The sequence below is a fragment of the Pan troglodytes genome, chromosome 1, assembly GCF_028858775.2.
Source record: "Pan troglodytes isolate AG18354 chromosome 1, NHGRI_mPanTro3-v2.0_pri, whole genome shotgun sequence".
NCBI classification, from domain to species: domain Eukaryota; kingdom Metazoa; phylum Chordata; class Mammalia; order Primates; family Hominidae; genus Pan; species Pan troglodytes.
Window position 1 is genome coordinate 18,123,161 of NC_072398.2, and position 60,948 is coordinate 18,184,108.

At 44.4% G+C, this 60,948-nt stretch overlaps 2 protein-coding genes and 1 non-coding gene across 3 annotated transcripts; 2 read left to right on the forward strand and 1 right to left on the reverse strand.

Moving 5' to 3' along the window:
* The first annotated feature begins 23,255 nt into the window (after positions 1 to 23,255).
* FAM89A (family with sequence similarity 89 member A) lies at positions 23,256 to 44,218 on the forward strand. The gene is made up of 2 exons (NM_001244663.4): positions 23,256 to 23,584; positions 43,358 to 44,218. The coding sequence occupies exons 1-2, from the start codon at positions 23,294 to 23,296 to the stop codon at positions 43,619 to 43,621; spliced, it is 555 nt and encodes a 184-aa protein (NP_001231592.1). The 5' UTR covers positions 23,256 to 23,293; the 3' UTR covers positions 43,622 to 44,218.
* On the reverse strand, positions 41,271 to 41,951 carry LOC129136167 (E3 ubiquitin-protein ligase RNF4-like). Its single transcript, XM_063790677.1, has one exon. The coding sequence runs from the start codon at positions 41,871 to 41,873 to the stop codon at positions 41,301 to 41,303; it is 573 nt and encodes a 190-aa protein (XP_063646747.1). The 5' UTR covers positions 41,874 to 41,951; the 3' UTR covers positions 41,271 to 41,300.
* On the forward strand, positions 43,560 to 43,655 carry MIR1182 (microRNA mir-1182). The gene has a single exon (NR_035566.1). It is a non-coding gene; the product is annotated as a microRNA mir-1182 (primary transcript).
* Positions 44,219 to 60,948: the final 16,730 nt, after the last annotated feature.

Genomic DNA, 60,948 nt, shown 5'->3' on the forward strand with positions numbered 1-60,948 from the left:
CAGCAATTACTTATAAATGGCTGCTAATACTGAGGTGCCAAGTTACCCAGTTTTAACCAAAGAAAATTTGGGCAGAAGGCAAGGCCTACTGCAAACACATTTGCTTTTATTTTTGGTCATTGTACAGATGGAGTTTCAGATTACTGTTTCCTGCCTTCCCTTGAAAGCAGCTTTGTCTTTTTCCTGGACTGAAGAATTGCACTGATTGTAATCACCAAGGATTTAAGGCAACCATTTGCAAGGCGGCATCCACTTTTATGGCCCACATCATGAAAACATTGCAGGCTAGAATTCTCTACCCATATCCAGCCATTTGTTGCTTTATAGTCATATAGAGACATGAAATATTGCTTATTTGATGTGTTGGTTTGCTCGGGCTGCCATAACAAAGTAGCACTGACGGGGTAGCTTTAACAACAGAAATTTATTGTCTCACCGTTCTGGAGGCTGGCAAGTCCCAGATCAATGTGTCGGCAGACATGATTCCTTTTGAGGGTTCTCTCTTTGACTTGCTGATGGCTGTCTTCTCCCTGCATCCGTCATTTCTCTGTAACTGTCCAAATTTCCTTTTTTTTTTTTTTTTTTTTTGAGATGGAGTCTCACTCTATCACCCAGGCTGGAGTGCAGTGGCACGATCTCGGCTCACTGCAACCTCCTGCCTCAACCTGCCGAGTAGCAGGGATTATAGTTGCCTGCCACCACACCAGGCTAATTTTTGTATTTTTAGTAGAGACGGTGTTTCACAATGTTGGTCAGGCTGGTCTCAAACTCCTGACCTTGTGATTCACCCGCCTCGGCCTCCTGGAGTGCTGGGATTATAGGCGTGAGCCACCGTGCCCGGCCAGGTTCAAATTTCCTCCTCTTAAAGGACATCAGTCATATTGGATTAGACCCCACCCTAGTGATCTCATTTTATCTTAATTACCTCTTTAAAGACCCTAACTCCAAATAAGGTCACATGCTAAAGCACAAGGGATTAGAATTTTAACATATGAGGTTTTGGGGGATATTGCTCAGTCTATAACATTTGGGAAAAATTTTTACTATTCTTTTGACTTTAGCCCTTTCAAAGAACATCCAGGAGTGCTGGGAAAAACCCTTGTTTGACCGCTTCTGCATATGCCTGTTGAGGATTCTTTGGTCTGTTCAGTGGGAAAATGCTATCTTAAGTATTATATATGGAATATTCTGCCTGTGGTAAACCATGGGATGCATTTTCTCATCTGATGCTTATCTAATGATGTCATAGGGCTTCAGAAATGAATGCATGGAAGTGAGGAGTAAAAAATAAAAGATCCCCTAAGCACTTAAGACTTCTGTGAATAGGAATGCATGAAGAAGACCATTTAATGGGTTTCTTAGGCTCAGAAGTTGCCACTTGTGCGTCTCAATCAAGTGTTTGTCTTTGAGCAGCACATTCTTCCATGTCAGGGATGTTTATTTTTTTGCTTTGTCCTTAATGAGACTGTTCTATTTAGGTTTAGAAGACCTTAGACACAAAGGCTGTGAGTTAGAGTCATATAAGGTAGCATTATGATTATTCATTATGGTGTATGAATTTCATGTTTTACCTATTTTATGAAGTAAGAAATTCCTAACCTTATTGAAGAAGAGACATCTGATTCAGCCTTGCACATGCTAATAGAGGATCAATTCCTTAGTCCATGGTCTAGGAAATCAGTAACCCAAAATAGTTCTGCCTCCACGGCTGAGCCAGTGTCCCCTGGCATATCATTATTAGCCTTCTCTTCTCACTCCACCTGGTTTCACCTCCCCCAGCCAAGCTCATGTCTCCCACATGTAATTCTCTAGCTGCTATCTCTCTTCTGAGCTTAGACCCTAGAGATTCCAGAATATAATACTTTTCTGCTTAATTTTCTCACAGGTAACTTGAACTCAACATGACCCAAATGGAAACCATTGTCTCACTCCAAAATTTCCTCCTTCTCTGCCTATGTAGTCCCTATTTGATCACATCACCCCACCATGCATCTAGCTGCCCAGTCCAGAAATCTTGCAGTTATTTATTCTCCCTTTCCTCTCCTCCCTCCCATTCAATTTTCCAGTTCTTGTGATTCTACTTCCCTAGGACCTCTTGAATACATGCCAGCCTCTCTTTCCTCATTGTGGCTCTCCTAGACTCTGGCCTCAGCAGTTCTGCACTGGGGTACTGAAAAACTTAACGAGTGCAGGGCAGTATCAGAGTTAGTAGTCCATTTTCTGTTGCCTATAACAGAATTCCTGAAACTGGGTAATTTATAAAGAAAAGAAATGTATTTCTTACAGTTTTGGAGGCTGAGCAGTCCCAGGTCAAAGGGTTGCATCTGAGGAGGGTCTTTTTGCTGGTGGGGACTCTCTGCATTGTCTGGAGGTGGTGCAGGGCATCCCATGGTGAGTGGGCGAAGCACACTAGCTCAGGTCTTTCTCTCTCTCTCTTTTTTTTTTTTTTTTGAGACAGGGTCTCACCCTGTCACCCAGGCTGGAATGCAGTGGCACAAACACGGCTCACTGCAGCCTCCACCTCCCAGGCTCAAGCAATTCTCCTGCCTTAGCTTCCTGAGTGGCTGGGACTACAGGCATGCGCCACAATGCCCAGCTAACTTTTTGTATTTTTATAGAGATGGGGTTTTGTCATGTTGCCAGGCTGGTCTTGAACTCCTGGGCTCAAGTGATCCACCTGCCTTAGCCTCTATAAATGCTGGAATTACAGGCGTGAGCCACCACACCTAGTCTTATGGGCTACATCTTAAGGCTGAAACAGGAAATATCCTATAACAAATGTACTTTATCTCTAGAAGTTGATCTCTTGGCAGCAGCAAAATCTACCCAGACAGCAGAACTGTGCAGTGCTCCTCAGCGCTTACTGGTTAAATCGCCATAAGAGGGTTAATATATGCAGGAAGAGTAGATACGCAATTGGCGTAGTCCATGATTTTGAGATGCTTTGGAAATGAGAAGGCCTCTTGTCCTCAGCAGAAACCACACTTAGGAATGGTGAGGATGATAGGACAGAATGGAGTGAGGGAAGGGGACCTGGAGCCGGAGCAGAGACCACCCCTGTTGTCCAAGTATCGGGGATCCATCCCACAGCCCTCTTTACACGTAAATCTCAGGCCCAATGTAAAGCTGCTTGTTACGTGTTTCTTCCCTTGTGTTTGTTTAAGAAGAAAATTTCTTTTAAAACAGGGATGGCAAAGGGGGTGAGTGAGGATGAGACCAAGGCAAACCTTTTCACCTCCTTTATGAATTTGCCTTACACTCACTCACTCATTCTGGCTAAAAGGACAGCTTTGGCTCTAACAACCTAAATGGCAATCCACAGTCTGAGAAGGGGCTAGGCTGTGGCGACTTCCCCAGGCTGCTTTCAAAGGCCAGGAAGACTGAAAGACAACTGAAAGAATGATTTTCAGAGGGTGGACTCAGCTATCTGGGAGGCTGAGGCAGGAGGATCACTTTAGCCCAGGAGTTCGAGGTTGCAGTGAGCTGTGATTACACTACTGCACTCCAGCTTAGGCAACAGAGTAAGACCCTGTCTTAAAAAAAAAAAAAAAAAAAAAAAAAGGTGGACTCACTGATGAATCTCCTTTTTTAAAAAATAGCAGATTTAGGAAATGGAAAAATTCTCTATTCTGAGATTTCTAAAATGATAATTTAAATTTCAGGACCCCTCCCCTGTCATTTACTTAGTTTCATCCTCAAATTATCCCAGTGTAATTATTATTATTATTTTTCTGGCATCTCTAGTTGCACAAGTGTGATTCTCGATGTGGGCTGTCTGCACTCTCATAGGTTAGAAAGCAACTTTATTAATGTGTGGGATATAAACTAGGGTGTCCTTCTTTCCCTCTTAAAATCTGTTACCCAAAAGTGAAATGAAACCCAGTCTTTTTCTTTGATCCAAGGAAATATGACTCATTCTGAATGCATTTCTATTTACTTTCCTGGAAGGTTTTCCTTAACTCTTTCAGTCTAAAAATTTCTTTGCTAGTTATAGTTGAGATGTTTCCTTGGCCTCTTTTATACCTTGCTGGAAAAGGTCAGCGAAGCCTGTGTGAGGGCATATGCTCCTTGGGAACTGCAGCTCCCAGGGCCTAGAAGCATCTGCAATCAGAGTATCTGATTCCACATCTGGCTTCCTGGCCATTAAGCCATGTGTCCTTAGGCAAGCCATTTAATTTCATCTGTAAAATGTGCATAATCATATACACTCTGTGTGCTTAATCAGTTGCCATGATGACCAAATGAGATATGTATGAGAAAGTGCTCTTTTAAAATGACACACTGCATGGAATGGTTGTCTGTGTGAGTGATGGGATTATACACCATCTTTCTTTTCATCTTTATGTTATCCACAATTGACACAAAAAAATTTTAATTTTTATTAAAATATATATTTTAAAAAGAAATCATGCAGTGCTGAACAAATAGAAGTTACTAAAACCCTTCTTTTGGTATTAAGCTCTAATTTTATAAATTTTCCTTTGTTAACTTTATGTCTCAAACTGATGATGTCAGAGTGTTTTTGAGGGATCTGAGTGTGTAGAAGATAGTTAAGCTGTATATTTATACATTAAGAAATAGGCCAGGCACGGTGGCTCACACTTGTAATCCCAGCACTTTGGGAGGCTGAAGTGGGCAGATCACTTGAGGTCAGGAGTTTGAGACCAGCCTGGCCAACATAGTGAAACCCCATCTCTACTAAAAATACAAAAAAATTAGCTGGGCGTGGTGGCGCACGCCTGTAATCCCAGCTACTTGGGAGGCTGAGGCAGGACAATCACTTGAACCTGGGAGACAGAGGTTGCAGTGAGCCAAGATGGTGCCATTAGACTCCAGCCTGGGTGACAAAGCGAGACACTGTCTCTCACACACACACAGAGAAATATAGAAATAGGACTTTTCATGAGTTGGTCAATTTAAATACAACAAATGCCTTTGCCCAGGGCTAGTAGAGTCCTACTACTAGGAAACTTCCGGTTTCTCTACTGAATGCACTGAGCGTGCTGCTTCATCTCTCCCCTCTGCCCTGTCAGAATTCAGCTTCCCCGAGCGCTGGGCCAGCTCTGGCAATCATTAAGCTGACAGCTCAACAGTAGAAGCTGTAGGTGTTCAGCAAAGACTCAAGGGTATCCCGAGGCAGATTTCCCTCTGCACAGCTTTCTCCTCTCTGATGCCCTGCCCCACACGCTCTCCAAATTTCAATCTTAATCTCTTCAGAAGTGAGCCCCCCAGTGCTCTGCCTGGGTTCCAGAAAGTGTCTCCAGGTGGAAGCCAGGGCAAGTGTAGGACTCACCTTACTTGTTAAGGTTCCCTCAGGGACCACAGTCCCTTGTTGCCTGCTACCAGTGTCTGAAGACAGCTGTTTCCTAGGTTTTGTCTGGTTTTCTAGTTGTTAGCAGCAGGAGAGCAACTCTGGTACCAGTGACTCTATTATGATCAGAGGCAGAAGACCCCAAACGAATTTTTTTTGAAGTATTTGGCAAAAATTTATCTCTTTTTTCCGTTTCCAATCTTTTAAAGTAGACACAGATTTGCTTAATATTAAAGCTGATTTTAAGAGCACACAAAAGTTGTGCACAGAGGGTAGGATTAAATTCACTAATGCAGAGTGATGAAGAGTAAAAGACACTAAGCAGGTGCCTTCAGCAGATAACTGGTCATCCATGGCAATTACCTAATAATCGGAGGCTGAAGTCCTTATGCTGCAAAAGCAAGAATACTTTAGTGCATGAAGTGTAAAGCTGAGTTTGTAGCTCTATATCTTGGTTTCTGCCAAATAAAATTTTAAGGTCAGAGGCTTCATCTCCTAAATGGGGCCATTCACATTCTGGATCAGGAGTTTGGTGAGTGTGAGACTAACCTTTAATGCTCTTTGTATCTCTTATCACACCTGAGAGAGTTGCAGAGCAAAATAGAGGGATAATTGACTCAACAAGGAATTGGTGTGTGCCTACTATGGCTAGATTTTCATCTGGGCCTGGGGATGCAGCAGAGAACAAGACATCAAGGGTCCTGCTTCGTGGAACTTAATCCAGAACTGCCACATAGATGGCAAAAAGGGTAGCAGCCTGGAGGAGACAGTTTAAAGGATATAAAAAGCCCTGCTTGTCATCAAAGCATCCTCTTACCACTCCACTGCCAAAAGATCACCTTCTGCCTTAAAATCCCCACCTTTGGGCTTGACTTTACAGATTTTTTTCCAATACCTGCTATGTGCTGTTTACTGTGCTGGAGGCTGAGGATGATTCGATGATGAGTAAAGCATGCCCCCTGCCACCAAGCAGCTGAAAACTGGTGGGGGAAATGAGGCATGTATACAAACAATGATTCAACTCCCCATAACCACCTATGTCCCCAAGAGCCCTGGTTTGAAAGACTGACTGACACTAGAAGCAGAGTCTCTGCAATCCTCCTCTGGCAGGCTTAGACACTGACCTGGCCGTTGGGTTCCACAGGCCAGATATTGAGCAGGGAGCTTCTTCCCCGAGGCATGGAGGCCCTTCAAAAGTGGGGACATGAGTGGGGTGCTGATATAGTTTGGCTCTGTGTCCCCACCCAAATCTCATGTCAAATTATAGTCCCCATCCCCACGTGTCAGGGGAGGGACCTGGTAGGAGGTGATTGGATCATGGGGGGTGGATTTCCACCATGCTGTTCTCATGATAGTGAGTTCTCACAAGATCTGATGGTTTAAAAGTGTGGCACTTCCCCCCTCACTGTGTCTCTCTCCTGCCTCCATGAAAGACATGCCTTGTTTCCCCTTTGATTGTAAGTTTCCTGAGGCCTCCCCAATCATGTGGTACTGTGAGTCAGTTAAACCTCTTTTCTTGATAAATTCCCGTCTCATGTAGTTCTTCATAGCAATGTGAAAACGGACTAATACAGGTGCAAATTAAGGACAGCCAAGGAAGCCAGAAATGGTGTGGAAGCTGGTGTATTAGCCAGCTAGAGAGATCGGCGTATGGGATGCACAGAACAAGAGTAAATTCACTGGGGACTCAGGCAATTGTCTAGAACTTCTGCTCCTCTTCAGGCCTGTTTTTATAACGTGGTTGGCTACCTGGTGGGTGAATGGCTGCACCGTGGGAACCAAAACCTGCCTAGATACTGAAGGGATAAAGGAAGTTGGCTGAGGTTGTGGAAGATGAGGAAGGAGCTGGCATCCAAAGGAGCTGGAAATGAGGCCTCTTGCAAGAAGGGTGGGCATATGATAGAGGCAAATGGCCTGAGGACCATGATGAATGACAGGGGACTTTACCCAAAGGGCAGGCTCCAAGATTGAGGGAACTGCTGAGAGGTGGTCCTCGATGTCACAATCTTGCCTGGAGCTCATCTTGGGAAGGGTGAGGAGTAGAGGGGTAGTGACTACTTTCTTGAATCCTCGGTTTACCTGGTTTTCTTGGTTTCATAGGTTTACCTGCTACTGGACTTCTGATTGGCAATTCCTCCATGGCCTCCAAATTAACATGTATCACACTGACTTCTTCACTGTCTTTGAAGACTATTTCTCCTGTTATGTTCCTTCTCTTTGGGAGAATTAGCACATTCACCTTGCTGCCTGACACAGAATCTGGGCTTACCTTTGACTTCTTCTCTCTCTTCCACTGTAATCAGTCACTGTTGGTTCCCCATCCATAATATCTGTCCATCTGACCTCTCCTCTTCATCCCACTCAATAAAAAACTCCACGATAAAGGGATTTTATCTGCCTTGTGCTCTGAAATACCTCCCATATCTAGCATAGTGCCCTGCCATGTCATAGGTGTTCAAGCAATAGTTGCTGCATGAATGAATGAATGAATGAATGAATTAATCCTCACTGCTACTACTTTGGCGTAGGCCCTCATCTTTTCAGATGAACTGCTAGGATAGTCTTACTGAATTCAATGACAGCAAGTCACAAACCCTTCAACCCATTGACCACAACTCCACCAAAAGGACCTGCTGTGGCCTAAATCTTTGTCTTCCCAAAATTCAGGTTGAAATTTAATCCCCAGTGTGACAGTATTAAGACTAGGGACCTTAGGATGTGATTAGGTCATGAGGGATTTGCCCTCATGCATGGGATTAGTGTCCCTGTAAAAGAAGCTTGAGGGAGACCTTTTGCCCTTCTACCATGTGAGGACAGTGAGAAGACACATCTGTGACGAACAGGCCTTCATCAGACACCAGATCTTCTGGTATCTTGATGTTAGACTTCCTAGCCCCAGAAATGTGAAAAATACATTCCTGTTGTTTATAAAGTATACAGTCTAAGGCATCTTGCCATTGTAGCCTCAACAGACTAAGACAGAGTGTTTCTAAAGTACACTCGGTTCTCATTATTCACAGTAGTTCTGTTCTATAAAGTTGCTGTGAACACTGAATTAATGAATATTAAGCCATTGCTCCTAAATGAAAATATAGGATAATGTTCCTATGAGCCTCTGTTCCAGCATTTTTGTCAGTCCATCAAGGCACAACCTTGTTTCATGAGTGTTTCTGTTTAAAGATGCCTTATTTAAAGTACACTGCTGATTCATTAACATTGAACTGATGGCTAACAGCACTATAACTCATACCTGAATGAAGCTTCTCTAACACACACATTTTCTCTATGAGGTGCATCCCAGCCTTCTTGCACTTTGGGACATTAGATAGCATTTCAGCACTATGCTTGGGGCCATTTTAAACAGAGAAATCACCTACAAAAAGCACAAGATGGGGAAAACATGGTATTAAGTAGACTGCAAAAAGGACACTTGTTTACAAAACAAGAACTGAAACAAGAGGCAGAGTGTTGGCTTATTACACCTCAGCTGGGAATGTGTGCATCAGGTGACTCAAAATTTTTACCACTCTTATGTCCACAAGCGACCCCAAAACTGTCACAAGTATTGATCTTGAGGTTACAAATAAATATTAGCAAGAAGGTGAATTTGTTGGCCAGGCATGGTAGCTTACACCTGTAATCCCAGCACTTTGGCAGGCTGAGGCAGGCAGATTACCTGAGGTCAAGAGTTCGAGACCAGCCTGGCCAACATGGTAGAACCCTATCTGTACTAAAAATACAAAATTAGCTGGGCGTAGTGGAGCATACCTGTAATCCCAGCTACTTGGAAGGCTGAGGTAGGAGAATCGCTTGAACTTGGAAGGTGGAGGTTGCAGTGAGCCGAGATTGCACCATTGCACCCCAGCCTGAGCAACAGAGCAAGAATCCATCTCAAGAAAAAAAAAAAAAAAAGAAGGTGAATTTACAGTATAGAATCTGCAAATACAGAACCTGTGAATACTGAGGATGGACTGTACAAATCCCCCTGCCTGAGCATTTAGTGCCTTGCCATTGCACCCAGGAAGCTGGGCATCATCTGCCCCACTTCGATCATAGGACCAATTGTGCATATTTAACTTGTGAGGTTACATGCTGGTCTCCTGTGTATCTCAAGGGGAGGAACTGCTGGTTAGTTTGTGTCTCTACCACACAACACGGTGGCTGGCACATAGTAGATGTTTAATAAATAATAAATAAGAATTAATAATAAGTGAATGAACCACTTAAGTGAAAAAAATAAATTAAGAATGGTAGATCTCAAGGTCTCTAGAGTAGAAGGGAGGCCATCACTTTAAAAGTTATTTTCAATTTATGACAGATGCATCTGGAGGGAGTATGTAAAACTATTTCACTAGTTAATTAAACTTTGGTACCAACCTTTCCACTGAAAGAATAAAAATGGTAGGAACCTATTTGCTGGCCTGTGCTGCTGTTTGCTGCATGGGATTTATTGTAGAATTCAGTTGGGCTCATCTGTAGAGTTGAATAAAGCCCAGTTTGCTGTCACGCTGCTGTAGGAAACACTGATGACTTTGTGTAAATTAATTCTGTCTGGTGCTCCTGATTCTATTTACAGTCCAGTTCCCCTTTGCTCTTCGTGCAGTTTCCTGGCCAGCGTGCACTGAGAGCTTTTGGTCTTCTTCCACTTTCTGTTCAGTGAATTTTAACCCCATTATTCAATGTTCATTTAAATAGTGAGCAGTGCCAAGTGTGGAAACTCCCCAAGTTTTAGTTTCAGTTAATCTGTTATCTGAACAGGGTTTGCAAACAGTGTCCTAACCAAAGGATTCTTGGAAATGCTGGCTGCGGTTAAGAAGGAGCTTTTGAATGAATTGTTTCCATTTGAATTTTGTCAACTGAATGACTTTTATTTTGTGTGACAGTCTCAGTGACCACTAGAGTCATTCTCTCAATTCACATTCATTCAGGATAAAAAAGGGAACGTGAATAGATGTTCTCTGAGGATAATTCTCAAATCTCTATACACAACCAGTCATCAAGCACTACACACACCCTCTCTTCTCCATCCTGACAGCCAGGCCCTTGATCTGGGGGGCAGCTTTAACTCAAGCACAGACTAAAACATTAGCTTCCTTCCTTTTTTTCTTTTCTTTTTTTTGAGTCTGGCTTTCACTCTGTTGCCCAGGCTGGAGTGCAGTGGCACAATCATGGCTCACTGCAGCCTCAAACTCCTGGACTTAATAAAACATTAGCTTCTTAATTTTTCTTTCCTTCTTCCAGTGTGTCAGCTCCTTCTCCTCCCCCATTGCATCCCTTCTGTACCTCTGCCGTGTTAACCCTGTAAAACACAGACTGTGGCCGGGCGCGGTGGCTTACGCCTGTAATCCCAGCACTTTGGGAGGCCAAGGTGGGTGGATAGCCTGAGGTCAGGAGTTCCAGACCAGCCTGGCCAACATAGTGAAACCCCGTCTCTACTAAAAATACAAAAAATTAGCTGGGCGTGGTGGCGGGCGCCTGTAATCCCAGCTACTAGAGAGGCTGGGGCGGGAGAATTGCTTGAACCTGGGAGGCAGAAGTTGCAGTGAGCTGAGATCGCACCATTGCATTCCAGCCTGGGACAGAGCGAGACTCTGTCTCAAAAACAAAAACAAAAACAAAAACACAGATTTCATCATTCCTGCACTAAAGGTACCTGTGTTACCTGTGCTTTACGCTTCCTCCTTCTCTAAAAGCTCATCTGGTTTATGCGGAGTTCCTCAGCTCATTAGATTTTCATCATGGGGAGCTCACACGCCCACTCCTCATCTCCATGATGTCACTCATGTTGGCCTCTTTCTTGTCCTGTCTCTAACTCCTTAAAGGCCCAGAGAAGTCTAACACTCTTTCCAAGGCTTTTCTATGTATGGTCCTCATTTATGAACTCCTGGAGTCAATAGCACTCTGTTTTGGTACTTATACTATTCACTAATGCATTGTATTTTTCTTAACCCTTTCATATATATATAAAATATATATTACATATATTATATAAAATATATATTACATATATTATATAAAATATATATTACATATATTATATAAAATATATATTACATATATTATATAAAATATATATTACATATATTATATAATATATATTACATATATTATATAAAATATATATTACATATATTATATAATATATATTACATATATTATATGTGTAATATATATATATTAAACTTTGGTACCAACCTTTCCACTGAAAGAATAAAAAAGGTAGGAACCTATTTGCTGGCCTGTACTGCTGTTTGCTGCATGGGATTTATTGTAGAATTCAGTTGGAATTTATTCCAACTGAATAAATTTATTGTAGAAGCCCAGTTCACTGTCACGCTGCTGTAGGAAACATATAAATATATATGTATATATATATTATATATACATATATATATATACACGTATACATATTTAAATTATAAGCCCCTGAAATCCGGGACTTATTTTAGACTGCCACTGTTCGATAGAGACATAACGTGAGCCAAAAATGCAAGTCTCATATGTAATTATAAATTTTTTAGTAGTCACTTTAAAGTAAACTTAAACAGTAGCTGTTTACGTTTTTAAACAGTAAACAGGAACAGGCCAGGTGCAGTGGCTCATGCCTGTAATCCCAGCACACTGGGAGGCTGAGGTGGGAGGATCACTTGAACTCAGAAGGTCAACGCTGCAGTGAGCTATGATCACACCACTGCACTCCAGCCTGGGGGACGAAGCGAGACCCTGACTCAAAAAGAAAAATAAACATAAAATCCACAGGAATAAACAAGTGAAATTAGAAATATATTTTATTTAATGAAATATATCCAAAATATTAGTTGAACATGCAATCAATACGAACAAATATTAAGGAGAAATCTCACAGTTATTTCATATTCAGCCTTTGGAATCCAGACTGCGTGTTATGCTGACTGCACATCTCCATGCGGACTAGCCACATTTCAAGGCTCAGGAACCCTTTGTGGATAGTGGCTGTCCTGTTGGACAGATCAGTTTTAGGCATTCTTAGCCCCTAGTATCCCATAGTTAAGTGACAGCAAAATGTACACAAAATATGTGAGTCAACAGATTGTCATCAGGCATATGTTTCTGTCTTTGCGTTCATCCTGTTTATTGTTTGATTGTTTTCACTGATGGCTGGGATGGTGTTGCGCTCAAGAACCCCCGCTCAGCTTCCTGAGTACTGGGATTACAGGCGCGCACCACCATGCCTGGCTAATTTTTGGATTTTTAATAGAGACAGGGTTTCATCACGTTGGTCAGGCTGGTCTCAAACTCCTGACCTCATGATCTGCCCACCTCGGCCTCCCCAAGTGCTGGGATTACAGGCATGAGCCACCGCGCCTGGCCAATACCTAATATTTTTAAGGGCCTAGTATGTTCTGTGCACTGGGGTAAGCATTTTATAGGCAGTCTCTAATTTACTGTTCACAACACTCCTTCGAGGTCTGTATAATCAATAACAGACCACATGTACGACAGTGGTCTCATAAGATGATAATGAAGTTGAAAAATTCCTATCACCTAGTGATGTCATAGCCATCCTTATGTTGTAGCGCAGTATACTACTCACATGTTTGTGGTAATTCTGATGTAAACAAACCCGCTGCACCGCCAGTCTTATAAAAGTATAGCACATATAATTATGTACACTGCATAATATTTGATCATGATAATCAACTATATTACTGGTTTATGTATTTACTGTGCTATACTTTTTATCATTGTTTTAGAATACACTCATTCTACTTATAGTTTTAAAAAGTTAACTGTAAACCAGCCTCAGGCAGGTCCTTCAGGAGGTTTCCGGAAGAAGGCATTGTGGTCATAGGAGATGACAGCTCCATGTGTGTTATCGCCCCTGAAGACCTTCCAGTGGGACAATCTGTGGAGGTGGAAGGCAGGGATATTTATGATCCTGACCCTGTATAGGCCTAGGCTAGTGTGTGTGTTCTTGTCTTAGTTTTTAACAAAAAAAATTAAAAAGTAAAAAAAGAAAAAGTAATAGGAAAAAGCTTATAGAATAAGAACGTAAAGAAGGAAAATAGTTTTGCACACGTGTACAATGCGTTTGTGTTTTAAGGTAAGTGCTATGACAAAAGAGTCAAAAAGTCAAAAACAATTTTACAGTTTATAAAGTGAAAAGTTACATTAAGCTAGGGTTAATTCATTATTGAAGAAAAAAGTTTTGGCCAGGTGCGCGGCTCACGCCTGTAATCCCAGCACTTTGGGAGGCCGAGGTGGCCGGATCACTTGAGGTCAAGAGTTTGAGACCAGCTTGGCCAACATGGTGAAATCCCGTCTCTACTAAAAATACAAAAATTAGCCGGGTGGTGGCGGGTACCTGTAATCTTAGCTGGCTGAAACAGGAGAATTGCTTGAACCCAGGAGGCAGAGGTTGCAGTGAACCGAGACAGCGCAACTATACTCCAGCCTGGGTGACGGAGCAAGACTCTGTCTCCAAAAAAAAAAAAAAAAAAAAAAACCAGAAAGAAAGTAGGTTTTTCATAAAGTTAGTGTAGCCTAAGTGTGCAGTGTCTATAAAGTCTCCAGCAGTGTATAGTAATGTCCTCAGCCCTCACATTCACTCATCACTCACCCACTGACTTGCCCAGAGTAACTTCCAGTTCTGCAAGCTCCGTTCATAGTGCTTGGCACGTGAACCATTTTTTATCTTTTACACCATGTTCTTACTCTACCTTTTCCATGGTTAGATACATTTAGATACACAAACACTTGCCATTGTGTTACAACTGCCTACAGTATTCAGTACAGGAACTTGCTGTACAGGTTTGCAGCCTAGGAGCCATAGTCTGTACCATGTAGCCTAGGTGCGTAGTAGGCTACACCACTTAGGATTGTGTAAGTACACTCTATGACATTTGTACAATGATGCAATCACCTGACAATGCATTTCTCAGAACGCATCCCTGTCCTTAAGTGACGCATGACTGTAGTACTAAAGGGTATATGGTAAAGGGTTAGAAACGCCCATCCTCTACACTCTAGAAGTTAACAGCCACTGTCCACATTTTCTGACATGCCCTCTTGGAAATGTCCTATACCTAAACAAGGACATATTTGTTTATCCTTTTTCTATCTTAACACTTATGGGGTTATTCTCTTGTGCATCTTACTTGGAAAGGGGTTAAATAAAACTGAAGTTGGATTTAAGTTCAATAGCATGCAGAAATGTGATGTGTCACTCCAAATGTTCATTCAATTTTGTGCTTCAAAAGTAGGCTGTCAAGTGGAGGAAGCCAGCCACCGCTATTTAGAACGTGTCAACACATCTGGAATTTTTCACTTACATATGGGCACGACCTTTTAAGACAAATATTGACAAATTGTATGTGTGTGGAGGAGGGTGATAAAGGAGGCAAAATATTCAAAACTCTTTCTTGACAGAAGACCAGCTGTTTGAGGACTTAAGGATATTTGAGCTGTAGAAGGGACATCTTGGAGGAATTCTCTAGGAAAAAATAGCCATTGGAATGAGCTCAGGGAGAAATGCTCACCCAGGGTTCCGTCGAGTTATGTGATATATATATATATATATATATATTTTTTTTTTTTTTTTGAGATAGAGTTTTGCGTTGTCGCCCAGGATGGAGTGCAGTGGCACAATCTTGGCTCACTGCAACCTCTGCCTCCTGGGTTCAAGCAATTCTTGTGCCTCAACTTCCTAAATAGCTGAGATTACAGGCACCTGCCACCACAACGGCTGATTTTTTGTATTCTGGTAGAGACGGCGTTTCACCATGTTGCCCAGGCTGGTCTCAAACTCCTGAGCTCTGGCAATCTGCCGTCTCGGCCTCCCAGAGTGCTAGATTACAGGCGTGAGCCACTGCACCTGGCCTATGTGGCATATTTTGACTAAGTAAGGACTTTTGTGGAGATGAAGAGAGGTAACACATGTAAAAGTGCTTTTTTTTTTTTTTTTTTTAGATGGAGTCTCTCTCTGTTGCCCAGGCTGGACTGCAGTGGCACGATCTCGGCTCATTGCAAGCTCCACCTCCTGAGTTCACGCCATTCTCCTGCCTCAGCCTCCTGAGTAGCTGGGACTACAGGCGCCCACACCATGCCTGGCTAATTTTTTGTATTTTTAGTACAGATGGGGTTTCACCGTGTTAGCCAGGATGGTCTCAATCTCCTGACCTCATGATCCACCCGCCTCGGCCTCCCAAAGTGCTGGGATTACAGGTGTGAGCCACTGTGCCCGGGTGTAAAAGTGTTATTAAAATTGGAAGCCACCACAGAGAAAAATGATTCCTAAAAATAAAGAAGGCTTGACATTTTAATGGCAGGCTTCACTGAGTGTGACCCCCCCGCCCCACACAATCATTTCCGATGTTTAGGCAGAGTACCCCATTGACAAAAATAATTACTCTCTTTCTAAAAGGGTTTCATTTATTGTCTCAGAGTCACTTATTTACATCTTTAAGCCTGGGTTATTGCCTGGCACAAAGTAGATTAAAGAGGAAGGAAGGAGGCTGTTGTGATGTCTCATGTCTGTAATCCTAGCACTTTGGGAGGCCAAGGCAGGAGGATCCCTTGAGCCCAGAAGTTCAAAACTATAGTGAGCTATGATTACACTCCTGCACTCCAGCTTGGGTGACAGAGCAAGACTCTGTCTCTAAAAAGTAAAATAAAGAATAAAGTGGAAGGAAGGAAGGAAGGAAAAAGAAAGAAAGGAAAAGAAAAGGAAAGAAAGAAAAGAAAGAAAGGAAGAGAGAGAGAGAAAGAAAGAGGAGAGGGAGAAAGGGAGAAAGAAGGAAAGAGGGCGGAAAGAAAGGAGGGAAGGAAGGGGCTGGAGGTAGGAAAGGAGGGAGAAGAGAAAGGAAAGGAGAGAGGAGGAAGAAAGGAGGGAAGGAGGAGGAAGGGGAAAGAGGAGGGAAAGGAGGAAGGGAAAGGAGAGAGAAAAGAAGGAAGGAGTGGAAGAAAAGGAGGAGGAAATGAAGGGAGGAAGGAGGGAAGGAGCAAGGGAAGGAAGGAAAAACGGAAGTGAGGGAGGAAGGGGATATGGAGGGAAGGAGGGAGAGTGAAATAAATGGGTGCTATTAGTCCAGGTATTTTTTTCCTTCTCATTACACCTTTTTAATCCCACCAGCTTGCCTGTCTATTCCATAGTCTCCTTTTGCCTCGATTTTTCACATATGCTACTTTAATTCTCTACCCCACTTTCCCATCTCCTCATCCACTATATTTGGCTACTGTTGAAAACCCTTAAGTTGCTTGTTCTTATCTCCCAAGGGCAAGCTATTGCCTCTCTAAGCCTCCACAGCTAAGTGCTTCACCTTGCACTTGAGAAAATCAAACTCCTGGGAGATCCTTCCCAAATGTTTTCTAGGTTTCTGCACTTCCTTTGACTGCATTTCTTTTTTTCCTTCCTCCTTTCTTCCTTTCTTTTTTCCTTCCTTCTGTCTTCCTTTTTTTTTTTTTTTTTTGAGACAGAGTCTTGTACTGCCCAGGCTGGAGTGCAGTGGTGTGATCATGGTTCACTGCAGCCTTGACTGCTTGGGCTCAAATGATCCTCCTGCCTCAACATCCCAAGTAGCTGGGACTATAGGTGTGTAGCCCATGTATCCCATGTTCAGCTAATTTTTTATTTTTTTGTAGAGACAGGATCTCACTATGTTGCCCAGGCTGGTCTCCAACTCCTGGGCTTAAGCAATCCTCCCGCCTTGGCCTTTCAGAGTAAGGGAGGAGATCACCCCTCATATTGTCTTATGCCCAATTTCTGCCTCCAAAGAAAGAAGAAATAAAAACTAAAAGGCAGAAATGAAATCCACAGGCAGATAGCCCGGTGTGTGCCCTGGGCCTGGTAGTTAAAAATCAACCCCTGACCTAACTGCTTGTGTTATCTATAGATTCCAGACATTGTATGGAAAAGCATTGTGAAAACCCTGTCCTGTTCTGTTCCGTTCTAATTACCAGTGCGTGCAGCCCCCTGCTTGCTCAATCGATCTCAACCCTCTCACGCAGACCCCCTTAGAGTTGTAAGCCCTTAAAAGGGACAGGAATTGCTCACTCGTGGAGCTTGGCTTTTGAGAAACAAGTCTGCTGAAGCTCCTGGCTGAATAAAGCTCCTTCCTTCTTTAACCCGGTGTCTGATGAGTTTTGTCTGCAGCTTGTCCTGCTGCAAGAGTGGTGGGATTATACGTGTGAACCACCATGTAATATTGCCTGGCTCACTCTTTCTGTCTTTCTTTCTTCCTTCCCTTCCTCCCTCCCTCCCTCTTCTCTCTTTCTTTCTTTCTTTCTCTTTCTTTCTTTCTCTTTCTTTCTTTTTCTTTCTTGTTTTCTTTCTTTCTCTCTCTCCCTCTTTCTTTCTTTTTCCTTCTTTCCTTCCTTCCTTCTTTCCTTCCTTCCTTCCCTCCCTCATTCCTGAATGACAGTGTTTCTACATACTGCTTGAGGAACGGACTCCCCTGTCCTGTCTTCCGTTTCCAGTGTTTTGGCTATCCCCTCTAAGTGCAGACTTTGTTTCAGCCTTTGCACAAACAGTTACATGGATTCTGCCTTTGGTATCTTCCCAGTAAGAAGTCAATGGCCTGTGGCAAGGCTCTATTGTTTATTAGCTGAGCAAACTTGGGCAATACAACTACCTTTTATCAGCCCTTTATTCCTCATTGTCAGGTAGAACTCTGAGTCATACTCATCCCCCAGTGGTTGTTTGGATCAAATGAGAAAGCTCTTTATAAAGTATCAAGAGCTGATGATTTCTATTTCCTGTCTCTGAATTACCACCTAAATCAGGCCATGTTGCCTCTCAATTCAAAGTTGCATTCACCTATTAACTATTCTCCTTCCCTCTAGTGTTCACTCATACGCAGCCTATTAGACATGAAAGTGCCAGAATGATCTTTCTAATGCTCTGATTATTTTAAAATATAACCTCTCATTGCCTGTAAAATAGAGTCCAAACTTCATAGCATGGAATTCAAAACTCTCCCCAATCTGAGGTCAAAGCCACTGTTCCAGCCTAGCTTCCAACCAACCAGGAGTCTACCTACTCTCCCTGGTCTGTCTTCACTTTCTGAAAGTCTGCTTACCCTTCAAGCCTACTTTAAGTGAACAGTTTTCTGTTATACATTTTCCGAACTCCATAATGAATCCTGCCCTGCTGGGACTGCCACAGTGTTTGAACTGTACTTCTATCATGATGCCTCCTACATGATCTCCCCTGATGAAGTGTAAGTCACCTGAAGTTATGGATTGACCCTCATGCATGTTCATCATAGAGCTTTGCAGTGTGGCTTACACACAGTAGTGTTAAAAGACCAACTGAGGCACATTGAAATATTAAAGAGCTTATTTGAGCAAAAAGTGACTCATAAATCAGGCAGCTCCAGACCGCAAGTGGTTCTAGGCTCTGACAAAGGGGCAGGAGGGAAAAAGCTTTTATAGGGTGAATGAGGAAGCAAGGCAAAGAAAATATTTGATCAGTTAAAGTGGAGCAATGGCCTTATTTGGATCATTCCAGTGGAAAGCCCCTAGTTAGAGGTTAGTTGGAGGTTTCTGATTGGTTAAGCTTGTTTTGTTTTACTGTTTACACTGAATTAGGTTTTAACTTGCTTAAGTAGGAACCCAGAGCACTGGAGCTGCCTCAGCCTAATGACCTCCCAATTAATTATTTTAACAGTAATTACTCAACAAATTACATTGAACAGTATGTCCATTTATATATATATTTGCTATCACTAGGTGCCCAGCATTGTGCTATAGCAAAGAAAGTATCATCCTTGTCTCTGGCCAAATAAAAAATATTGTTGAAGTGACAAGGCAACAATTTAAAAACTATATAAAGGACTCTATGATTAAATGCCAAGTTTCCCATTTATATGTACACATAGTTGCATACAAAAATCTTTAAGAGGCATTATATAACCTTTAAAATTTACAATTTGTTTTAGAAATGATTGAAATATAAGAAATTATGTCTTGAAATAAATACATTTGCTAAAATTTAGCCCAAATTCATTGCACAGTTGCTCTCAAAGTAATCTAGTTTTAGGTTCTGCAACAAATGAAAAATGGCAAGATAAACTTCTCTATAGTTAGCGGCATTTAAAGTCATCAGCTTGAAAAGGCAAGCTCAGTTGGACTTCTGGTGTCTTTTTCAGGTTCTTTCTAGTCTATTAACAACCTAAGTTATTAAACTTTTAGAATGATTAAAAAAAAACAAAAATAAATAAAACGCACAAAAAGACTCTGTAGAGTTCCCAAAAGCAAACAACAAGTGGGCAGAGATTAGAGGTGGGGAGGAACCTAGTGGCTGGGTTAATGGAAGGTCAGGATGGAGGCACATGAGAATAATCTCTAAGTAAACGCCTGGATACTGGTGACTCTGAGGCTTGTGCTCCAAGGCCCAGGTCCCTAACCTTGATTGACAAAGTCTAAGAAAAGATGTAGGTTAATGAATAGAGCACTGGATTAGAAGTTTGTGTTTTCTGATTTCCAAGAGCCTGTGAACAACAACAAAACAAAACAGAAAAGACTAATTCAGCTGCATGGGTGATGATGAAGACTCACTCTGATTTGAACTCAGAATACAGATGTTTTGCTATGGTCTGAATGTATGTGCCCCCTGCCAGCCCCAAATTCATATGTTGAAACCTAACCCCCATGTGGTGGTATTGAAGTGAGATCTTTGGGAGGTGTCTAGGTCATGAAGGTGAAGCCCTTGTAAATGGAATCAGTGCCCTTGTAAAAGAGGCTTGAGGGTGCTCCCTGGCCCCTTCTGCAATGTGAGGACACCCAGAAGGTGAAATCTATGAGGAATGAGCTCTCAGCACACACATCAGCTGGTGCCTTGATCTTGGACTTCCAGCCTCCAAAACTGTGAGCAATACATTTCTGTTCTTTATACATTATCCAGTCTCAGGTATTTTGTTATAGCAGCCTAAACGGACTAAGGTAATGTTTCAGTGGCTTAATGCAAAAAAACACACTGTCAGAAGTTATTTACTACTTCTCTCCCATTATAAGCATGAACTTTAAAAGGTACTTTATATTGGCATTTGAATAAACAGACACTAACATTCCCCAAGGATGTCAAAATATTTGTTATATGATAGTTTCAGGCTTGTACAAATAATGTCTTCACCAGCACCACAGAAATTCTGTAGAAACTTCTCCTTACCCTGGGATATTATTTGTTGATGCTGATTTCAATACGCTTACCTCACTGAGTATAGGCCAGAACGCAGAGCCTGCCTTTAAAATGGTAAGGTTGGCCTGGCGTGGTGGCTCATGCCTGTAATCCCAGCACTTTGGGAGGCCGAGGTGGGTAGATCGTGAGGTCAGGAGTTCAAGACCAGCCTGGCCAAGATGGTGATGGGTATGGTGGTGGGTGCCTGTAATCCCAGCTATTTGGGAGGCTGAGGCGGAGAATTGCTTGAACCCGAGAGGTGGAGGTTGCAGTGAGCCAAGATCGCGCCACTGCACTCCAGCTTGGGCAACAGAGTGAGACTCCATCTCAAAAAAGAAAAAAAAAATTGGTAAGGTTGGCATTGTCTAAGTTGTGCCTCTTTTCTCGAGTCCTGACACCACGGACCTCATGCTGCTGTCTAGCTGACCCTAACCTTCTTTTCCTTCTGTAATCCGTAATTCTCTGAAGTATGTGCTTTAAAATGATTTCAGTGCCCCTATACTTCAAAGCGATTTCTTTTCTTATTTCACCATCACATAGCTGAATCTCCTATCACCTACCTTGAGTGATTTCTGCTAGGTACTACAGATGAGACTGCACCGTGACCAGTGAAATTAAAGAAATTCATGCAGGCTGGGCGCGGTGGCTCACACCTGTAATCCCAGCACTTTGGGAGGCCGAGGTGGGTGGATCACCTGAGGTCAGGAGTTCGAGATCAGCCTGGCCAACATAGTGAAACCCCATTTCTACTAAAAATACAAAAATTAGTCGGGCGTCGTGGCACATGCCTGTAATTCCAGCTACTTGGGAGGCAGAGACAGGAGAATTGCTTGACCCAGGAGGCAGAGGTTGCAGTGAGCTGAGATCACGCCACTGCACTCTAGCTTGAGTGATAGAGAGACTGTCTCATTAAAAAAAAAAAAAAATTCATGCTAAGGTGTGAACCGAATGTCAAAATGCTTCCCACCCCTTCCTCCCCCTTACTCCCACACAGGCAGACTGGTCACTCTCCTGAAGACACCCACCGTTTACATAAGTGAATGAATAAATACCTGACATCCAGAAATGTGACTAGGTAATTAGTAGAAGGTGAGGCACAGTGAAGAGGCGGAAAATTCTGGGCAGTGGGTGGGGTGGGAAGCCTGGGTGCTGTCAATCACACTGCCTGCACTAAAGCTTCTTCATATCAGTCTCACCCACTTGCAACCGTCCAGGGAGAATATTGTGCCAATTTCAAAGACACTGCTTCTGGGGTGGGCTCTAGGAGGTGGTAAAGGGTATAAAACAACCCAAAGTGCAGGGCTCTTTTATGTTGGGTGTCTGAAGTGCTCAGAACACTTTATAATTTTGATCCCCTTGAATGTATCTAGAAAATTAAATCCCTTTATAATTAAAGCCAATAATGAATGGGCATTAAAGTTATCCAATCTATACACTGCATTAGTTTTTAATCTGCGGTTGGGCTGTAGCGTTTACTTCTTGATCTTTTCTATCTCTAATCTGGTTATAACTGCCTGTCATTTTTACTTTTCCTGGGAGGGGCAGAGTCTCTCTCTCTTTTCTCTTTTCCTCTGAGGTGTGCGTCGTGTTTATTTTTGCCTGAGCTGATGGATAATTTCCGAGATTTAATCCCTTTCTCTGGTTTCCTGACATTTCCACTTAGAGTTACTCTTGTGTTTATGGCCAGAATGAAAGGCATGTTTACTAGTGTTTTGAAGTTTCGAAAGTGGGTCTGGCGTTCTTGCTGACTGCTGCGGGTACTGCTGGACAAGGCCGTGCTGAGAAGGCCAGCGCGCCCGGCGGCAAGGAGCGATCTGCCCGGGTCTGGGGCCCCCAGCCGCGCCCCGCGGCGAGTGGGAGGCAGCAGGAGGGGGGCTGGATTCCGCCCTCGGGGAGGGCCGGGGGTCCTGGGACCAGAGCCAGGCCTCCTGCCCTCGAGGTCCCGCCGGTTGTGAGCCAGAGCCTCGGTACCCCCACCCCCTGCAACGGCCTGCTTCGTGGGATCTGAAGCTGGGCCGCCCCCTGGGCAGGGCAGGGATCGGTGAGGCAAGGAGCTGAGGAGCGCTGGCAGGTAAGGGGGAAGTCTGGAGCCGGGTTGGAGGTGAGCGGGCGTTGAGGGGTGGGACAGAGGGAGTGGAGACGGGGCTGGGGGCGCGCCAGTGAACTGGGGGTGGCACAGAGGAGGTGGGAGCAGAGATGGGGGTGATCCGGAAGCCTGGGGTGGGGGGTGAGTGGGTTCGGAGCTGAGGGTGAGCCAGTGAGCTGAGGGTGGCACAGAGGGCGTGGGGGCGGAACTGGGGGTGAGCCGGGAAGCTGGGGGTTGGCAAAGAGGAGGTGGGGACAGAGATGAGGGTGAGCCGGGAAGCTGGGGTTCGGGGTGGCGCGGGTGAGAGGGTTCGGAGCTAGGGGTGAGCCGGGAAGCTGGGAGGTGGTTCAGAGGAGGTGGGGACAGAGATGGGGGTGAACCGGGAAGCTGGGGGTCGCGGGGGGCTTAGTGGGTTCGGAGCTAGGGAGTGGCACAGAAGGGTTCGTGACGGGGCTGGAGGTGAGTCGGGGGGTTAGAGGGTAGGCACGCGGAGTTGGAGATGAATTAGGGCGCTGGAGGGGCGCAGAGGGAGGAGGAGACCCGGGTGGAGGCGAGCCCGGCTGCTGGACGCGGACGCCACCCGGACCCGAGGCCCGCGCAGGGGCCTCGAGGAGAGTGGGCGGGGCCCGGGGGGGCGTGGCGCGGGAGGGGAAGTGGGCGGGGCACCGTCGGGAAGGGGGCGGGCCGGGGGAAAGCCTTGGTTCGCTGCAGCGGGGCAGGCGCGTGGCCGGGCCGCGGCGCGATGAGTGGGGCCCGGGCGGCGCCCGGGGCCGCGGGCAACGGCGCGGTCCGGGGGCTGCGGGTGGACGGGCTGCCCCCGCTGCCAAAGAGCTTGAGCGGGCTGCTGCACTCGGCGTCGGGCGGCGGCGCGTCTGGGGGCTGGCGGCACCTGGAGCGGCTGTACGCGCAGAAGTCGCGCATCCAGGACGAGCTGAGCCGCGGGGGCGCGGGCGGCGGCGGGGCCCGGGCGGCAGCGCTGCCCGCCAAGCCTCCCAACCTGGACGCCGCTCTGGCGCTGCTCCGCAAAGAGATGGTGAGTGGGGCTCCGCGAGCTGGGGCTCTTCCCGGCCGGGCTCGCCGTCCCGGGAAAGTTCGCGGGGACCGCGCTCTGTCCGGAAGTCCCCGCGCCCACCCGCCCTTTCGGGCTCCTCGGCCCCAGGCGCCGGCGCCGTCCTCCCAACGACCCCCATTTTTCTCGCGTGCTCCGTGCCCACGATTGGAACCCCCGCGGGAGAGCCCCGCGCGCAGAGGGCGGCTTTCTTATGCCCGGCGCCCTCAGTCCGGCCCCGCTGGCTCGGAAACCTGGGCGCCCGGAAGCGCTGTGCGGGGTTCGTGCCTGGCCTGGGGGCGGGGGCGGCCTTGTCACCTCTCCCCGAGTGAAACAGACCTTCCCGGTGGGGGAAAGGCTTTCACAGAGGCCCAACGGATTAACGCGATTGCGTTTTCCTACCACGAAGAGGACAACTTTTGTCCGCCGCCAGTGTAGACAGCAGATTGGAACAGCCCGGCCCCCTTCCCGGCGCCCCAGGCCGCCCGTCCGTGATCCGATTACCGCGGGATGGCCCCGGCGCACAGATGGCTGCGAAAGCAGACGCGCACCCCGGGCGAGGGAGGCGGCCGGGTCCCTCAGCCCTGCGAAGCTGATTGCCCAAACCCTCTTGAGAAAGGTGGGAGGTGGCTGTCCTCCCGGTCTGGGTGCTGTCCATGTGAGTTCTTCGCCTTGTGTCTAAGCTCCATACCATGGGCTCAGTGTTTCTCTGTGCTTGGGAAGTACATTAGCTGTTTGTGGACCAGAACACACATGATTTAGGGTGACGCTAAAAGTAGGACAAGGGCAGGGATTTAGGCAACAGCGAGTCTTTCCCCAGCTTTCTCGGCCAGGCGTAGGCCAGGCAAGAAGAAATCAAAAACTTTTCCTCTTTTCTACCATCTTACTGGCCCCCATCACCTCCTCCCAATCCCCTCGTTTTAAAAGCCTCCCTTTCCATTCACCTCGTCCAGGTTGTCTCCTTTCCCTATAGGTAAATTATTAAGAAATCTAACATTAGGAAAGCTGCCTTTTCCCAAAACTAAATTTGCCAAAAAATAAATTGTTATAGGAATCTTTTAAATATGTATCTAGTGCATTTAAGATATTGTTTAGAAAAATTCAGGGTATGCATACTTTTTTTTCAGGAGCATTATCTGTTCTGAAAACTAAGACTTAATTGAATTCAGAAAGCAGCCTTAACACTTTTAATCAAAGAGATATTGTCTTCCTACTCTGTAGCTGGCATTGAAGTGATTTCCAATTCTCACTGAAAAGATTTTCTAAGCTTCTTACAGAACCACTTAAATTCCAAGCCAACCGTTTTTAATTTATTAAAAAACATTCATTGACATAAGCATCACACAGCTGGTGAACTGCATTTTAATTAGATAAATCTACACGTAGTGTGTTTACAGTCTGAACTTGGACATAGCAGAACCACGGGGGTGAAGTAGGAAGATCATCTTTGATTATTTAAATTCCATACCTGAGCAAGAGATAGAAAAACCTCGGGGCCGCTCCTGTTGTGAAGCTGTGGTTTATAAACATGCTCTGGAGTCTTGCTATGGTGGCTTGGGAGTCAACGTGCCATTCCCAGAAGTATTTTTCCAGGTCCCTCCTGGTGTGACTGAAGCACAACCACATCCGTATAATTACGCCTTGGACCAGAGCTCTCTGTAAGCCTATCTGAAGCACAAGAAAAATAAACAGCCATCTTTGGTCTGCCTGGTATTTAGCTGAGATAAAGATAAGATATGGCTGCAGGCTTTGACAGGTTCCTTTCAAGAAATGTCACAAGGCCTTTAAAGTTGCCCAGAGAATCTTTCGGCTTTTTAATTGATTTACTGACTTGGGGCCATGGGGTCTGAGTGGACAACTCAAGCTGAGACTCCCTCTGGGGAGGCCTTGCAAAATAAGAACTGGGAGTTCATTCCTGAGATATCTGCAAAATAGTTTGTGTTGATCTGTTTAAATTGAAGGCCTGACGTCAAATCTATGGCAGGGGACATAACTAGGTGTCATGGTAGAATGTGATAAATGCCTTAAAGAATTTTTTTTTTTTTAAAGCAAGCATAGAAAGAGGGACAACTTCTAACAGGGACAGGGAGCAGGGTGGTGTGGAAGACCTCAGAAGGTGACAGAATTTCGAGAAGGGAAAGAGGCACCAGGAAGGTAGCTGCGGAGCTGGAACTGGGAGTGCACCAGTTTGAAATGTGAGCAAGAAGGGGCTGGGCAGGTGGACCGAGTGGACTCTGAGAAGCCTGAGTAGCAAGGATGGGCATTCAGCAGGAGAATGGTACTATCCCAGTTGGACTTTGAAGAAATGAATTCTACAGCAGGGTGCAGAAGGGAGAGCTGGACTTTGGAGGCTCAACAGGAAGATGAGAGGTGTTCATGGGAGAGGTGATGGAGTCCCCAGCAGGGTAGGGGGCTTGCTAATGTGAAACAAGACTCATATGGGCGACACTTTTCTGAAGCCGAAGCTGGAGGAATTACTGAGTCAAGGAAGATGATGAAAAGGGGATCAAAGATAACTTAAGCTTTTTCATGGAAAATATAGCCAAGCAAAAAATTAAAAATTACAGTGCCAGCACCTAGGTGCTGTTAGGTGCAATGTAAGTGCTTTCTATATAGTATCTTATTTAATTGTATAAATTCTCCATGAGATAGATACTCAGAGTCTGTTTTATATTAAAGAATTGGATGCTGAGAGTTGAACTCCCATAAGGTCACAGACCCTACCAGGTCTGTTTGGCTCCAAAGCCCTATTTAACCATTGCAGTCTGCTGTCTGTGCACACGCATGCACTCTCACACACACACACATACATACATACAACACATTGATCATATATATTTTGGTTTGCTTTTTGGGCTGCACATTGCAATTATTTTCCCAGTCAAGATATATTATAATGACTTCAGTGAGTGTGTAGTATACCACTGTATGGCAGTTAGCAAGGTTTTGAAGCTTAATAATCACTGGTAAAGTGGGGTTCATTGTGGCACTTGGGGAGTCAGGAGGAGTAGCTGCTTTAGGGAGGAAGGTAATTTGTCATCGCATCAGCTGAAGAGCATGTTAAACATTTCAGAATGTGGAGCTGGAAGCTGGAAGAGAGGTTTTGGTCTGGAGATAGCCAGTGGAAGAGGTGGTTGGAGCTGAGGGAGTAATACCGTCTCAATGGGAGGAGAGGCCATTCGGATGCCGAGGGTGGAGGCTGGGAGAGCTGGAGCCCAGGGCTGAGAAGGGTCTGTCTCATGACTGCTGATGCCCTCCTCTGCTTGCCTCTGCTTGGAGAGTTGTGGTTTCAGCTCCACGTTTCAACACTTCCTGTTCTAGTAACCTCTGTGAAATTCTGCACTACTCGTAAGTCCTTGTCCCCTCCCCAGAAGGGCCCATTTGGAAAGCTTCAAGGGTCACACAGATAGTTATTGCTCTACAGACCAAAAAAGTCCTTTTGAAAAAGTTGATGATGATGATTTTTACATCAGAGAATATCTTTAGATCACGTTTAAGAGATGATTCCTGGGTGTATGTTAGATAGCAAGTACTGTGGATGGTTTAAGGGTGAATAGGAAATATCTAGATGTTAAGGGGCTTATCACACCTGGTAGATGTGGGCATCTTTACAGAAAAAGAATTGCTTTAGTTTAGACTAGTTTTCATTTTTCATGACCAAAGACTCTATATTAGTAATAGAAACTTAGTCTGAACTAGCTTTTTCAAAAGGACATTCTTATAGACTGGATGTATACAGAGACAGACTAGAACTAGGGCTTATGGGGAATCCAGGAAGTCCACTGAGGTATTCTCTTCCTCTCCTCCTCTGTTTTGTTTTTTTCCTCCATTTTGGAACCTGGCCGCTAACAGTGGCCACCCTCAATTTTGGCCATGCTGCTTAGTTGCAGTTTGCAAATACTGTGGAAGGATGCCAGTTGGCCTAGCTTGGGTGGCCTGGCCAGCCTGGGCCAGCCAACAGTGACAAGGACAAGATTGTATTTTAATAAGATGGTGTGAGCATGTGGATGGAGTTGGACACTGGGGATTCTCTAAAGAAAGGACAGTTTGCAAAAATGGAGCAAGGGGTAAAGTAGTAGACATCTACTGCAGACCCCGTTCTATTTAAAAATACTTTGCCCTCAAGGGTCCCACAATTTTAAAGATTTTTTATCTGCTAAGCTGATGGCTAGCTTGGCTAACTAGATCTTGGTTGGCCTTTAAAATATTTGCATGTGGTTGAAGGATGTCCCTGACTGGGTGTCAGCTGGGACCCCTGGCACACACCAGTCCTTGCATAGATTTTTACATAGACTCCCCGTCCCAGCACCCGTGCGAGGTTAGATCATCAACCTTACAGGTAACCAGAAGTCACACTAGAGTGTAGAGACACAAAGACCGTCAGCCCTGGGGGCAGGAGATCTTTGAGGAGCAGCATCCCTGGGGATTCTTGGGTTCAGCTGCTCCCACAGTCAGCAGCAAGGTCTAGTAGCTTTGATTTGGAATCTCTTTGCCTCATTTTTTTCTTTAAACTATCAGTTATTTTGGTCTCCCACCTGTGCAGAGTGGGAAGTCATCCACACAGAACTTTTGAATTCCCAAATTGCAATGCTGTGTAAAGAATTGAACCTAAGGGAAAAAAAAGTTGAATTTGTGAAACTGGTAACAATTAGCCTTCCTACATTTTAGTTGAAACAACTAAATGCCTAATGAGCTTGTCCAGTGAACTGGATTCCAGCTCATTAGCTGGAATAGCTGACACCCCAGTGGAGTACAGTCCTTATCCTTTATGTGAAACCAGTGTCTTACAGAGGAAGTTTTAGTCTTTAAGAGGCTGTGATTGAGTCAGGCTATGAAGTGCCATTTAGAATAAGAGGATTCGCTCCTAGTGCAGCATTCTTGATTGGCATTGGTCAGAGGAGACTGGGGATGTCTAGCGGCCTTTAATACTGTCTGTTTTCACTAGTCTTTCCACTAGCATAGTCTAGCACAGCGATCCCCAAAGGATGGACTGCCAGCTCCAGAATCTCCTAGGCTGCTTGCCCAAATGCAGATTTCAGGGCCACATTCTATGCTTGTGGAATCAGTAGCTGGGAGAAGGAATCTGCCTTTTTTTTTTTTTTTTGAGACAGAGTTTCTATCTTGTTGCCCAGGCTGGAGTGCAGTGGCGCGATCTCGGCTCACTACAACCTCCACCTCCCGGGTTCAAGTGATTCTCCTGCCTCAGCCTCCTGAGTAGCTGGGATTACAGGCACGCGCCACCACGCCCGGCTCTTTTTGTATTTTTGGTAGAGATGGGGTTTCTCCATCTTGGTCAGGCTGGTCTCGAACTTCCGACCTCAGATGATCCGCCCGCTTCAGCCTCCCAAAGTGCTGGGATTACAGGCATGAGCCACTGTGCTCAGCAGGAATCTGCATTTTTAGCAAGCCGTTTAAGACTAGAGAAGCACATGAATCAAGGATCAAAAGCTCGAATTTGGTGTTAATAAACTATGTGATACAGTTCTGACAAGCCACTTCACTCTTTTGGGCTAAGATCTCTTATTGGGAAAATGAGAATTAAATGCCATAAAGGGTCCTTTTGGCCATGGCAGTATTCTTTACCCCTCATGCCTCTATGGTTCTTTCTGATGCCTACAGAAGAAGTTGGCTCTGTCATAACTTTTGGGCACACGTGCGGGGCCTGTCACCAAGCATATTGCTTGGGGTCCCCAAGGACACTTCACAGCTATACCTAGTTGCTCTGAATTCCTTGAATGCAAAGAATGGGAAGCAGAAAAGGAAGAAAGGTACAAGTTTGCTATTCTTGAGCTCAGTTCATCAAAAATTAGGCTGTCTACACCAGTTATTAAGATTTTCAGGCCACTGCTACCCTGTACTTGTCCCATCCCCATCCCAATGTCCACCCTATAAAAGCAAAAACTAAAAAAAGAATATATATTAGTTTGTGTGTATGAAAGCATGCCCGTGTCTTTGGTGTGGGGTGGGGGACAGTAAGGGCAGTGTGTGGGTCACTGCCTGGCTTCATTCACTTGATGCTATCTCCAAGTGAGGTTAGAGTTCTTCTCCCGAGATTTGAAGATATAAAGGATTAAAAGCAAAAATACCACTTTAAACTTTGCTCTATTACTGTACCTACCTGCAAAGTATATAAATTGATATTTTTCCTAACTCATAAATATCTTACAACACTTCTCATTTTTTTCCCTTTTGTTTAAAGGTAAGCATCTGTTCAATGTAAATGTAAAGGTGCCCCAATAATTGGCAGTGTGGGCACCTCTTCATTTGCAGATAGCCTCAAGTGAGCAATAGCCCTGGCATTTCTGTACCTTGCAGACAGTGGTGCCTCCCCTGCTCTGGGTCCTGTCTCACCGACATGGCTGTGGCCCCCTGAGGCCAGGTGGGCAAGGATGTTTAGGGAGGGTTCAAGAAGGGAACCACGCCCGGCTTGCAGTTCACTCCCACCAAGCTGCAGATGGAAGTTTCGCAGTTTCGCTCTGGGAATGCCTGCAGGAACTCCATGGAGACTTTAGACCCCACTTTGAAAAACCAAGCTTTTCATAATGCTGTGGAGGAAACCAGACAGACCCCAGACTCCATGCTCAGGAAGCGATCCCCGAGGCTGGCTGCTCAGATATTTGCCCCGCTTGCCAGTGTCATTCTCCATATGGAGCCCTGGCCTCCTGGCCGCCTTGGCCTTTGCCCACGCGTTCCTAATGTTTGGAAGTGATGATTAGACAGGAGTCATAAAGGCTGCTCACTACTTCCTGTGGCTCGTTCCCCACAGACACTTAACACAGATGGTCACCCTCTCCCAGGAACTCTGGAGACAGAAAAACCTTTAGCCTACTTTAGAAGTCTACAGAAATTCATTAAGACATGTGGCCTTTCCCGTTTTTGTGGGCACTCTCTGTTCACTTCCTTGATTGGCCCCGACAGCCATGAGCTGGCCTAGTTTTGCAGGTGTGCGCTTTCTGAGTCTCAAGGATTCGGGAGGGAGGCACCATCTTTGACCAGTGGAGGGATCTGGGGAGAAGGGAGGGCCTCTGTCCTCTGCCCAGGGCTCCCTAGTCACACGGTAATTGTTGGGGAATCCCAGGCCTGTCCCAGCCAGGAGAGCCTAGGCTGAGGAAGAAGATGACTGAGATGCACGTGAAAGCGAGTGTATTCTTAGGTGGGTGATTTGGTTAACCTAAATGGATTAATAAAGTTTCTCAGCTTTAATTTCTAATAAGGTAAATATTGACAGGTATAGCTCACATAAACAAAAGCTCTTTGGGACTCTCAATTGCAATTAAAATTGGATATAAAATATCCAAATTAAACGCTGCTAAAAGAGAAGTGGCAAGGTGTTTAACGTTACTTATAACCACGGATGTATACATTAAGACAATAAAGTATCATGTTGTACCTCCAAGACCGACAAAGGTAGAAAAGCATGATCGTGTCACAGTGAGGGTTTGGAGAAGTAAACCTTCTCATGCATTGCTGGGGGTAGGGGGTGGGGGCTGGCGGGGGGGCGGGGCGGGGCGGTGTAAAGTGCTGCAGGGTTTTTTTGAGCGCAGTTTGGTAATACCTCTGAAATTGAATATATGCCTGTCTTTTGACCCTGTGATTGCATTTTTTAAAAACTCTGAAATGGCTTTCTATTAAATAGCAAAGCAGAATTGCAATATAATTTTAAAATATGCGTAAGTTAGGTCACAAAAGGGATGTAAAATGTTTGCAGTATGACTGTTAAATCTTCATACAGCTAAAGCCAATTATTGACTCTTTCTTATACCAATACAGACATAAAATTATTTTGTGATGAAAAGTAGTCCAAATTGAATCACTTTATTGGTAAACGTCTTTCTTCCCATTACATTTTCCCATTGCTTTGGACTTGAGGCCCGGGGTTGGGGAGGATTGGAAAGGCGCCGTGGGCATTCTTCTCTCCTTGTCCTCTTTGTCCCCCACAATTTCATATTCACAAGTGTACCTTACAGAAGCATCCACACAAGTGGATAATGGCACTTATACATGGATGTGTATTGCAGGATTTTTTATAATAGTGATAGAATACTGTACAATTGTTGAAAAGAATATGGTAACTATATATGTATATAGAAAGATGTTCACAGTGTAAAGTTACAAAACAGTACTTACCTAACTTTGTGTATGTGGTAACAGTAGAGAAAAAACAATATGAGTGTGCATAGTGCTTTGAGGAATATATGCTAAACTACTACAAGTGGATATCTGAAGAACCACAGTTTCAAAGTGTGGTCTGGGGACCTCTAGGGGCCCCTGAGATTCTTTCAGAGGGTCCATAATTATATGATGGTGATATTGACAAATGTGACTTTTTGGTTATTATATAAGAAAATGTACCAACATTTGGAAGATCCTGCATAATTTATTGAATCAATTTTCCACTTTTTTCATATGACTGTGCTTGATATTAAAAGATCCATTCAAAGTGCAAGACTGATGGGTTTTAATGTAATAGAGTGTGAACATTTCATTGGTATAGTTCCAAATTCCACACTAAACAGCAGTCAACTAAAGGGTGGTAGCAAAGAGGAATATCCACAATTGTCTGAAAAGGCTACTGAAATACTCCTTCATTTCCCAGTTATACAGTTGTGTGAGGCCAGATTTTCTTCATTTACTTCAACCAAAACAGCATGTCACAAAGGACCAAATGCAGAACCAGATAAGCCAGATAGTTAAAAAGATTTATGAAAATGTTATTTGTGTTAACATGAAATAGGTTTATTATTATTATTATTATTATTATTATTATTGAGACAGAGTCTCACTCTGTTGCCCAGGCTGGAGTGCAATGGCAAGATCTTGGCTCACTGTGGTCTCTGCCTCCCAGGGTCAGGTGATCCTCCCACCTCAGCCTCCTGAGTAGCTGGGGCCACAGGCAAATGCCGCCACACCCAGCTGATTTTTATATTTTTTGTGGAGATAGAGTTTTGCCATGTTGTCCAGGCTGGTCTCGAACTCTCGGGCTCAAGCGCTCCACCTGTCTTGTCCTCCCACAGTGCTGGAATTACAGGTGTAAGTTACCACGCCTGGCTGGTGACTTCTAAATTTTCTCAGTTTTAATTTCTAGTAATGTAAATATTGATAGGTATAACCCACATAAACCAAAGCTCTTTGGGACCTTCAATAATTTTTTAGAGTGTTTGGAGACCAAAACATTTGAAGTCTGCTATTTTATAACAGGGAATTAAGGAGAACTGGTTCGTATGATTAAGAACCATTTGAATTTATAATACAATTAGAGTGTTTATTTTTATAATCAGAAAAAAAATAAAAGAATGTACAAAGACATTTCTTAAAGAAAATGGTCAATTGCTTTTCTTCATCTATATCCAGGACAGAACAAGAGGAAATGGGCTTAGTTTGTATGAATGTTAGTTTAGGTTAGAGATAAACAAGAATGTCCTTCTGAGAATTGTTAAATTGCAGAACAGTCTCTGTGTCAGTGTGGATGCCCTCACTTGTAAGTTAGCAGAAAATCCAATTCAAACAGCTTTACCTGGTAGAGGAGTTTCCTGGAAAGTATAGAGGTGGGATGTGCTTTGGGTTTAATGGGGGTTAATCTGGGGGCACAGTCATGCAACCCGGTTTATCTTCTGTCTCTGAATCCTGATGGCGCTTTAGAGTCTAGTCCTCAGCTTGGCAGGTCTAAAATATTAACAGGAGATGAAGCTGACCAAATGACACGAGTATGTTTCCGCCCATGGGAGGAGAAGGCTACATAGGAGACCACGTCATCAGAAGCCGTTTAGTGAGCACAGAGCTGGAACCCACCAGGGAGCTGAGAGTCCTTCAAGGGTGTTTCTGTCAAGCTTGGGTAGCTGAGCTCATAGCCCGTCTCCAACTGCATCAACACTGATGAAGTCTCTCTTCAGCTTTTTCTAAACACTATGCAGGGCAGCATCCTTCAGTCAACACATCCTTCATCAGAAATCAGGTTATAATCGATTAGATCTCTGCTTTCTTCAATTACAGTCCAGGCCTGTGGATATAAACTAGACACTGTGATTAGATTTGGGGCATTTACCAAGTCTTTAAAATAAATTTGTGAGCCATCTGTATATACTTACTCATTCATTGTGTTTTTTAAAGATAACTGTGAAAGTTTTCTCATTGTTAATACATTTTCACAATAGAAAACTTAGAAAATTCAGAAAAGCCAGGAATAAAAATGGCCTGTGATCCAAGCAGGTTGCTATACCACTGCTGAGACTGGGGTCTCTCTCTTCATCTTCCCTGTACAGGCAGTGCAGGGTGATGGTCAAAGCACCCATTTCAGAGTCCTGCAGACCTGGTCACCTCCCCACTCTGCCACTGACTAGGTGGCCTTAGGCAAGGGCCTTTGTCATTCTCTTTTTTTTTTCTTTTTTTTGAGACAGGGTCTTGCTCTGTTGCCCAGATTGGAGTGCAGTGGTGCGATCACAGCGCACTGCAGCCTCAACCTCCTGGGCTCAAGTGAACCTCCCACCTCAGCCTCCCAAGTAGCTGGGACCACAGGCACGTACCACCACACCCAGCCAATTTTAAAAATATTTTTGTAGAAATGAGGGTCTCGTCATCTTGCCCAGGCTGGCCTGGAACTCCTGGGCTCAAGCAGATCCTCCTGCCTCAGCCTCCCAAAGTGCTGGGATTACAGGCGTGAGCCTGTAATCTGCAAATGGCAGTTTTTTAATTTCTAAAAAAATCTTAACATTTTTCATGATGTTTTGGTTTAAATCAACACAAATTTCCTTTTAAAGGTTCCTCTCGTCTTTTAAGCCTTGTTTCCTAGTGGTCATGTTTCTATTGTCCTTGCTTTAAGTTAGGAAGAACTCTCTCCCCCATGCAGCCTCCAGAGATACTCAGAGACTTTCAGTGACTTAACACCCAGCTGGGAGCCACCGCCCTGTCTGGAGTGTATTTGTATGTGGAGCCTACTGTTTTGAAAATCCCAAGTGAAAGGAAGCAGTTTCAAGGGTGGTTTGGGCTTGTTTGGCCCCATTGTTGGGAATGCTGTGGCTCTCGGGGCCACCTGTGTGTGTTGCGGGAGGGGTGGAGGGGAGCTCTGGGCATGGGAGAAGAGGAGTGAATGATCAGGAAGGAAGCAGGAAGCCTGCGCAGAGAGCGGAAGGACCTGTGCTTGCAGTTTACAGCCATGGAAGCTGCTGATTGTTCTTGAATTTAAAGTGGAGAATAAGGGACCACAAATTGCAGGGTTTGAGCATTCCATGCTTTTCTTAAATGAGCCTGTCTGCATTTTCAAAACGTGTGCTTTCAAAAGAGAGCTGTATTTTCTGAATCCAGCTGTGAATGTGGAGACCAGCCGTCCTCCAAGGGCATGCGAGAACACACCGTTGAGATCCAGGCTGCTTCTGCTCGGAGAGTGGCTTGCTCGGCGGCTCCCCAACCACTCTTTTTTCTGGAAGGGTGAGAAGTTCTTGTTCATGGTGACTTAACCATGTCTTGGAATCAAGTCCTTTTGGATGGTTGCTCTCTCCCCTTCCTGCATCCAAGACCCACATACCTTCAGTGTAGAGAGACTGACCACCAGATCTGCCCTCTAAAGAGCGCTCCTGGAGGAAACTTGGTTGGGTGTCTTTGGCCCTCGATGTGATGGGAGGCACGCGGGGACTCAGTGGTCTGATGCTTCCCACAGGGACACCTTGTGTACAGGGCACTCGGCGGCTGCCCGTTCAGTCTGCACCTCTGTGACTGCCCGAGGGATGCAGCCGGAGGGTCTGTGGGTGCCAGCACCACCCCACTGCCAGGCCACTTCTGCGGCTACGTGTTCTCTGGGAGGGTGAGATCTCTGCAGCCAGGCGTTTTCACTGATTCACCAAATATCTGCCTGTCTGCTCTGTGAGTTTCTGGGCTGGGTGCTGAGAGATCCAAAAGGGAAATGGTGTTTGCCTTCATGGAGCTTGTCCTGTGTCAGGAGAGAGAAGACCTGTATGCACACCGATAATATAGAGAGTAGTAAATGTCCTAAGACAGGTGGAGACAGCGAGGGCAAAGGATGAACACTGGCTGAACCAATCACAGTCTGAAGAGTGGAGGGAATCAGGTACAGGGCGGGTGGTCGAGGAGCATTCACAGATGCAGTGGGGATGAGGGTGTCATGGGGGACAGTCGGGGCTGTGCAGGTTGGGAGTCAAGGGCGTAAGCCTGAAGAACAGTCAGACCAGATGGTGGAGTGCTGCCTACGGATCTTCCACCTCCCTCTAGAAAATGTAAGTGTTGCTGTTTAAACAGTCACAGCTGAGGAAGAGGGGCCCGGGCTAGGAAGTCTGGTTTACTGTGCAGTGACTTACCTCATGTCCTCCGAGCTGATTTAGAGGATTTCTGGTAAATCAGGAAGTTTAGTCTGGTGCCTGAAGACAGTGGCATTGAGAGGCTGGGAGGTGTGTAGGCGTGTGTGTGCGTGTGCATATGTATGTGTGTTCGTCTAATCCTTGTTAAATCCGTCTGAACTTTTGCCATGTGTCGGGTTGTGTAATAGGTGTGTGCGGGGCTGCGCTGTATTCCTAGGCGGGTCAGGATTCCTTTCTAGGCCAGTGTTCCACCTGATGACAAGGCAGCTTTGTGAGTCATCTGGGTGCTACAGTGCAGAAGTGTTCAGGGAGAGATCCTCTTTGCTTCCGACTCCCTGCCGGGTGCATCCCCTCGGTGGGCCTGGGAATACCTTGGAAATGGCACTGTCGGGAGAAAAGCATGGAGCCACGTGTCTGGCTGGAATGGGGTCATGGGGAGTCAGAGCCTTTGAAACCTAGAAGCGTTCAGGCTCCTGTGTTTACCTGGGCCGACCTCAAACCATCCCAGGAAGGAGAAAAGCAGACCTGCTCAGATACCAGGGTGCCCACTGCTACTTAGGTGTTTTTCCATTATTCATTCCTGGGGTAAGAAATCAAGTCTTGGGTTTACCCACCCTACTGGTGTCAGAGGGACTCAGCAGGAGAGTAGATCTAGGATTCCAGATGAACTTCTTCCATGATTTTTGAGCACATACTATGTGACCCTGAGAGGGCGTGGCTTTCTCGATTAAAGTTAATATTTCTTTTATGAAATCCTAGCAAAGATAGGGACGTCAGAGCTGGCCGAGTCAGACTCCTGGGGGCATGTTGATGGCATCCAGATGCAATTCTGCAGAGGAATCCTGGAAAACAGGAGTAAGTCTAGAGGAAAGGCCACGGGTGTTAGTGGACGAGAGGTCATAATGAAAATAGGGGAAGGGCCTGAGATATTTAGCTTGGAGAGAAGAACACAGGTTTGGTTTTTGTTTTAGGGCATGGGGTGGTGGAAAGTAAATGACCTTCAGATTAAAGGGTAGTAGTTAGGAGAGAGTTAAATTAGATCTGTTTGGATGCCCAGCTGTCACACCCAGCATCAAGGGCTCTGTGGGGCCTCCAGGCTGGGAGGCTTTGACTTTGTATAAAATAATCGTATTGGTTTGGAGAGGAGTGCAGTGGTTTGGCAGGTCCTCCTTTTGGGGTTTGAGGTAAGATATCCCAAGTCCTTTCCTATTTGAGAGTTTCCCTTCCTCATGAGGCAGTGTCACTGGCACATTGTCACCCTGCCTGACTATGCTGGCTGTCTTCTGAGCGAAGGTGACCATCTGGTTCCTTCTCATGTACCACCTCAGTGCTGGATTGGGAGAGGAGCGGGAGGAACACAGTGGGACAGGGCGCTTCTGTTTTCAGAGCCTGGCTGTACCTGCTGCTCCTTCCTGAGGTGAGTCTGCCCACTAGCAGAGTGAAAAAGAAACCATGGAAATAATAACAATGAGAATAGAGGCTATTGATTTTTTTTTTTTTTTTTTTTTTTTTTTAGGAGCTGAGCAATTTATCCATGGTTTCTCAGCTGGTGAGTGGCGGAGCCAAGATCTGAACCCAGGCAGGGAGGTAGGCAGGTTCCAGAGCCTGCACTTTTAATTCTGTGCTCTTCTGCTTGGCTGGCCTAAAATTCCAGGCTTACACGATAATAAATATAAGTGGCCCAGGAAAATCAGAAAGATATTTGTGTCAAGATCACTGGTTCTTTGCTGGAACTGAGCATCAGCATCATCTGGGTACTTGTTGTATTATTTATTTATTTTTTCAATAGAAAATTCCTAAACAGACTGACTTTTCTTTCCCTCCTTCTCTCCCTTCCTTCCTTTCTTCCTTCTTTCTTTCCCTGTCTCTCCTTTTTTTAATAGAAAATTCCCAAACTATGGATAATTTTTAAAACACAAATGCCAGATATGCTGTTTCCCTCCCTCTTGACAGACACACATCCTTTCGAACTCTAATCAAGGAAAAGAGCAAGCAGTGGTGTCTGCCTTAGGGTGTGGTGGCCTGGGCATCTCTTAAGTTGCCCATTGCTTGCCTATTCAAGGTATGCTTTTGAGATGCCATTGAATAAAGTTTGCTCCTGAGTACAGCACTGGAAACTGTCTGTCTTTCGCTTGCAGTTCATTTAGGACAGAGAAGCAACAGTTTATATAGGGTCACAAAGCGTTTGAGCTAACCATAGATGAGCGAGCCCAAATCCCCCATTTTATAGGCTGGCAGAGGGTCGGGACCTCAACCAAGCCACAGAGGACGGCAAAGCTGGGCCTGGAGACCACGCTCCCGACCTGCAGCCGAGGTCTCTTCCTAAGAAAGTTTAGAAATTCTGGTGTCAAGAGTAGTTGTGGTGGCCGGGCACGGTGGCTCACGCCTGTAACCCCAGCACTTTGGGAGGCCGAAGCGGGTGGATCACAAGGTCAGAAGATCAAGACCATCCTGGCTAACACGGTGAAACCCCGTCTCTACTAAAAATACAAAAAATTAGCCGGACGTAGTGGCGGGCGCCTGTAGTCCCAGCTACTTGGGAGACTGAGGCAGGAGAATGGGGTGAACCCGGGAGGCAGAGCTTGCAGTGAGCCGAGATTACACCACTGCACTCCAGCCTGGGCAACAGAGCAAGACTCCGTCTCAAAAAAAAAAAAAAAAATAAAAGAGTAGTTGTGGTAACAACAGAACCCACCTCTCTATCTGGAAGTCTTCTTGAGCGTCTTAGCAAAAGATGCTCTGTAGGCTGGGCACAGTGGCTCACACCTGTAATACCAGCACTTTGGGAGGCCAAGGCAAATCACTTGAGCCCAGGAGTTTGAGACCAGCCTGGGCAAGATGGCAAGACCCCATCTCTACAAAGAATTTCTTTAAAAAATTAGCCAGGCATGGTGGTATGCACCTGTAGTCCCAGAAGCATGGGAGGTTGAGGCAGGAGGATCCCTTGAGCCCACGAGCTTGAGGTGGCAGTGAGCTATGATCGTACCACCGCACTCCAGCGTGGGTGACAAAGCAAGACTCCATCTCTAAATGTGTGCATGTGTGTGTGCATGCAATGTAATAAAACATAGTTCTGATTTTTATGGTCTATTCAGGCAATAGTAGAGAGACAGCCAGTGTTCACTTGGCAATTTAGAGTAGTTGGAGGGTATGAAGAGTAAACCTGGAATTTACCACCCCATCTATTTACAAGATGATCACTTTTTACCAGGCCTCAGCTTCCTTTTGTGAAAGCCGTACTATCTTATGTGGAAAATCTTATTGCTAGGTAAACGAGTCATTTCGGTAATTATAAAATCTGTAAATCCTCTGACACTTTCTGTGTGCTTTTCTACGTGCGCGTATCCATGCATCTTTTTTTTTTTTTTGGTTCAAATTAATGGTTTTATTTGCATCTTTAATACTAGCAGAGGAGTCCAAAGCAGACTGATATCCATGGATATAGTTTAAATGTAACAAAGAAAGAGTTGAACTATGTACATTGAAAAAAGGAAAGACATTTTTTCATACCAACCTTTCCCTAGTTTGCAGTTTCTGAATAGTAGAAACAAAACACATTTTTAAATCTTTTTATCAGTTTAATTTAGGACGAAGTACACAACTTTTATAATTAACCACTGAAGTTGTCTTCAAGGATAAAACTTAAAGAAATTTTAAAATGGGTGTTACCATATTTTATTAGTGGACTGACTCCAAGGTTGCCTTGCTCCAAGTCTGGGCATTGTGACATTCCTGTGATGCCCAGAAGAAAGTTAATGGCAATGATGTCCAGTCAGGGGGCAGACACGCTACACATCACAATGATGGGAGCTGAGGATTCTGCCCACTTCAACTCCAAGTAGAAAATTATTATTTTCATTCAAACTAACTGGAAGTGAGCCAAACAGTTAAAAAGTCAGAATGAAGAATAAAACAATTTTCTTTTCACATAGAGGAGGGACACTCCTTCAGCCCCGTCTAAAGTGAATTCTGTGCTGAGTCCCTTCTCCTTCAGAAGGGTAAACTGAAGGTCAATTATTGCTAACAAAGCCAGAAGTGGCCCCTTTCCCACCCTGAAGATGTTTCACACGAAAAGCCCATTTGTTTGGCTTGAAGCCCTCTGAGGAAGGAGGGCAGCGGAAGAGGAGGCATGCTGGCACTGTAAGGCCTCTCTCGTTAGCCACCGCCAGGCCCTGTGCTGTCAGGGGCAGCTTGGGCCACTTTGCTGCCCCTGAGCGAACCTGAGGCTCCCACATACCTGTGGAGTGAAGGAGAGGTTGTCCTCTGGGCCCCTGTTTCACCAGTCATAACCTATGGAGCAGTCAAAGGCCCAAAGCATCCAAGCCCAGTGGCCAGGGAGCTTCTGAAATAAACGGCACGGGGTTGGGAAGGATGAGAAAGCCAAGTCAGGTGGGCCAGGTTCTCCGAACATGGGGCAACAGTGACCTGGGCAAAAGGCTGGAACTGAGCGGCTGATAAGGCCACAATTACTGCCACCACCTCTCAGTATCTACACGGGGGCAGATGTTAGGCAGTGGGAACTGAGGACTGGAGGGCGTGTGGCAAACACCGGATGGATTTTATCAGAAAAGAGAGGACACCCAAACATGTGCCTGTCCTATTTATCTTGCATGTCCTGTGCCAGGTGAAGGACGCTGGAGCATGGGTAAGGTTCCTGAGAACAACTGGTGGGCAGAAACGGGTTGGGATGGGCACTGCTCCACAGGCAACATTAAGCCTCTGAGGGGGACACTAATAGTGCTACATCTGGTGGGCTGCTGAAAAGTAGGTAACGAATGGCCTTTATTGCACTTTTTCATTCTTAGGAAACGGGATTGCCCTGCAGAGTTTCTCTTGATTTGCAGAAATCACTGCAGATCAATGATAAGGTGCAGGCAGAATCACGGGTGACCTCTGACTCTCAAGGGAAGAAGTCCAGTGATTGGTCTTTCCAGGGCTCAAGGGGCCACTCTTGCACCTGGGATCCTCGAGCTGGGTGGACCGGGTCTGGCTTGGTCAATGTGTGGCAGGCAGATTGGTCGACCGGCAGACACTTGGGACAAAAGGTGGTGTGCCTGGGAAAGCTGGGGCAAACTTTCCAAACGGAAAATTTCTTGGCAAATGTGCAGGTTCTGCAACCAGACTGGAACCACGATTCCCAGTGTGCCTGACTCCCTTTCTCTCACTCTAGAACTGGACCACCCCAGAGGAACAGAGATGGCCTGGGAAGGCCCTGGGTCCAGTGCCATAGCATCAAACTGGAGATAACAAAAGGAAGGGGTTGGAAACAAAAGAGCAGTTTACGTATCAGACGTGGGTTTCAAAACAGTCTTTTTGAGCTCAGGAAAATGGAGGCAGATACCACTGGAGAACCTGATTGTCTGTCCATCCATCTCTCCTGGGCGTCTCTGAATACTTCATATATAAATGGAGAGGTACTGTTTGTGGTTGATCTTTTTCCTACAAGTTGGGCAAGTATTAGCGTTCTTCAGGGAATCACGGAGGCACTGGCTACAGAAGACATGGCCACATTCTGTGGAAACGATGAGACGTCTATTCTGCATGATCTCTGAATATCTGTCCATGCAGATAGGACAACCGACAGTACCGGAGGGCCTGAGGCCTGTAGCGCCCTCATCCCTGGCGTTTCTGGAAGTGTGGGTAGTCACATACACGTCTCTGTCCCTGGACAACAACTCATCGTCACTGCTCACCACGCAGCTGTCAGCATGGTCCTGGGGCAGCCTCCTAGCATTCCTCCTTGGTCTTCTTCTTTTGTCAACAATCACAACAGAGTCATTGTGAGTCAGATCAACCACCACAGGCTCTAAAGATTCACAAGTGAGGTCCACAATTTCATCTCCGGCAGTTTCCACGAGTTCTATGGGTTCTGCTTCCAAGGAAATCTCAGGGGTGGAGGTTGCTTCCCGTGTTCGCTTCTGGGCTTGTCTAGAATTTATTGCTCCACCTCGATGCTTTCTTGTACTCATTGTGCTCTTTGGTGCCTTTCGTTTCCTAACAGAAAAGGAAGTGATCTATACCAAGGTTTGCAGGGAAGTCGAATGTTCTCAACCTTTCGTGCCCTCTGGTTAATCATCTGGCTTGCAAAAGAATTTGGATCGGGACAGATTTCCAGTATTTTAAAGTCCTGGAGCTAGTTAGGTCTGCAGGCGCCGCCACCGGCGCACTCCAGAGAAGAAGCTCCTTCTCCAGCCGCCCAGGAGAGCTGTACCCATGCATCTTTAGTGCTTTACCCCGGGAGGCATTAGAATCCTGTTTATTGAGTGGATTGATATTGAATTGCCCTAATAGCTCCATAAGAGAAATTATTGTTTCATTTTGCCATCAACCAAGGCACGGAGATGAAGGTGATAAATACCTTGCTCAGGGGCCAAGAAGCCGAAGGCAGGTCCCCTGGTGTCTTCTTGAGTTTCTTCCCGTTGCCATTCAGAGCAGGGTCTGTGGAACAGCAGCATAGCACGGAATCACCGTAGGGGCTTGGTGGAAGCACAGCCATCCAGTGGCCCCAGACCCACTGAATCAGAGTCTGCTTGTTGAACAAGATCCCCGGGTGGTTCTCATGCACTTTAAAGGTTAAGAGGCGCCGATGCTGGTCTATGCTGCATTTCCAAGAGGCTTAACTGTTCTCTCTTTGGTATTGGTGTAAACGATGCATTTCCTGTTCTGACTGTGACCGTGCTCTTTTGTCTGGGATGGGTGGTGGGGGAGGGAGGAACTGGAAGATAAACAAGTATATGACTTTTATAAATGTTCTGTGTTCTTTTGCTGCTTGTTTTTGTGGGGCTAGTTTTCAGGAGGAACTGTAGAGCCCTTCATCTTCCAGGGCTTCCTCATATTCAGTCAGTTACTCTGGGGAGGGATCCCAGAACCATCTGGGATAAGGCTGACCCTGCCTGGAGGAGAGGGAGGCAGTGTAACCTCTCACCACTGAACAGCACAGAGGTGGGTGCTCCAGGGGGATGTCACATTGGCCAGCTGCTGTCACTGGCAAAGGGCATTCTGTTGCCCCTGGGAGTTGAGAATGACTGCATCAGTCAGATCCTAACGCAGTAGCAGGGAAGGCCAATGTGGGTCTTCTCCGAGTCTGATTGGGAGAGGAAATGACACACTCGTTTCTTGGCGTCCAAAGTGAAAGCAGGTGGGGCCACTAGAATATGCAGTGCTGTCGCTTCATCAGGCATACTCAGGAGCGCCAGGGTAAATTCTGCAGGCTGCCCTGGTTGCCCCACAGATGCGATCCTCCCTGGACTCATTGAGTAACGTCTGAGGTATGGGCATAACACAATTAAGGTGTTCTCAAAGCTGGAAATCCAAAGCATCCGAGTGATGCTCTGAATCATTCGCCGTGTGGAAGGAATGTGCTGGCAGGCGCAGATTGCCGGCTGAGTGTTACACTGAAATTAAACTCAAGTGCTGACTTCTTGTTTTTTACCTCCCCACCCGTTCCCTCAAGGTTGGTCTCCGCCAGCTGGACATGTCCTTGCTCTGCCAACTGTACAGCCTCTACGAGTCGATTCAGGAGTACAAGGGGGCATGCCAGGCAGCCTCCAGCCCAGACTGCACTTACGCTCTGGAGAACGGCTTCTTCGATGAAGAGGAGGAATATTTCCAGGAGCAGAACTCCCTGCACGACAGGAGGGACCGAGGCCCTCCTCGGGACTTGTCACTGCCTGTCTCCTCCCTCTCCAGCAGCGACTGGATTCTGGAGTCCATCTAGAGGGTCTTGGGAGGGATGTGACTGTTGGGAAGCCCTTCCTACTGGACACGCTGTCATCATTTGCTGCTTCTCTTGCAAGAAAGCACCTCCATTGTGGACGGTCCTCGGGCACAGGGGATGAGCGCTACCAGTTTCATTTGTAGGCAGGGAGTTCTCCGCGGATGCATGGTGGCAGTCTGCTTTGATGGCAGCAGTTTCTGCTTAGGTGACCTAGAGGTCCTCAGCAGTATCCTCCACACCTATTTATTGAGGTGCACCTGCTGGGGATTCATAATGAGAATATAACAAGAGGATCTCGGTGAAAGGCCTTAGTGGGTGTTCTGTGTGAGGTGGCTTGTAGCTAGCTACTTCCTTACAGATGGTAGAGTATTCCAATCCTCTTTGTGTTAGGGTTCTTGCTTCCAGTTTGGGATGTATTAAAACCACCATTTCACTGCTTCCCTTCCTCAATATGCTCTGCAGCTTTTCTTGCTGTTTAAACCTCTCGCCTCAGCTTTATTTATTTGTAAGCTGCATTACTAACTGCCCAGTGATTCGGTGAAAGCTTTTTACTGAAAAAGTTAACATTTCTAGTCATCCCAATCAACTGGCTTTTTTCAACCAAAATTTTTTTTTTTTTTTTTTTTTTTTTTTTTTTTGAGACGGAGTCTCGCTCTGTCGCCTGGGCTGGAGTGCAGTGGCGCGATCTCGGCTCACTGCAAGCTCCGCCTCCCGGGTTCACGCCATTCTCCTGCCTCAGCCTCCCGAGTAGCTGGGACTACAGGCGCCCGCCACCACGCCCGGCTAATTTTTTGTATTTTTAGTAGAGACGGGGTTTCACCGTGTTAGCCAGCATGGTCTCGATCTCCTGACCTCGTGATCCGCCCGCCTCGGCCTCCCAAAGTGCTGGGATTACAGGCGTGAGCCACCGCGCCCGGCCCAACCAAAATTTTATATCATTCTTTGTCTATCAGATACGAGAGGAAGGAAGATAATACGAAGACATGTTGAATAGTGAAAAAAAAAAAGAACACAAAAACTGGGGCAAGCCAATGTGATGTATCACTCACTGTAAGATGGCAAATGTTTTCATTTTTAAGATTCCGAATGTAAACTAGTGTGCTAGAAAGCAAACCACCCGCCACTCAAACCAGTAATTACCTTAAGCCTTAATATATTTATTAAAATACTTTATGAGAACATTACACTTTGTAGGTTAAAAATGAGGATAAAATGCTAAACTATCTGTGTCGTGTGTTATTTTATTCTGAATTTGGAATCATCAACTTTCATGACTTGAATGCATTGAGTCCAGTCAAATAATGAAAGAAAATTAGTTTGTTTTTCTGCCACTAAATGCATTTGAAACAAGGTTGACTCTGTTGAGCTTAAGGAATCGTTTTAGCAAGAGTAGATCACCATTTACAGCTGGTTCTCAGTGCTCTTTTTTTTTCTTTGAGACGGAGTCTAGCTCTGTTGCCTAGGCTGGAGTGCAGTGGCACGATCTTGGCTCCCTGCAACCTCTGCCTCTCTGGGTTCAAGCAATTCTCCCACCTCAGCCTTCCGAGTAGCTGGGATTACAGGCGCCTGCCACCACGCCCAGCTGATTTTTGTATTTTTAATGGAGATGGGGTTTCACTGTGTTCTCCTAGCTGGTCTTGAACTCCTGACCTCGTGATCCACCCGCCTCGGCCTCCCAAAGTGCTGGGATTACAAGTGTGAGCCACCATGCCTGGCTGCTCTTCTGTCTTTGAATGCTGCAGACTCCTTCATCTTTCTTTTGGTGTGATAATTGCTCACTAGAGCGTCCTTCAGGTTAGGGAGAGGAAGGCACCTCAACGTCATGCATCGCCAAGTGTTAACCTGTCAAGTACACCCTGGGTCAGGAACTGGGGTGAGATACAGAGAAGGAAGAATACGCCTGCTTATTTCCTCTGTTGAAAGGAGTTAAAATGAGAGGTGGCAATTAATTGCCTTCAGCACATAACTGGTCAGTGGGGACAAGAAAATTAAAAGCAGTTAAGACCAACAGAGTTAAGTCTGGATCACTTGCAGGAACCTGTTCCTTTGAGGCTGTTCCATGCTTACAGTGAGTTGAACCTTTAGATCAGCTGTTCTTGAACCTGGCCACTTTAAGAATCACCTGGGGAATGTTTAGAAAAATACTGATGCCTAGGGCTGGGCGCGGTGGCCCACGCCTGTAATTCCAGCACTTTGGGAGGTCAAGGCAGGCACATCACAAGGTCAAGGGATTGAGACCATCCTGGCCAACATTGTGAAACACCGTCTCTACTAAAAATACAAAAATTAGCCGGACATGGTGGTGCGTGCCTGTAGTTCCAGCTACTCGGGAGGCTGAGGCAGGAGAATCGCTTGAACCCAGGAGGCAGAAGTTGCAGTGAGCTGAGATTGTTCCACTGCACTCTAGCCTGGTGACAGAGCGAGACTCCATCTCAAAAAAAAAGAAAAAAAAGAAAAATACTGATGCCTGGGCTCAGAAAAATACTGATGCCTGGGCTCCAGCACCCTGCATGCCTAGTCTGTATTTAAGTAGGAGTGAGGCGTGGGCGCCTCTATGGATCGAGGAAGCCTCCCAGGTGATTCTAATGTGTAGAAATGTTGAGATACAGTCCTTCAGCTACATAGTGTTCAAAGCGTGGTGCGTAGATCAGACACGGAGAATCTCAAAGCACCCCAGCCTTGCTGAATCAGCCCCTGCCTCTTAAGATGCCTCTGATGATTCCTTTCACAAAGCTTGGGAAGCAGCTTTCTGTTGGCCCAGTGCCTAGCACTTGGAGACCACCTCTCCATAGAGGGCTACCAGGATCTCCTTCAGCACTGCGGAAGAGTGGGCCCCAGGGCATGATTAGGAGACCCCAGTCCTTTCAGAATGGGTCAACAATAGCAAGGGAGTGAAGCTCGAAGGACAAGTTCAGGCTTGGGGGAACTCATGGTTCAGAATGGCTCCCTTCCCTGGGTTGCTGCCTCTAGGCTGTTCTGGAACTGCAGTGATTCATTGTGCTTTTGAGTTTTGGGGCTTTCATCTCACTGTTGCTGGATAGTCTGTCAGAGTTAGAAGTGGAATGAGTCGAGGCAGGCCAGGGGCCTCTCCCTTGCTGCTGGGAAGGGCCAGCACATTCCTCATTCCTATGATGAAGATGCACGTGTATACAATAACCACCACATTTCTTGGTACTCCACTTAAAACATGTAAATAACCCGAAACTGTTACTCCAAGTATAATGTGAATACAGCTTGGCAAGGAATTTAATATTTACAAAACTATAAAATGTTTTGTAATATAATTTCTTTATAAAAGGTGTCCTTTATTGCCACCTGGTATAAATCATATTATTGCCACCTCAGAGTGGGACTTTCTCTGCTATTCTTGAGGTTATACTCAGTGCCCAACAGAGAGATGGTAAGGCAATCCCGCATTAACTGATGAAAGCTGAAAGAACCATGATTTATTCTGTAAGGCAAAGCACATAGTAGTCAAAGCAAAGAGTCGATAGCTTTCCACAGCATATGTGCAGTGAACCCAGAATTGTTAATAATTCAAGCCTTGCAATCCACAGATAAGGTGCAGTTCCTCTGTGTCCCTAGTAGAATTCGTATTCAACTAATCGACTTGTCGCTTTCATTTGTCCCAACCTAGGCTGATATAATTTTTTCAACTAATATTTAATTTAGCACTTCTCCGGGTCACATTGGTCCAGGCACCAAGAGTAACATGAAGAGCCTTGGGCAGATGTGACAGTTACACAAACAGCCCAACCCATATGGTTAAGTATTACCATAATAACATCTGAATCAGCTTTGAAGGATGGATAAGTTCTTTACGAGGAAGAGTGAGAAGGCTGACAGAGTGGCATAATCAAACTCCCACCCAGACTTTTATGTCTAGTGTTGTATTTCATTAAACATTTTCATTGCCTTTTTTTTTTTTTTTTTTTTTTTTAGACAGAGTCTCTGTTACCAGGCTGGAGTGCAGTGGCGTCATCTCGGCTCACTGCAGCCTCTGCCTCCTGGGTTCAAGTGGACATTTTCATTTCTATCATGAAAACACAGGTTAAATGATTTGCTGAAGGTCATGGCTAAATACAGGCAGAGCTGGAGTTCCTTCTCAGATGCAGTTTGTGCTCCGTCTGCGTTTAAGGCACAGGCAAGTGCTGCAATATAATCTGGAGAGATTGTCGAGTATAACCCTTTAATCTTATGTGACAGTGCTTTAACTATTTAATGATTTATTGTGTAATTTAAAAAAAAATCAAATCTTGGTCTGACTTCCATGTGGACAGGCCTAGTTTCTTTCAGATCCTGTTGTTAGGAATATATGCCAAGTGTGTACATGATGGGAAGGCTCTACAGCATCTTAAGTCACTTCGCCGTAGGTGAGTTGGCCATTTCATGTCATCTTTCTGCCCAAAGAAAACTTCAAAAATCTAAACCTCCAAGCATGTACGGTCTTCTTGTCTTCATGATTGAGTATGTTTTCAGCTCAGAGAGATTTATTCTATTGGGAGGTAATAGAGGTTATGATAACCTCTGGAAGATAACATCTGGAAGTTGCACCTGATGAACAGCTGACCCCTGCTGGATGACGGTTTCATGAGAGTGAAAAAGCTACAGGAGTGTGGGCCTTCCCGCCACCTAGTATGGGCCTTGGAAACAGCTTCACCAAACAGCCTGGCTGATCCCTCTGTTCTAGCCAATTGTGATGGGAATGCATTACTTTTCCACCGTACCTCAGCCCTCCCAACTTCTCTGGCCACTGGTAAAGTAAGGACAAGTTCCTAAAGCCCAGCTTCCTACCTAGTTCTCCTGACTGATCCCCTGGAGAACTTACACAAACAAGCTCGGCATCTATAGAATGTTGAGCAAAGGTCGGGTGCGGTGGCTCGCACCTGTAATCCCAGCACTTTGGGAGGCCGAGGCGGGGGGATCACAAGGTCAGGAGTTCAAGACCAGCCTGGCCAATATGGTGAAACCCCGTCTCTACTAAAAATACAAAAATTAGCTGGGCGTGGTGGCAGACGCTTGCAGTCCCAGCTACTCAGGAGGCTGAGGCAGGAGAATCGCTTGAACCCAGGAGGTGGAAGTTGCAGTGAGCCGAGATAGCGCCACTGTACTCCAGCCTGGGCGACAGAGCGAGACTCCGTCTCAAAACAACAACAACAACAACAACAACAACAACAACAACAACAACAACAAAATGTTGAGCAAGGCCAGCAAAGCAATCTTAGCAAAAATAAAAGCATGAAGCAATACTAAGGAAGATGTTATAGCCTAGGATGCAGATGCCCAAGTCAAGGAGAGGACAGTGGTAAATGCTAACTGGAAAATTTTGTGTCCTCAATTTCAGGGAGAAGCTCAATGGCCCCATCTTACTGTTTCCCATTCTATCTCCAAGATAGAGAAGCTCTAATAAGCTTAGTGAGGAATGGAGCCCCGGAAACCATTATATCAGGAAAGTAGATTTTGGTGGGAGGGGCACTTGCATTATAAATAGGCATGGTAAAAGGAACAGTCACCATACAGCCAGAGAGCTCTCCCCAGTTCCTCCAGGGCACAGCCTAAGAGATGGGAAATTAGGACTCAACAACTTTGATCAGTTTTGTTCTAGTTAAGGAAAAAGAGCACCTTATCTTTCATTTTATTTCTTTTCTTGCCCTTAGGATGATGAGATGTCAGAGTGGGGCTCAGGGAGAAAGGGTGAAAGAGGAGACCATTTAAGATGGTATCTAAGCCTGGGCAACGTGGTAAAGCCCCTTCTCTACAAAATATACAAAAATTAGCCAGGGATGGTGGTGCATGCCTGTAGTCCCAACTACTCAGGAGGCTGCAGTGGGAGGATCTCTTGAGCCCCGGAAGGTGGAGGTGGCAGTGAGCCGACATTGTGCCACTGCACTCCAACGTGGGCGACAGAGCAAGATGCTGACTCAAAAAACAAATACATAAATTTTTTTTTTTTTAAGACGGAATCTTGCTCTGCCACCCAGGCTGGAGTGCAGCAGCGTGATCTTGGCTCACTGCAACCTCCGCCTCCCGGGTTCATGCGATCCTCCTGCATCAGCCTCCTGAGTAGCTGGGATTACAGGCACGTGTCACCAGGACCGGCTAAGTTTTTTTGTATTTTTAGTAGAGATGGGGTTTCACCCTGTTGTCCAGTTTGGTCTTGAACTCCTGACCTGAAGTGATTCACCCGTCTTGGCCCCCCAAAGTGCTGGAATTACAGGCGTGAGCCACTGCGCCCAGCCTAAATAATTTTTTTTTTAAAAAGATGGTATATGGAACATTGTGTTAAAGTGGAAAGAAAGCTCGTTTGAAATTCCTAAGTCCAGCACAATGGTAGGAAGGCCTCGGGGATCTGAGGTTGCAGGGCAAGCTAGCAACCCTGCCTGTTTGTTTGGTGTGTCCCTGTGCATACGTGCTTCAGGAATCTAGATGGAGAGGTCTGGAGAATGAGGGTGGGTGCTCACTAACCAGGCTCAACTCACAGTTAACTGTGATTACAAGCATGTCATGACCAGCAACCTCTCAACTGGGTACTGGTCCTTTTTGGGACTGATCCCCAAAGTTCTTGCTCTGTTTGCCTTTTCTGGCAGAAACATGAGGAAAGGCAGGTTCAGCTCAATACCCCTCCAGTCATACACCATCATCAAGTGACTTCTCTTGACAAGCTTCTATCAGACACACCCTGAATGACTGTCTCATTGGTCAGAAACCTGTACAGGCTCAGCCACCCTTACCAACTCATTTTCATGTGCAGAAAGCTCAAATAGGAAGGAGCTCCAACATAAGACCTGGAAGTTGAACTTGTCTCCACTTGGTGCTGGAGAAAGAGTCCAAAAATGCCCCATAGGGTAGGAGACATGTTCTAGACCAGAGCTATGTTTTATCATACATTTATTAAATTGATTGATATTATTTACGCACCCTTTGTTCCTAAAATTATTCCAAGATGCTTTATAAAATTCATATAACACCAAATGCAATTTTAAGAACTGTGGGTTTAGAATTAGGACAAAGGGAATACAAGGGCAGGACAGATAAGATGAAACCACGTATAAAATCAGCACAAGCAGCGCTTGCTGTGAGAAGGACAAGTAGTCGTATTTGTTTGCAGAACGTAAATGAGTCAGGTACTGACCTTGAATGCAAATTAAGGACCATAGATAGATGGTAAATGCTCAGCTCTAGAGCAGGTGTTTGCTTGGTTTCTCTGTCAAAGGTGTCCAAGTAAGGTGACTTCTGGAAAACAGGGAAGCATTAGAGTGGCTTTCTTTAAATGTTGCAAGGGAATCTTCAGCATTGTATCAAATCCACCTCTTGACCAGTGTGGGGATCTCCATCGCAGACATCCGGCCATAGCTCTGAGGGCAGGTGGCTCACTGCATTTTGAGGTGCCTTTCAAAAAGCTTCCTGCAATGCCCTGAAATCTGCCTTCTGTAACTTTGATGAAGCTGCAGATAAAGGGTTCTGCTCCCTTGCAGAGTCTTGCTCAAATTTGGGAGGGTGTGTGGATGGGTAGGTTGGCAGGGATACTACTAGCCAGATGATTTTGTAAGAGGCTGAAAAATGCCCCCCCCAAAGATCTCTGGGATTTGTAAGTGTGACCTTACTTGAAAAAAGGGTCTTTGCAGAGGTTATTAAGGATCTTGACTTAGGAAGATTATTCTGAATTATCCAGGTGGGTCCTAAATGCCATCACAAATGTCCTTATAAGAAAGAAGCAGAGGGAGGCTGGGTGTGGTGGCTCACACACCCAAAGTAATCTGAGCACTTTGAGAGGCCGAGTGGGGCGGATGCTTGAGCCCAGGAGTTCAAGACCAGCCTGGGCAACATGGTGAAACCCCATCTCTGTTAAAAAAAAAAAGGATTAACTGGACATGGTGGGTGCATGCTTGTAGTCCCAGCTACTCAGGAGGCTGAGGTGGGAGGATCACTTGAACCCGGGAGGTCGAAGCTGCCGCAGTAAGCCATGATCACACCACTGCACTCCAATCTGGGTGAGAGAGCAAGACCCTGTCTCAAGAGAAGGAGAGAGAGAAAGAGAAAGAGAAACAGAAAGAGAAAGAGGGATTTGACTCACACCGAGATGATGTGGAGATGGAAGAGAGATTAGAATGATGCGGCCACAGGCCAAGCAATGGCAGCAGCCACAGAAAGCTGGAAGAGGTAAGGAATGAATTCTCCCCTAGAGCCTCCAGTGGGGAGTATGGCCCCACCAACAACTTGATTTGGGCCCAGTGAAACTGATTTTTTACTTCTTGCCTCCATAATTGGTGAGAATGAATGTGCTGTTTTAAGCCACCCAGCATGAGGTCATTTGCTTCTGCAGCTGCAGGAATCTCATGCAGATTTCTGCGCACCTCTATGTTCTCTCCCCTCAGTCCTTCATCTGCCATGATGGCCATCCTCACTCAGTTTGCACCATAGTCACTCAATCTACATCATCATCTTTCAATCTGCACCATCCTCACTCAGTCTACACAATCATCACTCAGTCTATGCACTCATCACTCAGTCTACACAATCTTCACTCAGTCTATACACCATCGTCACTCAGTCTGCATCATCATCACTCAGTCTATGCAATCATCACTCAGTCTACACAATCATCACTCAGTCTATGCACTCATCACTCAGTCTACATCATCATCACTCAGTCTATGCAATCATCACTCAGTCTACACAATCATCACTCAGTCTATGCACTCATCACTCAGTCTACACAATCTTCACTCAGTCTGCATCATCATCACTCAGTCTACACATCATCACTCAGTCTACACAATCATCACTCAGTCTACACCATCATCACTCAATCTACATCATCATCTTTCAGTCTGCGCTATCATCACTCAGCCTACACAATCTTCACTCAGTCTACACCATCATCACTCAGTCTACACAATCATCACTCAGTCTGCACTGTCATCACTCAGTCTACACAATCATCATCAGTCTGCATCATCATCACTCAGTCTACACCATCATCCCTCAGTCTGTACCATCATCACTCAGTCTGCACCATCATCACTCAATCTACATCATCATCTTTCAATCTGCACAAGCATCACTCAGTCTATGCACTCATCACTCAGTCTACACAATCTTCACTCAGTCTACATCATCATCACTCAGTCTACACATCATCACTCAGTCTACACAATCATCACTCAGTCTACACCATCATCACTCAATCTACATCATTGTCTTTCAATCTGCGCTATCATCACTCAGCCTACACAATCTTCACTCAGTCTACACCATCATCACTCAGTCTACACAATCATCACTCAGTCTGCACTGTCATCACTCAGTCTACACAATCATCATCAGTCTGCATCATCATCACTCAGTCTACACCATCATCCCTCAGTCTGTACCATCATCACTCAGTCTGCACCATCGTCACTCAATCTACATCATCATCTTTCAATCTGCACAAGCATCACTCAGTCTATGCAATCATCACTCAGTCTACACCATCATCACTCAGTCTATGCAATCATTCCTCAGTCTACACCATCATCACTCAGTCTGCACCATCATCACTCATTCTGTGCTATCATCACTCACTGTGCACCATCATCACTCAGTCTGCACTATCATCACTCAATCTCTGCTATCATCACTCTGTATGCCATCATCACTCATTCTGTGCTATAATCACTCAGTGTGCACCATCGTCACTCAATCTACATGATCATCACTCAATCTGCCCTATCATCACTCAATCTGTGCTATCATTATTCAATGTACAGCATCATCACTCAATCTACATGATCATCACTCAATCTGCCCTATCATCACTCAATCTGTGCTATCATTATTCAATGTACAGCATCATCACTCAATGTACACCATCATCACTCAATCTGCACTATCATCACTCAATGTGTGCTATCATCACTGAATGTATGCCATCATCACTCAGTCTACATGATCATCACTCAGTCTGCATTATCATAACTCAGTCTGTGCTATCAGCACTCAATGTACACCATCATCACTCAGTCTACACAATCATCACTTAGTCTGCAATATCATCACTCAGTCTGTGCTATCATCACTGAATGTATGCCATCATCACTCATTCTACACAATCATCACTCAATGTGCACCATCGTCACTCAGCCTATGCCATCATCACTCAATCTGCACAATTATCACTCAGTCTACACCATCGTCACGCAGTGTACGCCAACATTACTCAATCTACAGACCCAGCACATTATTCAAACTCCTTCAATACTCTCAGAAAACTTCCTGATGGGTTCTTCTAGCTGACAAGCATCTTCTAGGGATACTGTGGGGATTAAACAAGCTGATACTTTTAAAGCCCTTAAAATGGTGCCTGGCACAAAGTAGATAGTATATATAAATATTTGTTAAATTGGATAAAGAAATAGAATCCTGTTTTGCCTACCAAGGTTCTTGCTTTTATAATGCTCTTCCTCTTTTGGATATTCAGGAGTGAGGGGATATTTTACATTTAGTCTTGGCTTAAAAAGACTAAATGTAAAAATTCCCCTTCAGAACGTTCCCAATTTTATAACTAAAGGTTGTGGTTAGAAGTGTTAGAGCCATGAAGTCTCACAGGTGTTCCACTAAGGAAAGAATACAGGAAAATGCTTGTTTCCTACCACAGCTTCTTCCCTTGGAGAAAAAAGGCTAAGATTTAAATCTGGTTCTGGTCATTTGAGTTCCTGTGTATTTAAAATTCTTTTGTTCTCTATTCCCTGTATTTGAAGAACAGTATATTATCCTCTTTCTCAATAAAGGAAGACAGACCGCCCCCCCCGCAGGGATCCACCATTAGAATACAAATAGAGACCCTCCATTAGACTAGGAGTGGAGACCAAGGCAGACCCAATTTTGTCACTACTTGTGTGACCTTGAGAAAATCCCTTAACTGTTCTTTATTTTATTTTATTTTATTTTTAAGATAAAGTCTTACTCTGTTACCCAGGCTGGAGTGCAGTGGCATGATCATGGCTTATTGTAGCCTCAAACTCCCAGGCTCAGGCAACCCTCCCACTTCAGCCTCCCAAGTAGCTGGTACCGCAGGCGTAGGCCACCACTCCTGGCTAATTTTTTTTTTTTTTTTGAGATGGAGTCTTGCTGTGTCACCCAGGCTGGAGTGCAGTGGCACGATCTCAGCTCACAGCAACCTCCGTCTCTTGGGCTCAAGCAATTCTCCTGCTTCAGCCTCCTGAGTAGCTGGGATTACAGGAGCCCACCACCACGCCTGGCTAATTTTTGTATTTTTGGTAGAGACGGGTTTTCGCCATGTTGGCCAGGCTGGTCTTGAACTCTTGACCTCAGGTGATCCCCCTGCCTCAGCCTCCCAAAGTGCTGGGATTACAGGTGTGAGCCACTGCGCCCCACCTCCGAGCTAATTTTTAAAATTTGTTTGTAGAGATAGGGTCTTGAACTCCTGTGCTAAAGTGATCCTCCTGCCTCAGCCTCCCAGAGTGCAGGAATTACAGGCGTGAGCCACTGTACCCGGCCCTTAACCATTCTAAGACTGTGATTTTAAAAATGTCTTTAACTTTTCTGGTTAATGCTTTTGGTCTTCTTGTAAACATCTAAAAATACCCTTTATTTGGCTCACCATGATGTTTTCTTCCCAATTCGGTTCAAATGGCTTCAAACACTCTGGTAGAAAATCTTTTAACAAAAGACCACTTGTCTATTTTCTATGTGACTTATTAGTCTATATTGTGCTCTCATAAATTGAGTACTTTTTCTACTGTGGCTCTTTGCTGTGTTGAAAACTCAGCAGTGAGCAGTGGGCTCTGTCAAAGCGTAACCATAGTGTGAAGAAAACTGATACATAATTGTGATTCCAAGACAGGTTTTCTAGGATGGCTGGAGTGCATGTGCTTTTCAATAAAGATAGGGCACCTAAAAGTGATTTAATTTTTATTACTTCCAGTGGATTTTCATATAAATACGTTTTGTTGTTGTTAGACTGCATCTCAATGTAGGGGGGTGGTCAGGAGGGGTGGTTTGGGAAATATAGACATCATTCTAAGGCACCAAGCATCCCCACCACCTTCTAACTTCCCAGTGTAACCAAGTGGGCAATTCTGCCTAATCTCAGGAATCATCTTTAAAACAAGCTTTAAAATGAAGTCAGGGCAAAGTTAACAACTGTAAAATTTAGATGGTAGACATGTGTTTTCATTGTACCATTCTTTCAACTTTTCCGTATCTTTGAAATTTTACATTAAAAATGTTGGAAAGATTTAGGGCCATGAGTTCACAGTGTAGAGATGAGATGAACTCTCCAGGCTTGGGTGTGGGGAAGACTGTGGGGAGGGAATAATGAGTTACTTTCTCTTGCAGTCTACCTAGTTGGCCATTTGAAAGCAGCCTCTCTGCCTTCTTCCTGGAGTCTTACTCTTTCTTTCCCCACTTCAAGGAGTGATGTAAGAAATAATATGCTGAATGGAGTCTAACATTAGCGATGAATCAGATGGGCTTCCTTTGCAACTAGTGGGTCTAGGCCAGTCCTCTACCACATTCCACAGCCCTTAGCTAAACACTGCTCACAGACATCTTGCTGTTATTAGGGAAAGGGGTTCTAATACTTTTTAAAAATTTTATAATTTAACTTCAGTAGTTTTTGGGAAAACACGTGGTTTCGGTTACATGGATAAGTTCTTTAGTGGTGATTCCCAAGATTTTGGCACGCTTGTCACCCGAGCAGTATACGCTGTACCCAGTGTGTAGTCTTTTATCCTTCACTTCCCTCCCACCCTTCCTCCCAGTCCCCAAAGTCCATTATATCATTCTTATGCCTTTGTGTCCTCATAGCTTAGCTCCCACTTATAAGTGACAACATATGATATTTGCTTTTCCATTCCTGAGTTATTTCACTTAGAATAATGGTTTCCAACTCCATCCAGGTTGCTGCAAATGCCATTATTTCATTTCTCTATATGGCTGAGTAGTATTTCATTGTATATCACATTTTCTTGTAGATTATATATATATATATATAATTACATATATATACAATCACATTTTCTTTATCCACTCATTAGTTGATGGGAATTTAGGCTGGTTCCATATTTTTGCAATTGTGAATTGTGCCACTATAAGCATGCATATGCAAGTGTCTTTTTTATATAATGACTTCTTTTCCTCTGGGTAGATACCCAGTATTGGGATTGCTGGATCAAATGGTTGTTCTACTTTTAGTTATTTAAGAAATTTCCATACTGTTTTCCATAGTGGTTGTACTAGTTTACATTCCCACCAGCAGTGTAAAAGTGTTCTCTTTTCACCACATTCATGCCAACATCTATTATTTTTTGATTTTTAAATTATGGTCATTGTTGCAGGAGTAAGGTGGTATCTCATTGTGGTTTTAATTTGCATTTCCCTGATAGTGATGTTGAGCATTTTTTTCATATGTTTGTTGGCCATTAGTATATCTTCTTTTGAGAATTGTCTATTCATGCCTTTTGCCCATTTTTGATGTTTTTTTTTTTCTGATTTGTTTGAGTTCCTTGTAGATTCTGGATCTTAGTCCTTCGTTGGGTGCAGGAACTTTTTAGTTTAATTAGGTCCCATCTATTTATTTTTGTTTTTGTTGCATTTGCTTTTAGGTTCTTGGTCATTAACTCTGACTAAGCCAATGTCTAGAAGAGTTTTTCCAATGTTATAGTCTAGAATTTTTATGGTTTCAGGTCTTAAAGTCTTTGATCCATCGTGAGTTAATTTTTTTTATAAGGTGAGAGATGAGGATCCAGTTTCATTCTTCTACATGTGTCTTGCCAATTATCCCAGCACATTTGTTGAATAGGGTGTCTTTCTCTACGTTATGTTTTTGTTTGCTTTGTCAAAGATCAATTGACTGTAAGTATTTGGCTTTATTTCTGGGTTTTCTATTCTGTTCCATTGGTCTACATGCCTGCTTTTATACCAGTACCATACTGTTTTGGTAACTATAGCCTTGAACTATAGTTTGAAGTCAGGTAATATGATACCTCCAGAATTGTTTTTTGCTTAGGCTTACTTTGGCTATGCAGGCTGTTTTTTGGTGCCATATGAGTTTTAGGATTGTTTTTTCTAGTTCTGTGAAGAATGATGATGGTATTTTGATGGCAATTGCGTTGAATTTGTAGATCACTTTTGGCAGTATGGTCATTTTCACAATATTGATTCCTCTCATCCATGAGCATGGAATGTGTTTCCATTTGTTTGTGTTGTTGATGATTTCTTTTAGGAGTGTTTTGTAGTTTTTCTTGTAGAGATCTTTCACCTCCTTGGTTAGGTGTATTCCTAAGTATTTTATTTTTTGCAGCTGTTGTAAAAGGGATTGAGTTCTTGATTTGATTCTCAGCTTAGTTGTTGTTCATGTATAGCAGTGCTACTGACTTGTGTACATTGATTTTGTAGCCTGAAACTTCACTGAATTCATTTATTGAATTTAGGAGCTTTTTGGATGAGTCTTTAGGGTTTTCTGGGTATATGATCATATCATTGATAGGCAGACAGTTTAACTTCCTCTTTACTGATTTGGATGCTCTTTTTTTCTCTTGTCTGATTGCTCTGGCTAGGACTTCCAGTACTATGTTGTATAAAAGTGGTGAAAATGGGCATCCTTGTCTTGTTTCAGTTCTCAGGGGGAACGCTTTCAACTTTTCTCTGTTCAGTATAATGTTGGCTGTGGGTTTGTTATGGATGGCTTTTATTACCCTGAGGTATGTCCCTTCTATGTCAGCTTTGCTGAGGGTTTTAATCATAAATGGATGCTGGATTTTGTCAAATGCTTTTTCTGGGTCTATTGAGATGATCATATGATTTTTGTTTTTAATTCTGATTATGTGATGTATTACATTTATTTATTGACTTGCATACGTTAAACCATCCCTGCATCCCTGAAACCCACTTGACCGTGGTGGATTTTCTTTCTGATATGCTGTTGGATTTGGTTAGCTAGTATTTTGTTGAGGATTTTTGCATCTATGTTCATTAAGGACATTGATCTGTAGTTTTCTTTTTTTTTTTGTTTGTCCTTTCCTGGTTTTGGTATTAGGGTGATACTGGTTTCATAGAATGATTTAGGGAGGATTCCTTCTTTCTCTATCTTTTGGAATCATTTCAGTAAGATTAGTACCAGTTCTTCTTTGAATATCTGATAGAATTCAGCTGTGAATCCATCTGGCTCTGGACTTTTTTGGTTGGGATTTATTTCTGTTTCAATGTCGCTACTTTTAATTGATCTGTTCAGAGATTCTATTTCTTCCTGATTTAATCTAGAAGGGTTGTATATTTCTAGAAATTTATCCATCTCCTCAAGGTTTTCTAGTTTGTGCATGTAAAGGTGTTCATAGTAACCATGGACGTTCTTTTGTATTTCTGTATGATCAGTTGTAATATCTCCTGTTTTGTTTCTAATTGACCTTATTTGGATCTTCTCTCTTCTTGGTTAATCTCACTAATAATCTATTAATTTTGTTTATCTTTTCAAAGACCGGCTTTTGTGTTTCATTTATCTTTTGTATATTTTTGTTTAAATTTCATTTAGTTCTGCTCTGATATTTATTATTTCTTTTCTTCTGCTAAGTTTGGGTTTGTTTCTCTAGTTTTCTTCTGCTAAGTTTGTTCTTGTTTCTCTAGTTCCTTGAGGTGTGACCTTAGATTGTCTATTTGTGCTCTTTCAGACTTTTCGATGTAGACATTTAATGCTATGAACTTTCCTCTTAGCATTGCTTTTGCTATATCCCAGAGGTTTTAATAGTTTATGTCACTATTATTATTCAGATCAAATAACTTTTTAAATTTCCATCTTGATTTTGTTGTTGACCTCAAGATCATTAAGAGCAGGTTATTTAATTTCCATGTATTTGTGTAGTTGCGAGGGTTCCTTTTGGAGTTAATTTCCAGTTTTATTCCACTGTGATCTGAGAGGATATTAGATATAATTTTGATTTTCTTAAATGTATTGAGACTTGTTTTGTCACCTATCATGGTCTATCTTGGACAGTGTTCCATGTGCTGAGGAAAAGAATGTATATTCTGCAGTTGCTGGGTAGAATGTTCTGTAAATATCTGCTATGTCCATTTGTTCTAGGGGATAGTTTAAGTCCATTGTTTCTTTGTTGACTTTCTGTCTTGATGACCTGTTTAGTGCTGTCTGTCAGTGGAGTATTGAATTCCCCTACTATTATTGTGTTGCTATCTCATTTCTTAAGTCTAGTAGTAATTGTTTTATGAATTTGTGAGCTCCAATGTTAAGTGCATATATATTTAGGATTGTGATATTTTCCTGTTGGACTGATCCTTTTATTATTATACAATGCCCACTTTCTCTCTCTGTTTTTTTGTTGTTTTAAAGTCTCTTTTGTCTGATGTAAGAATAGCTACTCATGCTTGCTTTTGGTTTCCAGTTGCATGGAATGTATTTTTCCACCCCTTTGCCTTAAGTTTATGAGTCTTTATGTGTTAGGTGTGTCTCTTGAAGACAGCAGATACTTGGTTGGTGGATTTTTATCCATTCTGCCATTCTGTATCTTTTAAGTGTAGCATTTAGGCCATTTACATTCAATATTAGTATTAAGATGTGAGGCACTTTTCTATTCATTATGCTAGTTGTTGCCTAAATACGTTTTTCCCCCATTGTGTGTGTGTGTGTGTGTGTGTGTGTGTGTGTGTTTTGTAGCCCCTGTGAGATTTATGTTTTAAGAAGGTTCTATTTTGGTGTATTTCAAGGTTTTGTTTCAAGATTTAGGACTCCTTTTAGCATTTGTTGTAGTGCTGGTTTGGCACTGGTGAATTCTCTCAGCATTTGTTTGTCTGAAAAAGATTTTTTCTCGTCTTCCTTTATGAAGCTTAGTTTTTCTGGATACAAAATTCTTGGCTGACAATCATTTTGTTTCAGGGGGCTAAAATATAGGACCCTAATCCCTTCTGGCTTTTAAGGTTTCTGCTGAGAAATCACTGTTAATCTGATAGGTTTTCCTTTATAGGTTACCTGATCCTTTTGTCTCACTGCTCTTAAGATTCTTCTTTCATCTTGACTTTAGATAACCTGATGACTGTGTGCCTAGGTGATGATCTTTTTTGCGATGCATTTTCCAGGTGTTCTTTGAGTTTCTTTTATTTGGATATCTAGATCTCTAGCAACACCAGGGAAGTTTTTCTCAATTATTTCCTCAAATAAGTTTTCCAAACTTTTAGATTTCTCTTCTTTCTCAAGAACACCAATTATTCTTAGGTTTGGCCATTTATCATAATCTCACATTTCTTGGAGGCTTGTTCATTTTTAAAAAAATCTTTTTTCTTTGTCTCTGTCAGATTGAGTTAATTTGAAAGCCCTG

Excerpts from the sequence above, each read along its gene's own strand:
- LOC129136167 (XM_063790677.1), bottom strand. The coding sequence starts at position 41,873 with ATGAGTACAAGAAAGCATCGAGGTGGAGCAATAAATTCTAGACAAGCC.
- FAM89A (NM_001244663.4), top strand. The coding sequence starts at position 23,294 with ATGAGTGGGGCCCGGGCGGCGCCCGGGGCCGCGGGCAACGGCGCGGTC. Across the intron at positions 23,585-43,357 it reads CGCTGCTCCGCAAAGAGATG|GTTGGTCTCCGCCAGCTGGA; the intron begins GTGAGTGGGGCT and ends CGTTCCCTCAAG.